Source organism: Macaca thibetana, chromosome 3 (assembly GCF_024542745.1).
Source record: "Macaca thibetana thibetana isolate TM-01 chromosome 3, ASM2454274v1, whole genome shotgun sequence".
In the NCBI taxonomy this organism is placed as follows: Eukaryota; Metazoa; Chordata; class Mammalia; order Primates; family Cercopithecidae; genus Macaca; species Macaca thibetana.
The window spans coordinates 181,584,327-181,656,415 of NC_065580.1; the positions used below are offsets into that span (position 1 = coordinate 181,584,327).

Below are 72,089 nucleotides of genomic sequence, written 5' to 3' on the forward strand. Positions count from 1 at the left end.
TTTTCAGTGTTCCCCAAATGGTTTCTCTCAGTAAGGTATAAGACATCTTTATAAGAAATCATGTTTGGTAGAAGTTTGAATTCTCAGCCTGTGAATCCCGAGAGAGTCTGTTTTGGTAGCAGGATTAACCCAGCAAGTTTTATTTCTGAAAAAACTTCTAAAGTTTTTTTTTTGGGAGGCAAACACTAAAAAATCAGAAACATCTTGTAATAGCAGAAAATGTAAGTGACTACGTAGTGGAGAAGCATTTTTAATGTTGATTTGGTAAGCCCATTAAGTCACATTTGTAAGAAAATTATCGAATACAACTTAACCCAGTGCAGCAGCAATCATGTTAAAGAATGACTAATGCGGCCGGGCGCGGTGGCTCAAGCCTGTAATCCCAGCACTTTGGGAGGCCGAGGCAGGCGGATCACAAGGTCAGGAGATCGAGACCACAGTGAAACCCCGTCTCTACTAAAAATACAAAAAATTAGCCGGGCGCGGTGGCGGGCGCCTGTAGTCCCAGCTACTCGGGAGGCTGAGGCAGGAGAATGGCGGGAACCCGGGAGGCGGAGCTTGCAGTGAGCCGAGATCGCGCCACTGCACTCCAGCCTGGGCAACAGCGTGAGACTCCGTCTCAAAAAAAAAAAAAAAAAAAAAAAAAAGAATGACTAATGCTCTCAAATAACTTGATCATTGAGAATTTCTCCAACTCACGCAGTACAATTTAAAATAAGTCACGCAAATTAGTAAAAATTAATAAGACTTGTGAATGTAAAATGAATGCAAAGCTTTTGTTCTGGTTAGATGCTGAAATATGGCAACTATCCTGTCTTTAACAGTGTGCACAGAACCTCAAAGAACATTTTCTATAAGAATAGGTACTATAAAAACACCCCGTTACTGTGTAATCATATGATGAAATGTTTTCTGCATTGACAGCCAAAAGCTAGGATTAAATCTAAGTAATTTTATTTTCTTCTTAGAACCATCCAAATCCTTTTAAGGGGATCTATAACCAAATCCTCTGTAATCTTAGGTAGAAATTTGATTTACGAATACAGCCTTTTGTTGATTTTAAATTTTTAATAACATTGGATGTTTGATATATTTTGACTTCCAGAATTTCCATTACTAAAATTAAGGATTCTTCCCAGAAGCCTTTACATGTTTAAAGACAACAAATAAAACGATTACTTATTATCTCATTTATGGTAACCGTCTAATTTTACAGTATTTTTTCCTTCATTTTAGATTTGACCCAGTCCTTGCCAAATTAATAAAATATCTTTTATAATTATCCAGAAATACAGAATTCCTAAAGTGAAAGCAAAAAGAACTAAAAAATTTATTTATGTTGGAGTGATGAAAATGTTCTAAAATTAAATTGTGGTGATGGTTGTACCACTTTGTGAATTATTAAAACCACTGAACCGTATACTTTAAAAGGGTGAATTTTAAGGTATGTAAATTATATCTCAATAAAGCTGTTAGAAATAATTTATTAGGTTTAAGTCAAATGCTTGTGATGGTTAATACTGAGTGTCAACTTGATTGGATTGAAGGATACAAAGCATTAATTCTGAGTGTGTCTGTGAGGGTGTTGCCAAAGGAGATTAACATTTGAATCAGTGGGCTGTGGAAGGCAGATCCACCCTTAATCTGGTGGGCACAACCTAATCAGCTGGCAGGGAATATAAAGCAGGCAGAAAAACGTGGAAACAAGAGACGGCCTAGCTTCCCAGCCTACATCTTCCTCCCATGCTGGACGCTTCCTGCCCTTGAACAGCAGACTCCAAGTTCTTCAGTTTTGGGATTCAGACTGGCTCTTCTTGCTCAACAGCTTGTAGACAGCCTGTTGTGGGACCTTGTAATCGTGTAAGTTAATACTTAATAAACTCATATATATATATATGTCCTATTATATATATATATAATATCCTTAATAAACTCATACTTAATAAACTTACATATATATATATAAGTTTATATATATATATACACTTAATAAACTCATATATATATATATATATCCTATTAGTTCTGTCCCTTTTAGAGAACCCTGACTAATACAGATTTCAGGACCAGGAGTGGTTCTAGAGGAACAGATTATTAATGATGGAGTTCTTTCACTGGTTTTGGGGATTCTGAAGTTGGTTGCTTCGTATGATTAGACCCAAAAATGCCAAGGACTCTACTTCTAATAGTGTGGAGAACCCTGATAGTCCTTGTTGAAAACTGTTTGAAGAGCTATGTAAAATAAATGCATTTGAGACTCCTGATTCACTGCTCATGAGAGGCAAGGGGTTTAGTGATTCTACACATAATACCTTTGGCCATATGTGGAGAACCAAAGAACATGATGAAGCTGGTTGATTGCTCCTACGTTCAGTGGACAAAGTGATGAAACAAAATGATGAACTCAGGGATTCTGTCTCCCGACTTCAGAAGCAGATACCGAGCCACAGATATGCTGAGATTGCCCTGAGTGAGAGTCTTATCTCCTGTAGAGAAAGAATTGAAGTTGTGGAAAAACAGACACAAGCTCTTATCCCGCGAGTGGCTGACCTGCAATGAAAGATGCATGCACAGCCTCGCCATGTGTCTACTGTTAAAGTGAGGGCATTGATTGGAAAAGAATGGAACTCTGCCACTTGAAATGGGATCGTGTGGGAGGCCCCCGATGAAGCCAGGAACACTGAGTTTGTAAACTCTGATGAATCTTTTTTGCCGGAAGGAACAGCTTCCCCATCCCCAGTAGTGGCAGCATCCCTTCCACTACCTATGCTGCCATCCGCCTTTCCACCTGTGCCTGAGGAGATAAATCCTGCCCTGTCTGAGGCAACAGTGATGGCCTCCCTGGAGGCAGATGCCAGGCAAGATAATGTTGACTCTCCTCAGCAGTCACCCTCCACACCTCTGTTTGCTTCTAGACCTGTAACTCCACTCAAGTCCCAATGGGACACCTAGAGGGGAGGTTCAGAGTGTGACCCGTGAGGAGGTACACTACACTCCAAAAGAACTGTTCGAGTTCTCTAATTTACATAAACAGCAATCTGGAAAACAGTCGTGGGAATGGATATTAAGGGTATGGGATAATGGTGGAAGGAACATAGAGTTGGATCAGGCTGAAATTAATGATTTGGGCCCACTAAGTAAAGACCGAATTTAATGTTGCAGCTTGGGGAGTTAAAAAAGTTTCTAATAGTTTATTTTCTTGGTTAGCTGAAATGTGGATTAAAAGATGGTCCACTGTGGGTGAGCTGGAACTGCCTGATCTCCCTTGGTTTAATGTCAAGGAAGGGATCCAAAGGCATAAGGAAATTGGGATGGTGGAGGGGATTAGTAACTTTAGACCTACTCATCCCGGCTGGGAGGGTCCAGAAAATATACCCTTGACCAATGCCTTGTGAAATAGATTTGCAAAAGCAGCACCTGCATCTTCGAAGAGCCCTGTAATTGCTCTTCTCTGTGTGTCAGATCTAACAGTGGGAACTGCAGTCACTGAACCAAAAAATGTAAATACACAGGGAATAATTAGATCCTGAGGTAGCAGGGGCCAAGTGGCAGCACTCAGCCATCAAAGCCAAGGTGGGCGTAGCTACCATAATGGACAGCAGAGGCAAAGTGGCAATCAGAATAGTCTGACTCATTTAGAGCTCTGGCATTGGCTAATTAATAATGGTGTTCCTAGAGGTGAAATTCACAGGAAGCCTACTGCATTCCTACTTAAATTAACCAAACAGAAAACTTCTAGGTTGAATGGACAAAAGACTAATTTGAATTGTAAAAACAGAGAATCATGGCCCCTTAATCAATTTCCAGAGTTGAGCCAGTTTATAGACCCAGAACCCGCTGAATGAAAGGGAGACTGGGTCCCCTTGAGGAAGGACTTCATCACACTACTGACAATTTATGCAGTGAAGCTTTCTCCCATCCCTCCCCAAGGAGACATTTGGCCTTTTACCAGGGTAACTGTGCACTGGGGAAAGGGAAATGATCAGACATTTGGGGGACTACTGGAAACACTGGCTCTGAGCTGAAGTTGATTCCAGGGGACCTCAAGCATCATTGTGGTCCTCCAGTTAAAGTAGGGGCTCATGGAGGTCAGGTAATTAATGGAGTTTTAGCTCAGTTCCGACTTACATTGGGTCCCTGGACTCATCCTGTGGTCATTTTCCCAGTGCCAGAATGTGTCATTGGCATAGACAGACTTAGCAGCAGGCAGAACCCCCACATTGGCTCCCTGTCTGGTAGTGTGAGGGCTATTATGGTGGGAAAGGCCAAATGGAAGCCATTAAAGCCGCCTCTACCTAGAAAAATAGTAAATTAAATACAATATCGCATCCCTGGAGGGATCGTGGAGTTTAGTGCCACCATCAAGGACTTGAAAGAGGCGGGGTTGGTGATTCCCACCACATCCCCATTCAACTTTCCCATTTAGCCTGTGCAGAAGACAGATGAGCTTTGGAGAATGACAGTGGATTATCATAAGCTTAACCAAGTGGTGGTGACTCCAATTGCAGCTGCTGTACCAGATGTGGTTTCATTGCTTGAGCAAATTAACTCATCTCCTGGAACCTGGGATGCAGCCATTGACTCGGAAAAAACCTTTTTCTCTATTCCTGTCCATAAGACCCACCAGAAGCAATTTGCCTTCAGCAGACAAGGTTAGCAATATATCATTACTGTCCTACCTCAGGGGTATATCAACTCTCCAACTATGTGTCATAATCTTATTTAGAGAGACCTTGATCGCTTTTTGCTTTCACAAGATATCACACTGGTCCATTACATTGATGGCATTATGCTGATTGGATCCAGTGAGCAAGAAGTAGCAAACACACTGGACTTGTTGGTGAGACATTTGCATACCAGAGGATGGGAAATAAATCTGACTAAAATTCAGGGACCATCTACCTCACATAGATAAGTATAACAAGTAAAAACATGTTGGCTGACAATGACTATACATTTTGCTTATTTACCATGTGTTTCATGCTCTATCTTTGTGAATATTCAAGCCAAATTTCCATCACATTTGTAGAGTATGCTTTAGAAGACATTTCCACACTGAGTGTGAAATTGGGCTTAAGGATTTTAAAGGTCCGTATGATTCTGAATTGAATGAGAACTGTGACATGGTTTAGCTCTGTGTCTCCACCCACATCTCATGTTGAATTGTAATTCCCAGTGTTGGCAGAGAGACTTGGTGATTGGATCATGGGTTTGGATTTCCCCCTTGCTGTTCACGTGATAGTGGCTGAGTTCTTATGAGAGTTGATGCCTTAAAAATGTGTGGCACATCCCCCTTAGCTCTCTCTCCCGCCACCATGTTAAGACATGCTTGCTTCCCCTTCACCCTTCTGCCCAAATTGTAAGTTTCCTGAGGCTTCCCAGCCATGCTTCATGTGCAGCCTATGGAACTGTGAGTCAATTAATCCTCTTTTCTTCATAAATTACCCAGTCTCAGGTGGTTATGTGTAGCAGTGTGAGAATGGAATAATGCAAACTCCAAAACATTGAAAATCAGCTCTACTGCAATAACTTTTGTTGTAGTATCTATGGATGTACACAAAAAAAACAACCAAAAAAAAAAAAACAAAACAAAAAAACCCTTAATAATGCTAGAATCTTTTGCAAGAAGCATACCATTTAAAACATATTAAAATAAGTATATTTCTAAAGCCGGTTTCTTTTGTTCATATAATTTAATCAATTGTATTACTAGCATTATTGTCCTCGCCCTAGGGTAGTCATAACTTTTCTGTGAAAACAAAGGCCAATCTTGGCTGAGACTATGATCCCATGAGACGCCAGCATGTGGCAACATGGGAGTCTGTACTTTAAGCTCATCTCAAACAAGTAAGTTTTTGTAAATATCAACTAGGCCAAGGTCCTCCTCACCATTCAACTTCTTTAATGACTTCCTTCTAGATTGTTTCTCTTCCCATCATTTAAGTAACCCACACCCCATAAGTCGTTAGGGTGTTTTCAGGGGAGGTGAAGGAGTCAGTATTGGTAATTGTCTTTGAGAATCCCATTTGGTGATTTCCTGAGTTTTTGATATGCCAAGTGCATATCACCAATGATCTGTACTTAAAAACTTCTATGTGTGTCAAGACATAGAATGTTGCTCAGAGCCATTTACATTCTTGTAAAAATATGCATCAGTGATAAGATCACAGAGATTGTACAAAACCAAAATGAAGAACACATATTTCCATGTTAAACTAGACTTTGTCACGCAGAAAGCAACTCTACAGCATTCTGAAGTCAAAGGGCAACGAGGAATGTTAGACAGCAGCAACAATTACCCAAAGTCTCACTCCCCAGAGTCTCACCCCCCAGAGCAACAAGAAAGGAGAAGTATCCGGATCAAATTGGTACGTGTGAGCTTGGATTTTTCACCCTCTTCCTTGACTTCTTAACTTGAACATATAATACACATTATATTAATACATATAATACCTATATGTATACATATAATACCTATATTAATACATATAATACACATTATATTAATACATAAATACATATAATACCAGCTCTTTTTGGCCTTCCTTAGAGTATAACATTTACCTTACTTTGTTATACATGTACACTGCAATAGCAACTCTCAAACCAAGAAGTTGAGAGACTTTTTTCAGTTATTTTTTTCTTTCTTTCTTTTTTTTTTTTTAGAGCAAAGTATCAGAAAACTCTCTTTTACCAGGAACACCATATTCGTGGATAATTTTCTCTCCAGAGTCAGACACAGATTTGATCTATTTGACTGCCTGGAAGGTTTTAAATACAGAGGACATTTACTCCAGAGGCTGTGAACACGTGAACATCATCACAGAATGAATCCTGTAAGTTGAAATACTCATAATCTGACCTGATAAATTATTGTATATAGGAACAAAAATATTAAACAGTATAAATTTGCATGTACTCACATAAGAAAGTAGACAATAGTGGCTATCGTTGCTGTTCGTAGAAAATGGACAAAGATAACCATGTTCTAATTTTGCTTTCAACAACACCCAAATATCTGAGGATCACCTTCGATATCTGCTTGATTTCAGTCTTTGTAACAAAGAATATGTAATTTTAATGAGAAAAATCTGTTTATAATGATTTTAAGAGAATCATCATATTGAGCATGGAACAAGGCTCTTGGAAACATGTAATAAAGACATTTCATGACCATGTGAAATTCCCACATTGCGTGGAAAAGTTTTTGAAGTAAAAGTAAACATTTTGAAGACTAAAACTATAATTACTAGTCATGAGATAGTTGATTGTGATAGGCATTTTCAGACTCTGAAACTCAAACCTGCTCACAGATGCCTTCTCAGATGATTTCAGTAATTTGTAATTCGTGAGTAACTGTAAAATCCATTTATATTTTGAAAGGAGCAGAAATAGCACAAATGTTACCATTTCACTCTATAAAACAGGAATACTGTATGCCAAACAGTTTTCTACATGAGTCATCAAGATCAACAAGCAGGTCTCCATGGAAACGCAGACATTTATAAAATCCCAAACCTTGTTTCTAATATATCTTTTACTTTATATTATTTTATTATTTATTTTTTAAATTGCAGTAAAAGATGCACAATACAAAATTTACTATTTTAACCAGTTTTAAGTGCATAGTGGCATTAGTACATTTAACATGTATATATTTATATATTATATATATTTATATATTATATTTATATATTATATATATTTATATGTATTATATTTATATATTATATTTATATATTATATATATTTATATGTATTATATATATTATATATATATATTATATATATATATATTTCTGTTTTGGAAACAGGATCTCACTCTGTTGCCCAGGCTGAAGTGCAGTGGTGCCATCATAGCTCACTACAGCCTTCAATTCCTGGGCTCAAAGGATCCTCCCACTTCAGCCTCCTGAATAGCAGGGATACATTTAAAATTTTGTGCAACTATCACCACCACCCATCTTCAGATTTTTTTTTTCATCTTACAAAACTGAAACTCTGTATCCATTCTATGATTTGTCTATGAATTTGACTACTCTAGGTCCCTCATGTAAGTGGAATCATACAATATTTATCATTTTATGATGATTTGTTCACTCAGCATAATATCTGCAAGGTTCATCCATGTAGTAGCATATGCCAGAACTTCCTTTTTAAGGCTGGATACTATTTCATTGTATGTATATACCAGGCTTTGTCTATCCAGTAGTCCATTAGTGGGTACTTAGGTTACTTTCACGTATTGGCTGTTGTGAATAATGCTGCTATGAACATGAACGTAGAAATATCCGTTCACATTATCAGTTCTTTTGGGTACATACTCAGAAATGGAATGGATCACATGGTAATTCCATGTTTAATTTTTGAGGAACCATCGTACTATTTTCCACAGCATCTGCATCATTTCACATGCCCACCAGCTATGTACAAGGGTTCGAATTTCCTTAAGAACATTTGTTACTTTCTGTTTTTAAATATTAACTATCCTAATAGGTGTACATGGTATCCCACTGTGGTATTGATTTGCATTTCCCTAATAATTAGACAGGTTGAGCGTCTTTCCACGTGCTGTTGTCCAGCTGTATACCTTCTTTCGAGAAATGTTAATTCAAGATCTTTGACTACTTTTAAATCAGGTTGCTTGTTTTTTTGCTATTGTTGAGTTTTCTTTATATATTCTGGATATTTACCCCTTATCAGATGGATGATTTGCAGATATTTTCTCCTGTTCATGGGTTGCCTTTCACTCTGTTGACAATATCCTTTCATGCATGAACATTTTAAAATTTTGAAGTAATCCAATGTATCTATTTTTTTAATCTTGTTGCCATAATATTTTATTTAACAAAATGGCATTCAGTTGAATTGGTCAAGGTTATAGTTATAGTCAGTTATACTCAGGGCAATTTTCCATACAGACTAGATTAATTTAAGTACATCATAGTTGTGTACTCTGTTACCCAGGCATACTGCAGAATTGGGGCAGTTTCATCTAAGTACAAGCAGGTTTTCTTATTTTGGTAATTTTTTTTTTCCATTTGATTTCTACCTGCATTTTCAAATAAAATTACTGTTTTATCTGAAGTCTTAAGTATCAACTTAGGTAAAGGAACTAATATTCGGAAAGGTTTTTTTTTTTGTTTTTTTTTTTTTTTTTTTTTCGAGACAGAATCTCACTCTGTCACTCAGCCTGGAGTACAGTGGTGCCATCTCAGCTCGCTGCAACCTCCACCTACCAGGTTCAAGTGATTCTCCTGCTTCAGACTCCCGAGTAGCTGGGACTATAGTCATGTGCCACCACGCCTGGCTAGTTTTTGTATTTTTAGTAAAGATGGGGTTTCTCCATGTTGGTCAGACTGGTTTTGAATTCCTAAGCTCAAGTGATCTGCCTGCCTCACCCTCCCAAACTGCTGGGATTACAGGTGTGAGCCACTGTGCTCAGCCTGAAAGGTTTTTCTCACTGCCATTATTCATACTTCTTGGACTTACTACATACAAATATCTAGAAATTTTCCTCCGAGGCTGGACAGTATTCAAATTCATTTGTTCTATAGCCACTTCAGTTTCTATTCCTGTGCTATTTACATATAAGAGAGGAATGGAAATATTCTGAAACTCTACTCCGCTGTAAAAATTCCAGATTTTTAGGAAGAGTCACATTTGAAGATCCCATGATAGTTTGAGTTTATTGCATAGTGCTTTGGTTATAAGTAAAGAGACCAGAACCACATACCTGATCCAATACATAAAGTTGGATAGCTTCCTCATCACACACACACACACACACACACACACACACACACACAGAGTGAGGAAACTAGAAATAACCCAGTACTTCCAGCCAATAGGTTATCTACAGATCTTACCTAAAGTGGTGGATTTCAAGAATGCGTTAAAACAAGCAAAACAAGTTGTCCCACTTTCTACTTGGGTGGGTCACCTATAGGGCCTTTGACATTTACAATTATCTAATGTGTGACATAATCTAAATCAGTTAAGATTGTGAGTATGCTCCAAATATACTAACATTTTACATGTAGGAGATTTTGAAATACGTATTTTCAGAAAGTCCAAGTGAGAAAAAATATAGTTTGTTTACAAGTTGCCTGAGATCTAGCCAGTAAGATTTTAGGATTTCTAGGTAGACGCTCCATTCCAAAAATATGGAGATATTTAATTATCTTTTGTAATCTAAATACGTTCCTTGTTAGATGTCCGGTCTTGTAGGTCTGAAAGGATTTTGGTCTTCTAATATCCTGTTAAAAAAATGAAAGCTCAAAAAGTTGACATCATTATCAGCTGAAATAAGCCAGGAAACTGCGAGCTCTTGTGGAAATAATGCATTTGATAGTGGACTTGGAGGTCAAGGTGTTCCAAAGTAGAAGAGAGAGATGTTAAAAGAGTGTGGATCTGCACCTCTCTCAACTGAAAATTCAGATGAATTGGAAAGTTAAAGTTAAAAAAAAACAAAAAACGCTTTAGAATACAAAGTTTAAAAAAATGCTTTAGGATAGTTATAAAAACCTTCTCTCTCTCTCTCTCTCTCTCTCTCTCTCTCTCTCTCTCTCTGTGTGTGTTTTTGTGTGTGTGTGTGTGTGTGTGTATGTTTAGGTATCTGGATTCAGATAACTTTCTAACACAAAACAAAAAGTTATTACTACCAAAAATCACTCAAAAAACTACAAGTAAAGTTAAAAGACAGACTGGGAAAACAATCACCTCAGACATAAGAGTTGATGTTTTTTATATTGAATTAAGCAAGCCTAAGACACGATGTCTTAGAAATAACAAATTTACAGAAGACTAGTATCTTAGTCCTTAACAGAGAGACATAATCATAATCATAGGGAAAAATGTACAGTTTCAAAATAATAATCTTGTATTGGCAACGAGCAATTAAAAAACAAACATACGATACCAAAGGTTTATTTGATGGCTCATGCCGTTTTCCCAATCAGTATAATCAGTATAATCACTTGACTAGAGATGCCCTAAGAAGGGCCTTCTCTTCCTGAGCCACTTCTCAAAGGCCATCAGGATTTAGCTAGTAAACAAAGCGTGATTAATGTGGCATGGCTACCGTCATAATAAACACATAGCTTTTGTGAAGACCCTACGTTGAAGGGAACATGTATCTATATGCCTGCATTGTTCTGTGTAAATTGCGAAATGATTCTCAGGGACTGACTTATTTTCTGGTGAAGATGAATGCTTTTGTGTTTCCCTTCTTTTGTAGCTTTCCCCCAAAAGCCTGTTTGGCTCTGAACAAATGAGTACGGTTAACAAAATATATGTGTGCATACTTTCTAAACCTGTACATTAACCTCACGTCAGCTTCTTTCCTGCTTAGTTCACAAGGGTTGTTGTGTTAGAGGCTGACCAACAAGCCACTTTTCTGTATATTCTCTAAATGGCATATTGTCTGTTCATCAGACCTTTTACTCTGGTTAAGTCTAGGTTAATTAACTGTGTTCCTTTTTCTAAGGCAATAAATCTCAATCATCTTGTTTTTCTGTTGTCTCAGCTGTAATTTTGATCTTATAGTTAAAAATTTCTATAAGATCTTATAAAGATCTTACAAAAATCTTATAATGTCTTATAGATCTTATAGTTCCTTTAAAAGGAACTGTAATTTGGAATGCTTTTCTCATAAATAAACACAAATTAGAATTTACTTCAGATGATGACAAGATCTCAGATTGAGGTCTGTAGATAGCATCTTGAGTGTCCAAAATAGCTTTCTACGAATTCTGCATCATTTAGATGCCAGTCTTATAATGGATCACTCAGTCACATCAACGCCCGAGTCTATGCTGGGCGCTGACAGTGTTTGTGCAAAGCGGATGCCAAGTGACTGCACAATAAACGTTTCTGAGTAGTTGAAATAGCTAAGTCTTGAGTCAATCAGTGCATCTGGACCACATTCATGTGGCAAATGCTGCTTTATGGAGAGGTTTCTAACACTGGCCTGCAATAATAATTCAGCCGAGGTAAGTGAGCTCTAAATATGCAATAAAGAAATTTGATGCTTTCAGTTTTAGCAATCAATAAAATAAAAATTATTTAATGTTGATTTCAACAAAGCCACAATGCTAACTGAAACGTTAAGCAAACAAATAGTCTTTTTCGTTTTTCATGTCTTACATTGGCACTTGAAGACTGCTCGTTGGGTAAATTGTGATTATTCTGAGCTAACTGTCTTAACAATTCTGCTTTATATAGTATATGAATTTAAGACGCACTTCTTACATTAGTAGGATTCGTGTAAATATACATAAACAGATCAAACATAAAACCAGATCTAAGACTATATCTGTCTGTCATCAACTCAGTATCATTGATCACATTGAATTATTAATTTGAATATTTCATTTTTTTTTGCTTGATGATTCTTGGGATTTTACTTGGTTTAATGGATGCAGTTATGTTACACATTTAAAATATTCTTGGTTTTATTTGTACTTAATATTATACTTAAGGGATTTTAGTCTAAGCATTTTTTCTTTAAATTGGATCTAAATATTATTGATAAATGAAAGTTTTGCAAAAAATCCTCATGAAAACAACAACAAAAGATTCCTCTCCTTTATTCAAAGGATCATGAAGAAGAAATTCCAACTAAAAAAAATCCTTGAGAAATATTCCACCCATTCAAGCTGTAGTAACACTACTGTTAGCCAGATAAAACATACACTTTTGAAAATAAACATTTTATTTGGTGATTTCCCAATACCATAAGAGTAGGTGATAGAAGCCAATGATTCATTTTTACTGCTTATTTTCAAATGAAAGCTGTAATCTTCATATCTTATTTTAAGAAGTACTGAAATCTTGCATTATGAAATACATCCATATAACTGCTACACCATATTCTTAGAAATGTTCTTACTATAAGCAGAAATTCTTACTTTTCTTGTCTGCCTTTAGCTATGTTTTCAAAATGTGTGCCTTGTGAGGATGTTGCAATAGGAATACTAATATTATTACTGCTACTAATGCTAATGAAGTAGAGCTGATAAAGCTTTGGGATTTTGTAGGGTTGAAAACCTTATAAAATGCTTTCTCCTACGTTAATTCTCACAATGGTATTTTGAAGAAGATCTATGACTCAATTTACGGGTAAAGAAATTGAGGCAAAGAGGCTTACCCAAGGTCATAGAGTTAGTAATTTAGCAAAGGAGACTTTATCTTGGCAACTTCTAACAATTAATTATTGCCTCTTCTTTTTCTCTTATTGCCCCAAGCCTTTCTAACAGCCATCCTTCTGTCCTTCCTACCCCCAGCTTCTCTCCGCTTCCAGATGATCCTTCATGAAGCTACAAGAATCCCTTCTTTCCTTCCTTCTTTCCTTCTTTCCTTCCTTCCTTCCTTCCTTCCTTCCTTCCTTCCTTCCTTCCTTCCTTCCTTCCTTCCTTCCTTCCTTCCTTCCTTCCTTCCTTCCTTCCTTCTGTCCATATGTGCATATGTGTGTGTGTGTGTGCGCGCGCGTGTGCATGTGTGTGTCAGACTCTCACTCTATTGCCCAGGCTGGAATGCAGTGGTGCAATCTTGGCTCACTGAAGCCTCGACCTCCTGGGCTCAGGTGATCTTCCCACCTCAACTTACTGAGTAGCTAGGGCAACAGACACACATCACCATGTCCAGCTAATCTGTTGTATTTTTTGTAGAGACGGGGTCTTGCCATATTGGTCAGGCTGGTGTTGAACTCCTGGACTGAAGTGATTTACCCACCTCAGCCTCCCAAAGTGTTGGAATTACAGGGGTGAGCCACCACACCCAGCTACATTATTTCTTATAGAAATAAACCTGAGTCTGTCTCCCCTTCTCATTAAAGAGCCTCTGCTGGCATTAATTGGCTGAAGGGCAGAATACCACGAGCCTGACATCTCTCTTCATCCTCACCCTGTAGCCATCTTTCATTACAGTCACTGCAAGTTGCATAGGATGGACAAATAACCCAAGAATGTTCCACTGGGTGGGCAATAGGCGATTACAGCATTGAAGAATAATGGTATTGTCAAAATTACTTGAAATCAATTTCACGTATTGTTGTACTATCTCAAGCAGTTCTTTTTGCTCTCACATAAATTCCTATTTGCTTATTTAAGGTCCTCTTGTGAAGAAACTTGCTGTGATTATGAGCTAATAATGCTTCCGATATTTCAGTCAGGATACGCTTAGGCCAAGTACAGAACACACTGCCATCACTATGGAAATTACCAGGTACTTTTATTTTTCTATGTCTGGGATGTCCTCCTTGCCACAAATTGCCTGACAAACCTATTCTTAAATTTTAGCTCAACTGTGTTGTGATGTCTTGCTAACTTCCTTGGGCAAGGTTAGGGTATTTATCTCATCCTCTTGTCTAGCATTCTGTCCATTCCTCCAGAAGATCAGCCATCCTCTTTGGAATGTTTTTAGAAAGCTGATACACGTAAGGAAGAGAAACAAAATCACCTATAATTCTATTACTTATTTAAAAATTAGTATAATTTTGGCTTTACTCATTGCAAATTTTTCTAGGATATAGTTGTTTTTCTCCTTTTGTTTGATAATTCAGTAATCCTACTATACGTATAAGTGCCTTCTGCTTCCTTTCGTTATTTCATGTCTTTGAAACCATCAGTTTTAATGTCTGCATACTGTTCAGTTATGTATCATCAATTATTTATCACTTCCCAAATCTTTCAAAATATGTTAATTTTTTGTTCTTCTTTAATCATATATATCTGCAGCTCCAATTCTGTCACTGAGCTTGGCATGTTAAATATTCAGTAAATGAGTGGTTAAAAAAAATCTTCTGGCTGTCTGGAAACTGATGTGATTTCCCTATTATCTTACTATTTTGATGATAATCTCGAATACCAATTTGGGATTTGGGACTAATTTCCCCAATATTAGTTGAAAATTTATGATGAGGTGGGAAATGAAGTAAGAAAGGTAGAAAAACTCTCTGGATATTTTAGTTTGGAAAAATGCAATATTACACTTCCTGTAGTTATCATGACCATTCTAGGTAGACGATTGTGTTTGTAAGTGTTGCTCTTTCCTGAAATATTTCCTTTGACTCTGTCAATAGCAAACATTATTTATCAATGCCACTAATTGAATAGAAAGAAGAAGATGCCAACATCTTTAAAAAAATATCTAATGGTTTATGCATGGATAGATATCAAGCATGTGGCATGCAAATATTTTTAAAAATATTAAATTAATAGTAAACTGAAAAGGTTTACTCCTTCAGAAAGGGGAGAACTGTCTTGTGGCTCAAGGAAATGTCACAGAATGAATAAATGAGAGTTAATTATAGAAAGTTGTGCCTAAGTTTTTGGCCTTTTTAACCAACATCAGGATTTGCTTCACCCATCAGTGGACAGTGAGAGTGGGGAATGGGATAACATGTGAGTGGGTGAAACACCTTCCATTTGACCATATATATATATATACACACACACAAAGGGTATGTGAAGCTAGCTGATATGGTTAGGCTGTGTCCTCACCTAGAATCTCATCTTGAATTGTAATAATCCCCATGTGTCAAGGCAGAGACCAGGGGGAGATAACTGAATCATTGGGGCCGTTTCCCTCATACTGCTCTCGTGATAGTGAGTGAGTTCTCACGAGACCTGATGGTTCTAAGGGACTTCCCCCTTCATTTGGCTCTCATTCTCTCTCCTGCCACCATGTGAAGAAGGATGTGTTTGCTTCTCCTTCTGTCATGATTGTAAGTTTCCTGAGGCCTCCCCTGCCATGTGAAATTGTGGATCAATTAAACCTCTTTTCTTTATAAATTACCCAGTCTCAGGTATGTTTTTATTAGGAGCATGAGAACGGACTAATACACTAGCTGACTCTGACAAATAATTGTTTGCTAAAATAGGTGATGGATTTGGAAAACTGTTGACACTGGTGTTTTACACATTGGCTTTCATCACATAATAAGAAACACAATATGGAAACAGTCTAGTATAGAGGAAGAAACAAGGAATTTGGATTCAGACATGGGTTCAAATTTTACTTCCATTTTTTATGACGTATGAGATCTTAGACAAGTTATTTAACCTCTTTGATCTTTAGATTTCCCATCTATAAAATTGTCAAGTTGATATAAAAGTAAAAAGAGGCAAGCATTTAGCATCTGACACACAGTGGGCATTCAAAAACTGTAAGCTATTGTTATCATATTTTCTTACATATTGGCATATAAAAACAAATAAAAAAACTTGGGTTTTGTCTGAAATAAAAAGCAATTGACATGAGAAACATACCGGAATAGATTATCACAGGACTACTGGCATTTTTTAAATAACATTTGGAACCTAGTTTATCTGATATTGTTTTAAATCTATAAACCTCTCTATTTTGGGGCACAGTTCCCCTGAAGGACATCTGAAAACTTCCAATGCACCTATCATTGACTGAGTCAATAAACTTTGGGTTTCTGGGCCACAAAAGATAGGAATCTCCAAAATGACACCTGCAGTTGCATAAAATTGGGGGCAGTATCTGCTCTGAAATTCTACCCTTGAATTATTCCATCTGAAGGCTCTAATCTGAGTCCAGTAAAAACCTCTTGCAAATGAGATCTACCAACCAAAGAACATAACTGTGCTCAGATTCTCCTTTACACTTAGAATATTTTTCTTCCCAAAGATATCAGTAGAAAGAGCTTTGCTTATTCAAGAGAGAACAGCAAGCTCACAAATAAAGACTCTTCCTCCATGCCCTGTTCTTTTTTCTGGACAAGATACTAATGAACATATGAAAACATCAAACCCTTTTGGAAGGAAAGACATATTAATGAAAATGGGAGGAATAAAAAGGGAGGTTGTGGAAAGAAGAGAGGGGAGGTGAATAAAGTCTTTATTTGCTTAAAATATATAGGAAGACTATATTTGAGGTTCATGAGATAGATATAAATTAACTACCTACCCAAAATGGAATTTGGAGAAAGTAAAATCATAGTAATTTGGCTGGGGTTTGATTAGTACTGTGTGCATGTGACTGATTCAGGAGAATGGTTCATTATTTATGCCCAAGCATAGGCAATATCTCTTTAAGAACTACCGTTTCCTTTTGCAAATTGGCAATTCTCTTTCCCAATACATTTATACCAAAAAAGAAGTTTGCTAGCTGGGATACATGGGAAGGTACAAAACATTGATGGATGAATCCTCTGTTTAATTTGAAAAGATAATCAAGTCCCCTTTTCCTGAAGAACGCTTTCTCTCGGATTTTAGTGAACAATTGGTACCGCCCCATCCTGCCCATAACTTTTCTCCAGAGTAAATAGGAAGGGTGTCATTTTCACTGTTACTGTTAGAGTAATAGAGTTCTGCTGTTGTCTTCAATCAAAACTTCTCGTTTGTGAGCAGACAGAACCTTTTTACACCTGCCCCTCCTAACCATCTGTGAAGATGCTTTTCTCTATTCCATGACCGAACTAAATGAGTTCAAGGGTTTTTAAGTAACCTGTCCAGTGGCACACTATTGGTGAGTAGAATGGAAATGGAGGTCTCAAAAATCCTAGTCTATATTCTCGTGAACTCATTAAATCAATTCAATGTCATCTTGGAAGGCCACAGACAACTGTGGCAAGGAAGGCAGAAAGGTAGGCATTCATATTGGGAGACTGGCAGATAAGATGCGCAAGAAAAAACTTAGTAGCAACAAATGCTTTATGACCTAAATTGGTATAGGTAGCCAGAAGGAAGGTAATAATTTTGAGAACATCAGATCAGGACGTAGAAACAAGGTGTTAGAATGAGGGAAAGGTCACCTGGAAGAAGCAGAATATAAACAACAGAGAAGATAATCTTTGAAAACACTTCATTTTGGTCTCAGACAGGCATGCAATGAGATAAAAAGATTGCTATGGTCTGAATATCTGTCTCTCCATAATTCATATGTTGAAGTCCTGACCCCCAGGTGATGGTATTAGGGGGTGGGCCTTTTGGGAGGTGATTAGGTCATGGTTATGGAGCCCTTGTGAATGGGATTAATGACCTTATACAATAGGACCCAGGGAGTTCTTTTAACCCTTGCCACCACGTGAGACACAGTAAGAAGACGCCATCTACAAATAAGAAAGGGGACCCTCACCAGACACCAAACCTGCCAGAGCCTCAACCTTGGACTTCCTGGACTCCAGAACCATGAGAAATGAATTTCTATTGTTTATAAGCTACTTTGTCTATGGCATTTTGTTATAGCCAGCAGCCTGAATGATCTAAGACAAAGATTGTATCTATTTTATACTGTGAATGACTGTCACGTAGAGTCTTAGCGGTTAAGATGATTTTGACTCTTACGTAGTCATCATTTATTCTACATTGTATTCAAGTTTGAACTTTCTATTGAGGGCCATATCTCACAAACATCAACAATTTTTTACCACTCCTGGACATTACCATAAGAAGTAAAAACTAAAAAGGGAAAAAGTAGAGACGGGAGTGCTACGTAATGAGCTAGGATTACTCACCAGATATGGGGCTGTCTGAATTTCCATTGTGTGATCACATTCTTTTTCTGAAGCACTGGGATATAGCCCTTGTTAAGGTCAAGTTGACTATATAACCATCTAGAATATGCACCAGACATCTCTGGATTTGTTCAATTTATATAAAGCCCTCTCTCTTGTACAAAGCACAGAGGCTCCAGGACCTATAGCAAAAGACAGAAATGAACTTCAAGACCCTATGACAAAGTCAAGGACATATCTGCTTTAATGACAATCACCCTGCAGAGTCTATAATGAGTGCTGTATGATCAGGGAGCTGAAATTTCTATTAAAAATAGCCTCCTCTAGATAACCTATTATATATTAATGTGAAAATTACTTCCTATATCCAACTTAAGTTACTTTGATTCAGAAGATGACTAATTTCTGCTCTCAGTAACCAGACATGCTTGATCACTGAAAGACAACCTCCCTCCCAGTACACTTCTGATGGACGGCCAGTGGGCTGTGGCCTGACAGTGCCTCCACATGGCCACCTGGACTTGCACTGACCCTAAGTAGGTCAAACTGAAGTCTTAGAGGCTTAGAAAACTAGCATATTAAATGTTTATTCATAATTTTTATTTGAAGGATATCTATTAATATGAATAAAATTGAGACACAAGGGACGAGGAATACCTGTTTTCCTAAATTCACTGTGATATAAAAAGAATTTTCTGACATGTTTTAATTCAGAGAATTGCTGTTGGTGAAGTGTTCCCTTAAAAGGTGATCAAACAGATGATGGGATTTAGAACACAATACACCCTAAAACACGATACTTTGGCATCTTGATTTTTTTTAATTTAAGGAATTTGAGAAAGGACAAGTATAGAAAGGATTCTCTGACCTCCCCTGAGCAGATCATGCATGTCGGGAAGCATGTTGTGAAAGCCTGTAATCCCAGCACTTTGGGAGGCTGAGGTGGGCGGATCATGAGGTCAAGAGATCGAGACCATCCTGGCCAACATGGTGAAACCCCATCTCTACTAAAAATACAAAAATTAGCCAAGTGTGGTGGTGTGTGCCTATGGTCCCAGTTACTTGGGAAGCTGAGGCAGGAGAATAGCTTGAACCCGGGAGGTTGAGGTTGCAGTGAGCCGAGATTATGCCACTGCACTCCAGCCTGGGCAACAGAGCGAGACTCCATCAAAAAAAAAGAAAGAAAGAAAGAAAGAAAGAAAGAAAGAAAGAAAGAAAGAAAGAAAGAAAGAAAGAAAGAGAGAGAGAGGAAGGAAGGAAGGAAGGAGGGAAGGAGGTAAGGAAGGAAGGGAGGAAGGAAGGAAGGAAGGAGAGAGAGAAAGAAAGAAAGAAAGAAGGAGAGAGAAAGAGAAAGGAAGAAAGAAAAAGAGAAAGAAAGGAAGGAAGGAAGGAGGGAAGGAAGGAAGGGAGTAAGGAAGGAAGGAAAGAAAGAAAGAAAGAAAAGAGAAAGAAAGAAAGAAAAGAGAAAGAAAGAAAGAAAAGAAAGAAAGAAAGAAAGAAAGAAAGAAAGAAAGAAAGAAAGAAAAGAGAAAGAAAGAAAGAAAAGAAAGAAAGAAAGAAAGAAAGAAAGAAAGAAAGAAAGAAAGAAATGCCGCTTCTCTGGAAAGTTCACCTTTGTCAGTTGTTTGCATTGCAGACTTGTTTGAACTCTTGGACCCTAAGATGAAGATGAGGCTGGGTGCGGTGGCTCAAACCTATAATCCCAGCACTTTGAAAGGCTGAGGCAGGTGGATCACCTAAGGTCAGGAGTTCAAGGCTAACCCGGCCAACATGGTGAAACCCTGTCTCTACTAAAAACACAAAAATTAGCCGGGCGTGGTGACACACTCCTGTAGTTCCAGCTACTCAGGAGGCTGAGGCAGGAGAATTGCTTGAACCCTAGAGGCAGACGTTGCAGTGAGCTGAGATCACACCACTGAACTCCAGCCTGGGTGACAGAGCAAGACTCTGTCTCAAACAAACAAAAAACAAAAAGAAAAAATGAAGATTATTGTTTTATTGGAGCAAAAACTACTGCTGAATTAGAGGTTAATGTCTCTTCCAGGCATTTCTGGAAGCTTTTCTTCTAGTAACTTCTATGTTACTTGATGGTGAGCATCAGTTAAATGAAATCTTAAGATTCATTTAAATGTTTCGAGAGTCCAAAAGCTAAAAGTACCTATTCCTCCTACTGCAAATGTTGACCATGGTTTAGTTCTCTTACCATGTCCCTTTGAATATGAAGTAGGAATGATATGTTTAATGAGATAAACAGGTAGAATGTGATATTTCACTTACTATCCCTGATTAACAAAGTACATGGAATAGTGTCTCTTAACTTTCTATACACTAATCCCAACAAAGCAAAATGACATATTGTGAGTCAACTTGAGTTACGTAAGTATGTGCTTCTTGCAGTGATAATCTTTTGTATCCATGGCATATCTTCTCTCTCAGATTAGAGGGAAAATGCCTTACTCCTAATTTCTTAGCTTATTTTACCTTGTTATTGAGGGCAGCAGATGATAATTCCTCAATATTAAAAATAAAGTGAGTTTCTTACACTCTTTAGGAATCAAGCTATTGCTATAAAATTACCTGGAAGATTACTTTGAAGTTCAGGAATAGATGGGGCTTTGTGTTGTAAAGGGTTAGTTTTTGAACACTGTTTGAACTGAATTTGAGCACTATTTTCCTTCATAATGGGTGTGGATGGGAACAAAAACCAACTTCTCATGATGACCTCAAACATCCCAGGAATGCAGTCTGACCCTTCCCAAAGATGGGATGGCCAGCAGGGTGCATGACCATGTGGGATGAGGATTCTTTACTTCCCCAGAGGATATGAAATGAATGGTTCATAGGATTCTATTTTCAAGGGCTTTGTTTGGCTCATTTCAGGGAACTCCCTTGTACAATGATGTTGGCGTCTTTCCAAAAAATGTTGATGTTAAGATAAGTTTATAATATCTTATCCCAGGAAGTGATTTATGTCTCCTATATTGTGAGAACTGTCTGTTCGAGTTAACTGCTCCTATGTTGTTTATATGTGGGAAAAATTTTGTAACACTAGGAAAAAATTAAAAATGGCACTTTTGGATAAGCAGGGCCTTAAGAAAATCCACAAAATCCCGGTTTTGAGTTCCGTCTGCATAATAAACCAGCTATATAATCCTCAATAAATCATAATCTCTTGACCTTTCAGTATCTAATTTAAAAATGAGAATAATAAAACATACTTAGTAGATGCTGTAAGTAGTCAATAATAAAAGTATGCTAAAGAACCTATAATCTTTGGGCACAGTATACTCAATACAGCTTGATTACTAGTTTTCCTTCTATCTTAATATTTGTGAATCCATAGTTTATTAACCTATAAGTATGGATTTGGCCGAACAAAGTGGCTCATGCCTGTTATCCCAACACTTTGGGAAACCGAGGCAGGAAGATTGGTTGAGGCCAGGAGTTCAAGACCGACCTGGACGACACAGCAGGACCCTGTTTCTACACAAAAATTAAAAAATTAGCCGAATGTGGTGGTGCATGCCTGTAGTCCTAGCTACTCAGAGGGCTGAGGCAACAGGATTGCTTGAGCCCAGGAGTTTGAGGTTACAGTGAGCTATGATCGCACCATTGCATTCCAGCCAGGGTGACATAGTGATACCCTGTCTCAAAAAAAAAAAAAAAAAAAGGATGGCTTTATTTTTCACTAGCATTCTCTGACATATTGAGTCATTTTAGATTTTCAAGAAAGTGATGAGGTAAGAAGATATTGAAAATAATATTTCTTTAGAAAGTTAATGTTTTTATTTCTAGAGTTAATACACATTTATATTAGACATCTATGAATAAGCACTAGAGTTATTAAGAAAGATTAGTGCAAGCTTTGAAATTTAGATTCTTTCTGTTTCAAAGAGTATCTGAGCTCAAAATGTGATGCAACTTCTGTGCATTAATCCATCGCCTACTCCCACAGAAGCCTCCTATTATGCCTTGATAACAGCTTGTCATCCATTTGGCAGAAGTTTTATCCTTTGAGAACAACCAAATTCCAAATTGTGGAGGTGTTTTTTAAAATGGTAACTTTTGTTTTATTCTTTTTTCCCTGTGTTCATAAGAGTAAAAGAAAATTCTACTCTTTAAAAGTAAAGAATTTAATGAGGCTAAATTTTATATTAGATTTAGTTATGCCTTTAAAGCTTAATATTCAGAGTACATTGATTTACAATCTTTACAACAAAGAGATATTAGATACTGAATTCAAATTGAAAAATCCTTTTTCATGAGCCTGGCAACACGTTCCTCTTTGGGAATGGTTTTGGAATTCCATGGGTTTTTGTGCAATTCTAAATTTTAAATCTTTGGTAATAATATATCACTCATCTTAGTTTCTCTCCAATTATCCTCACTTTTACACTTAAGAATTAAAGAAGCAAACACAAATACAGCAGGATGGCATGGAATAAATAAGAATACCTGGGAACTAGGTGACTTTTTAATTAGTTTTTTCCTTGTAGACCAGGCACAAACCTGCAGATCTGAAATTCTAACTTCTGAACTAAATATAGTTCTATATTTTGTCTTTGAATGGTTAATTTCATACCTATGTTACTATCTTAGTGTATTCACTTATTTTGATGCTACTGTATAATTGTGACTTCTTTGAATAAGAGAGACTGATTTTAAAACCCAAGTTAGGTAAATGGCTTAAGCTAAATGATTGAAGGAAAACATTTCAGAAATACTACTATTTTAAAGGGAAGCCCGAAGTCTCATCTAGGTTTGCCTACCCCCATTGCTTTTATTTGTTCTGCATGATCCATACTTTGACATAGACAATCAAGCTGAGAACTCTTCCCTCAAAAGACATCATTTAACAAGAAAGACAAACATGTAAACAACCATTTATAATGTACTTGTAAGCAGAATACACTTTACTAGTTTCATTGAAATTCTGTAATGGAACCAACTCAATCTGTCTGGATACCACCGAGGAAGATTTCATTGAGGAGCAGGACTGAGGAGGAACAAACTTTCAAGACAGAGTAGGAATGAAGGCATGAGAACAAGAGGAAATAGCACATGTAAATGCTTTGAAACATACAGGAATGGCTCAAAGTTAGGGAATCACAAAGAGGAGAGTGTGATAAGAACCTAGAAAAGAGGAGGATTCATGAAGACTTGAAGTCTCAGACACCATGTTAAGGAATTGAAACTCTGCAGTATAAGAAAGTAGAAGCCATAGGAGGGATTTGATCATAGGAAGAAACTTCATTTACTCAGCAAATATTTGAGTGTCTATTATTACCAGGCACTAATCTCATTCATAACTTGGAAAGATCTGACAGCAATGTAAAAGACAGACCAGATATAGGAAAGACTGGAAGCTATTTCAAAACCTTCAGGCAAAAATGATGACACAGAATTGAGGTAGAGACTAAGTCTGTTTCACCTTTGGGTAAACTATTGTCAGGTGGTAAAATAATAGCAAGTATCATTTTAGTAGCCTTCCCCTCTCATCCCCCTACCTGCAGGTCTCCGGAAGAAATCTAAGGATCAAACAAGTTTGTCTTGAACATAGATAGTACCACTTGGCTTGCTCCAGTCACCACTGTATTTCACTACTATGCCTAAGACACTGTCTCCAGTGGAAGTCAAGTTTAAGAAAGGAACTGTTGAGACAGTTTAGCAGTATAAACCCCCCTGGCTTCTGCCTATAGCCCAGGGCTTCAGAGCTCTCCTGCTTCACATAGCGAAATCTTTTCCTAGTTGCTTATGTTACGAAGGAACACTGTAGGTTTGGCTTGGTTCCTGGGCCTTTTATGTACAAACTCATTAAGAAACGAGGAGGACTCTTCCCTATTTTGCCAAGCATCTTACGCTACCAACATTTTAACATATCTTTTCCCCTCTTTCTTTTTGTCCTCTTCACATTCCAGCTGTTGAATGTAAGTTTAGAAACACCAATTTAAGAAGAAAGGTAGAAATAAGCACCTAGGCAGAGTACTTCAAGTAATTGAGCTTTACTATAATGCTAGTGTAATGTATGTAGAATTTGCTTAAAGAAATCTTTATCCATGCCCCCCAGGTCTGGAACCATGTTTCACAGTGGAAGGTAATTTTTAGAATTACTATTTCTACTGGACTTTTTGTTAGAACAGTTTTAGATTCACAGCAAAACTGAGTTGAGGTACCAAGATTGTCCAAATACTTCCTGCCCTGACACACGCACAGCCTTCCCCATTATCAACATCCCCCATGAGAGTGGTACATTTGTTAAAACTGATGGACTTACCTTGATGCATCAGCAGCTCAACAGCCAAAGTTTATAGTTTTCATGAGGGTTTCCTCTTTTTATAAAATGTAGAATGCTATGTGAATTTGCATGCCATCCTTGTGCAAAGGCCCTGCTAGTTTTCTCTGTGTCATTCCCGTTTCAGTGTACGTGCTTCTGAAGGGAGCATATCATCGGTCTTTTTACTATTTCCATAATTTTGCCTTTTCCAGAATTGAAACCATACAGTATGTTGTCTTTTCAGATTGGCTTTTTCACTTAGTGATATGCATTTAAATTTCTTCAATGTCTTTTTTATGGTGTCACAGTTTACGTCTTTTTAGCACTGAACAATATTCCATCATATGCATATACTATAGTTTGTCCATTCACCTGCTGAAGGACATCTTGGTTGCTTCCAAGATTTGGCAATTATGAATGAAACTGCTATAGACATTGTGTAGAGGTTTCTGTGTGGACATAAGTTTTCAATTCCTCATTAGTCAGAGTTCTTTTAAGAGATAGAACCAATAGGAGTAGATAGATATATACATAGATTCATAATGATAGAGAGATAGTAGACAGATTGATAGATGAGAGGAATTTATTAGGGCAATTGGCTCATGGGATTATGGAGCCTGAGCTCTACAATAGGCCCTCTGGAAGCTGGGGAACCAGGAAAGCCAGTCCAAATTTAAAGGACTAGAGCCAACAATATAACTCTCAGTCTGAAGCTGAAGGCTTTAGAAACTGGTGGGCCACTGGTGCAAGTCTCAGATGGCAAAGGCTGGAGAAGCTGGAGTTTTGATGTCCCAGGGCAGGAGAAGAAGTGTGCCTCCATTTCAGGAAAGAGACAGAAGTCACCTTTCCTTTGCTTTTTCTTCTGTCTAGGCCCTTAGTTGATTGGATGGTGTCTGCCCACAATAGGTGAGGGCGGATCTTCCTTACTCAGGCTACTGATTCGAATGTCAGTTTCTTCCAGAGACACTCTTGCCAACAAACCCAGAAATAATGCCTTACCAGCTATTTGGACATCCTTTAATCCAGTCAACTTGACACCTAAAATTTACCATCATGAACTCTTTTGGATAAATACCAAGGGACACAGCTGCTAGATCATATGGTAAGCGTATATTTAGTTTAGTAAGAACTGCCAAACTGTCTTCCAAAGTGGCTATACAGTTTTGCATGCCCATCAGCAAGGAATGAGAGTTCCTGTTGCTCCTCATCCTTGGCAGCATTTAGTATTGTCAGTTGTCTGGATTTTGGCCATTCTAATTTGTGTGTAGTGGTATCTCGTTGTTTTAATTTGCATTTCTCTGATGACATATGACATGAAGTATCTTTTTGTATACTTATTTGCCATCTGTATATCTTCTTTGGTGAGGTGTCAGTTAAGGTTTCTGGACTATTTTAAAATCATGTTGTTCGTTTTCTTATTTGTGAGTTTTTTGTGTATTTTGGATAACAGTACTTTATCAGGTATGTCTTTTGCAAATATCTTCTCCCAGTCTGTGGCTTGCTTTTTCATTCTTTTGACACTGTTTTTTACAGGCTTGAAATTTTCAATTTTAGTGAAGTCCAGCTTTTGATGTCATATTGAAAAAGTCACATATTGAAAAAATCTAGAATAATCCAAGGTTTTCTAGATTGGTATGTCTAATCTTTTGGCTTCCCTGGCCACATTGGAAGAAGAATAATTGTCTTGGACCACAAAAAATATATTAACACTAACAATAGCTGATGAGCTAAAAAGAATCCCAAATAGAAATCTCATAATGTTTTAAGAAAGTTTACAAATTTGGATTGGCCCGCATTCAAAGTAATCCTGGGCCACATGCGGTCTGTGGTTGGATAAGCTTATTCTAGATTTTCTGTTGTTATCTTCCAAGAGTTTTATAGTTTTGTGTTTACATTTAGGTCTGTGATCCATTTTGGTCATTTTTTGTGAAGGGTGTAAGATTTGTTGTAGATTAATTTTTTTACATGTGGCTGTGCAATTATTTCTGCACTATTTGTTAAAAACATTATCAATTCTCTATTGAACTGCTTTTGCTCTTTTGTCAAGGATTAATTGACTAATATATTTATGTGAGTTTCAGGGTATTCTATTCTGTTCCATTGATCTTTTTGTTTATTATTGCCATACTGTCTTGATTACCATAGCTTTGTAATGCATCTTAAATCAAGTAATGTCTGTCCTCTGACTTTGTTCTTCTCCGTCAATATTAAGTTAACTATTTTGATCTTTTGCCTCTCCATATAAATTTTAGAATCAGTTTAGTGCTATCTACAAAATAACTGATGGAATTTGATAGAGATTGCATTGAATCTATACACCAAGTTGGGAACAACTGACATCTTCACAATATTGTCTTCCTATTCATTAACATGCAATTTGTATTTATTTAGTTCTTTGATTTCTTTCATCAGAGTTTTGTAGTTTTCCTAATACAGATCTTGCGTATATTTTGTTAGGTTTATTCTTAAGCATTTTGTTTTTTAGATGCTAATATAAATGGTATTGCATTTTTAATGTCAAATTCATTTGCTTACAGGAAATACAGGAAAGGAAAGCAGGAAATACAGGAAAGCAATTGACTTTTTGTATATTAACCTTTTATCTTGCAACCTAGCTATGATATTAATAGCTTATTAGTTTCAAGAGTTTTTGGTCAAACTCTCTTAGACTTTTTCTACATAGACAATCATGTCATCCACAAATAAAGATATCTTTATTTATTCTTTTACAATCAATATTCCTTTTATTTCCTTTTCTTGTCTTATTGCACTAAGACTTCTAGTACAATGTTGAAAAGGAGTGGTGAGGAGGGACACTCTTGCCTTGTTCCTCAACTCAGTAGGAAGGTTTTTCTCTTCTTACCATTCAGAATAATAATTTTCATAGATACTATTTATCAAGTGAGGAAGTTTCCCTCTATTTCTAGTTTACTGAGAGTTTTTAACATGAATAACTGTTGGATTTTGTTAAAAGCTTTATCTGCATCTATTTATATGCTTATGTGATTTGTTATCTTTAGCCTGTTAGTATGATGATAACATTAATTAATTTTTGAATGTTGAGTCTACAGCCTCGCATACCTAGGCTAAATCTCACTGGTCATAGTGTATAATCGTTCTATATATTGTTGGCTTCAATTTGCTAATATTTTGTTGAGGATTTCTGCATTTACATTCATAAGAGATATCAGTCTGTAGTTTTCTTGTATTGTCTTTGTCTCGTTTTACTATTAGGGAAATGCTGGCTTCACAGATGAGTTAGGAATTATTCCCTTTGTTTTTATCTTCAGAAAGAGATTGTAGGAAATTGGTATAATTTCTTCCTTTAAATGTTTGATAGAATTTACCAGTGAAACCATAGTCTGGTGCTTTCTGTTTGGTGATTTAATTTTTTTAAATAGATATAGGCTAATTTAGCATTTTTATTTCTTCTTTGTGAGTTCTGACAGATTGTGTCTTTCAATGAATTTGTTTATTTCCTCTAGAATATCAAATGTATGGGCATAAAGTCATTCATAGTATTTCTTTATTATCATTTTAATGTCCATGGGATTCATAGTAATGCCCTCTCTTTCATTTCTGGTATTTATAACTTGTGTCCTCTCTCATTTTTAGTAACTTGGCCTAGCTAGAGGCTTATCAATTTTATTGATCTTTACAAAGAACCAGCTTTTGGTTTTGTTGATTTTAAAAAATTGAATTTCTATTTTCAGTTTCATTGATTTCTGCTTTAACTTTTATTATTTCTTTTCTCATGCTAACCTTGAAATTAATTTGCTCTTTTCCCAGTTTCCTAGGTTAAAGTTTAGATAATTGGTTTTAAATCTTTCTTCTTTTGTAACATGTGCATTCAATGCTGTAAGTTTACCTCTAACACTGCTTTCACTGTATCACACAAATTTTAAGTTGTGTTTTCATTTTTGTTTAGTTCAAAATATTTAAATTTTTTGTGGATATTTCTTTTTTGACTTACGAGTAATTTAAAAGTATGCTGTTTAATCTCCACATATTTTCAGATTTTTCAGCTACCTTTTTGCTATTGATTTGTAGTTTAATTTCACTGTGGTGTGAGAACAGAAATAATATAATTTCTATTTTTTGTTAATTTGTTGAGGTGTGTTTTATGGCCCAAATTGTGGTCTCTTGTGGTTTCATGTGAGCTTAAGAATATGTAATCTACTGTTGTTAAATAAAGTAGTCTATAAATGTCAATTATATCCAGTTACTTGATGGCATTGTTGAATTTAACTATGTTCTTATTGATTTTCGACTGCTGGGTCTGTCCCTTTTCTGATCAAGGAGTTTTGAAATACATACCAAAATCTCCCACTGTGTCATATTTTGACACCGTGTTATAGGCAAACACATGTTCAGGATTATTATATCTTCCTGGATAAATGACCCCGCTATCATTGTGTAATGCCCTTCTTAATCTCTGATAACTTTCCTTGCTCTGAAGTCTGCTCTGTCTGAAATTAATAGTGACACCACCTTCTTTTCATCAGTGTTAGCATGGTTTATCTGTCTCCATCCATTTACTTTTAATCTGCATGTGTCTTTACAACTAAAGTGTGTTTCTTATAGACAACGTCTAGCTGGGTCCCCCTTTCTGATTTACTCTTGCCATCTTTGTTCTCTAATTGGTGCATTTAGACCGTTGATGTTTAAAGTGATTATTAATGTAATTGGATTAGTATCTATTGTATTTGTTATTGTTTTTAATTTATTGCTTTTATTGCTTGTTCCTATTTTTGTCTTCCAGTGTTTCTTGATCTGTTGGTACTGCTATAGCAGGATAGCACAGCCTGGGTAATTAATAATGAATAGGAATCTATTGGCTTGCAATTGCAGAGGCTGATATTGCCTAATATCAAGGCATCAGCAACGTTAGTATCTGCTGAAGACCTGGCTTCTGCTCCCAAAATGACACCTTGAATGCTGAATTCCCCAGAGGGGAAGAACATTGTTCTTCACACAGCAGAAAAGCAGAAGAGTTGAGAGAGAGCCCACTTCTGAAAACCCTTTGATTAAGACATTAAACCCACCCATTAGAGTGGCACCCACATGGCATAACCACCTCTAAAAGCTCTCACGTCCTGATACCATCACATTGGCAATTAAATCTCTAAATAAGTTTTGGAGGGGGACAAACATTCCATCTACAGCACACTGTTTTTCTGTCTTTTGTCATTTTAATTGTGCATTTTATATGATTTTAATTTTTCTCTTTTCCTAGATCATCAGTTACACTTTTTTAAAGGTAGTTTTCCTGAAGTTTGCCATATGCATTTATAACTAATTCAAATCTACTTTAAATAAGACTATATCATTTATTTTGGGTAGTATGTATATACCTTATAATAACAAAATAATCTTAATTCTTTCCTCCCATCATTTGCCTGATTGCTGTATTTCATTTAATTTATACATAAGCATAATAAGTACATATATACACACATACATATTGTTGTTACTATTATCTTAAAGACTGTTATTCTTTAGATCAATTAAGAATGAGAAAATTAAAAATTTTAATTTTACTTTCATTTATTCATTTTCCTATGCTTTTCCTTTATGTAGATCTGAGTTTCTGACCTATGTATTTTTTTCTTCTTGCTAAAAAACTCCTTAACATTTCTTGCAACATATGCCTATTGGAAACACACTCCTTCAATTTTTGTTTATCTGAGAAAGTTTTTATTTCTCCTTCACTTTTGAAGATAATTTCACAAAGTTCTAGTTCGGTTGCTTTTTCTTCCCTTGAACATGTTAAATATTTCATTCCAGTCTCTTTTTTCCTGCATGGTTTCTGAGGAGAAGGTGGATGTAATTCTTATCTTTCCTTCTCTGTGGGTAAGGTTTTCTTTTCTTTTGGCTTCTTCTGGGATTTTTTCTTTATCTTTGACTTTTCTATAGTTTTAAAATGATATACCTAAGTGTATTTTTTTGGGGGGGGAGGTGTATTTATCTTCCTTAGTGTTCTCAGAGTTTGCTGGATTGGTGGTTTAGTGTCTGATATTAATTTGGGGAAATTTTCAGTCATTATTGTTTCAAATACTTATTCTGTCCCTTTCTCTCTTTCTTCTTCTTCTGGTATTTGCATTACGCACATGTTACACCTTTTGTAGTTTTCGTAGCCCTTGGATATTCTGTTCTGTTCCTGTCAGTTTTTCTTTTCTTTGATTTTCAGTTTTGGAGGTTTCTATTGAGATATCCACAAGCTCAAAGATTTCTCTATGGCCATTTTTAGTCTACTAATAAGCCCATGAAACGCATTCTTCAATCCTGTTATAGTATGATTGATCGTTAATATTTCTTTTTGGCCCTATTTTAGGATTTCCATCTCTCTGATTACATCATCTGTGTGTCCCTGCGTACTATTTACTTTATCCATTAGATCCCTTAGCATATTATTTATTGTTGTTTAAACTTACCGGTCTGATAATTCTAACATCTTGGCCATATCTGAGTCTGGTTCTAATACTGTCTCTGTCTCTTCAAATTCTGCTTTTTGCCTTTTAGGACAGCTTGTAATTTTTTCTTGATAGCTAGACATGATGGATAGAGTTAAAGAAACTACTGTGAAGAGGACTTTAGTAATATGGTGGAAAGATGTGAAGGGAGGAGAAGTGTCCTGTAGTCTCATGAATAGGTGTCAGTGTTTATTGAGCTTTTACCTGGACTGTGAACTTCACAAGGGCTTTTCAGTCCCCTTCCCTTTCTCATGAGGCACAATGGCTGGACTGGGCTGGAGTTGGGTTTCTCTTTCCCCATGTGGAACCTAGAGGGACTGGGATTGGGTATTTCTCTTCTACCTGGTCACACAGGCTCTGAGAAAACCACATTAAGTTAGTCTCTGGTTAAACAGCTTCTCCCAAGGGCAACCTTGTTAAGTAGAACAGAATGCTCTAGAATGCTCTGGTGTATTTCAAGGTGGTACCTTTTCCCCTCCCCATGCTGGAAGAATGAGATTTTTCCTCACTATTCACTGAGAGAACCTGTTAGGACTCCAGGAGGCAAAACTCACAAAATTGTGGGGACCCTACAATGATTCGGTTGCCCTAGAGATTTTATCTATCATATTTGTCCATACTGAGCCTTCAGCAATCCATAAATGTCAGTTCAGGTTTTCCTACTGGTTTCCAGGGAGATTTTTGCTCTGGTAAGCTGTGCTTCTCTATAGTCACTTGTCCATCTCTCCAATTTTAGGAGCAGCGATTTGCTCTGTGACCTCACTTTGCTTACAGACCTGACAAGAGTTGTTGATATTTTCAGTCTGTTTAACTTTTTACTTGTTAGAATGGAGTGGCAACCTCTAAACTCCTTACCTGGTATTGAATCAAAACCTAGACACCTCAGCTGAGAGGTTTTTTTTTTGTTTTGTTTTGTTTTTTTTTTTAAAGTGAATTTTATTAAGCAATATCTTAGGAGTAAGGAATTAGAAATACGTGTACAATTTAGTGTCATTTGATACCCCCAAGCACCTTCAAATTTCTAATTACTTGAGAAGGGCAAGATCATGTCACAAACCATACCCCCTTCGTTCTTTTTTCTAACTCCCCTTTTCATATTCTTCCAAAAGACCACACTACTTCCTCCCCTGGATGACCCACTCCATGGCAATCAGGGACAAAGAAAATGCAGTGTAGGTTTCTCCTCTTACTAATGCTATTGCTATCAAAGAACAGTGCCAAAAATTCTGGGAATTCTGTTTCCTTCACTTTGTTACTCCATGGCATTTTATGTTTAAAGGCAAGTCTTGCCAAGAGTCGTGGCTCACACTTGTAATCCCAGTACTTTGGGAGGCAGAGGCAGGCAGATCACTTGAGGTCAAAAGTTCAACACCAGCCTGACCAACATGGTGAAACCTCATCTCTACCAAAATATACAAAAAAAAAAAAAAAAATTATCTGGACCTGGTGGCATGCACCTGTAGTCCCATCTACTCTTTTATTTTATTTATGAATAAACAAATTTTATTTATAAATTTAATTTTGTTTATGAATACCTTTTATTTATAAATTTTATATTATTTATGAATAAATATATTTTTATTTATAAAGTTTATTTTATTTATAAATTTTATTCATAAAGTTTATTTTATTTATAAATTTTATTTATAAATTTTATTTTATTTATGAATAAATAAATTGTATTTTATTTATAAATTTTATTTATGTATTTTATTTATAAATTTCATTTATAAATTTTATTTATAAATAAATACATAGAAATAAAGGAGAATCTTTATTGTACTGTGGATTTGACAGAAAAAATTTAGAGATGATACTATATTGTAGGATTCCGGAAGTTTTTTTTTATGAAGTTGTTATTTAAGGAAGGAGTTTCTAACCCCATGAGAGGAATTCAGGGTTTGTAAAATATTTTGGAAAAGTCCCTTCCTTTCCATACTCATATACCCAGAATATGTGTAGATAGTGTGCGACACTGGGGAATACTCCAATGTTAGTGTGTTTTAAACCTGTCAGGTGCTGTGGATTTGTGTGAACCAGTCCAACAGGACTTCATTGTCTGTTCTTTTAAACTTGTAAAACCAATTCAGGAGGGATATAGGAAGGGTAACTGGAGTTTAAACTGGGAAATCCTATAGCACCATTTTATTAAAAAGATTATTTCTTTCTCTGTTTAATGCTACAGTTCTGCCTAAGCCACAGGCAGTCCTCTACAATCATCCATTTTATAGGGATATTAAGTTCCAGATGGAAGTTGTTCTGAAAACACATGCAGGTCCTCTCAGGGCCTGGGCAAAAAGACGTGATGCCCCATGTCACATTCCTAAACATTTTCCCTTGGACATAGCAACTCAAAGATTTCCCCCCCAAGATCTAACCTTGGGTTCAGTGCAAAATTATACATGTTTAAGGCTGCCAACCCAGGGATCCCATGTACCAGATTCAGGCTTGGGGTCTAAGTCTTTACTTTGGGTTTGAACAGTTATTTGGGGTAGTAGTGGAATAAGTTTATGCATTAGTATCTTCTCCTAGGGGAGTGGAGGCAAAAATATTTACCTAGTAGTAGTACAAATTAAAATAATTTTTTTGGTTGATTTATATCTGAACATAGAACAAATTAAACCTGTTCTCTGTGATGCAGAACTTGGGGGAAAAGGATAGCTCACCATTCCCACTGCCATGACCGCCACCAAAGTTCTTTCTTACTCCCTTTTCTGCCTATACTATTCATTTGGTTTTTATCATTTTTTTTTATTATCACTTAACTTCTCAATCATATGTTTCTTCATCTTTATCAGGGACGTGTGAAGAACAAGATTCACTTGGTATTCTATCTTGTGGTGAGAAAACTTCATTCTCAAAATGTCAAAACCAAGTAAACAAAGGTGCTTTAGTTACTTACACGTTTACTAAACATAACACATAAACTGAAGCCCAGAGTTCAAAATTTTCCCACCCTTCATGAGGGCGTATATGAAAGAAGCTTAGCAAAATGTCATCACTCAGTTTCTGGAATTAAAACAACTGAGCTGTTTGCCACACCCCACAGCTTGGCATGCAATCAGGAATTGAGGAATGTCAGGCTCCACTCAAATTAAGATGATGCAAAACAATTGCATTAGGGCGGTCTGCCCTCCTCCTACTCAAAATGCCTGGGAAGCAGGAAATACAAGTTCAGTTAAAATGGCCTTTCTGTAGTAGAAAAGTAATTGTCTCATGCCAGAGACAAATGAATAAATATTATTGATGATTCTACAATCAAAGGAGACTGGCTTTTGTTATTGTGACAGTCATTTGGCTGCCGCCTTGCAAATCAACACAAGTTAATAGACTGACGATGACTGAACGATTACAATGAAAAAAATAAAGCTTGCTTTTGATCCTTTCTAGGGGGAAAAAAGAAGCCAAGACATGTCCAGGGTAGAAGCAGTTCAGAGTTCTCTAAGAGGCAAATACAAGTTATCTACATTAGAGGGTATTTTAGTCAATGGTGAAGATTATGCTGCGTATAAGGATAACAACGTCTAAGGATAAGGAACTTCAGTACCCACTTGTATTTTGAGCTGGCATGGTGTCCTATTTGCAGGTAATTTCCCACCATGGATAATTCCTTTTGGAAGGCAGTATCTTACTTCCCACTGCAAAGGGCAAAGAGAATAAGGAATAGCCTGACGGCCAAGCAGTTACGATGATTTAGTTCTCTCAACTGGATTTTCCATACACGGTTTGGAATCTTTACTTCGTGATGCATACAAGAATGATAGCAATTCATTCTCAACAGCAGTGCCCACATCTGGGCCAGATGAGATGCTAAGAGATGCCGCTTCAGACAAGCCTTCTATTAATATAGTGAGCTTTGATATCCTTAAAGTATATGTATTGAAGCTATCCACAATATGTTTCTGTTACTTATTGCAAAACAACGCCTTAATTGATACAGAAAGCAAAGCAGATAGACACAAACAAAATATTCCTGGGAAAATACAGAGAAAATGGGATTGGTTATCTGGTCTGAATGCATCCAGTTGAAGTTCCCTAATATTTTGGTTTTGGAATTCAGCAATCCATGACAAAGAATCAGCATTGTCACCACCAAAGTATGGTAGCAAAAATGGAAGACCTGTATGGTGGCATGGCTCTTTCTAGTAGAATTAGATGGTGTAAAGAAAGGGAATTATAAACCCAAATATCTAAATTCAAGAACCAGAAATCAGATCTATAGATAGTTTTCGCCCACCTTCCACGAAGCATCTCCTACCCTCAAAAGCAGATTTCTTTCTCTTGTCTGAGAGTTCTTTCTCCATTGCTTGAGGATTATTTTGTTATCACCTCACCATAGTGATTTCCTTAAAGAAACAGTCCATTACCCACATGTCTCTCCTTATCCCTCCTTAGTCCACACCTGTCACTAGAGTTAGGTGTCAGTATAGCAAAGGGGATAAACTACAAATTAAAAACTTGCAAGTTTGGTTGATGTCATATACATAAAAAGAATCAAAGACTTGCCAATTTATATTGGGAAAAATCTGGAGGGCGTGTGTAAGAACAGATTTTAGGGTGCTCATACAAGGGTGAAACATTTTTAGATCACTAATACCAGTTGCTAAGATAAAATTCTCCTGCCATACTGTGAACACTGGTACTTATATAACTTCGTTAAAATGTTCCCAAGTGTGTTTTGAAGAAACTAATACAGTTAATCATCATCTCCAAGTGACTATATAAAGAAAGACATTTGAAAAATTATAAGTTTAATGTACGATGCAATTTTGGATATTTTATCAACTGTTCTTTTTTTGTTTCTTTTATCTCCTTCCCTTAGCTGCCTACACTTTTTTTTTCTTTTCCATGACAACTATTTGTGATATAATCAGTCTGATTAGATTATGAGAAAATATTAAGAAATTCTTAAATGTACCTTTTAGAATTCTTCCATTTGATTGTCTGAAACTGAAGTCTTTTCTCCTACTTGCAAGAAGAGAGAGCTGAGAATGAAAATGTCAAAATTAGTCTTCATATACTCATTGAACACTTGTCTTCTAGACTTCTCCATTACCAACTCACTAGTTTTCATATACTCATTGAACACTTGTCTTCTGGACTTCTCCATGACTAACTCACTAGTCTTCATATACTCATTGAACACTTGTCTTCTAGACTTCTCCATGACTAACTCACTAGTCTTCATATACTCATTGAACACTTGTCTTCTAGACTTCTCCATTACTAACTCTTCTTCTGTAACAAATTAGTTTTGTTTCCTCCCAACTAGTTGTTGCCCTGAGCAATGGCCCTAACACTCATGCCTTTCATAAATTGCGCTTAATTGTAATTCTCTGGCAACTGTTTTATAAAAATCAGCAGTATTTTTTCCCGTAGATTTAAATAACAGTTGTTTAAATAGTTTCGTGCCAATAGTTGTTTTCATGAAAGGAAAGAAGAAATTGGCCTAAAATCCACAAAGGGCCACAAGATGACATAACTATATTGCTTTTATTTACTCAGGGAGGAAAAGAATAAGCTTTTATGCTCTTTAAGGATTAGAATGAAAGCAAAAGTAGGGTGAAACTATGGGAAGAAACCTCGGAGGGTCAAAAGAACATAACCTCCTGGAAAGTATTAAAACAGCCATCCATAATAAATGGGTTATAAGTGGCTACTATCCATTTGGTTTTAAACAAAATGCAAAGGCAATATTAAAATGCCACTCTAAAATGTATGTTAGATGCATTGAAATATTTACATGGAATGTTACAAATAACCATTGGAAACTTATTCCTTCCTTGGAAGGTGTAAGAATTAGTCAGGGTTCTCCAGGGAAACACACACGAGAGAGAGAGAGAGAGAGACAGAGAGAGAGAGAGAGAAAGAGAGAGAGAGACCTATTTTAAAGAATTGACTCAATTATTGGGACTGGCAAGCCTGAAATTCATGGGACAGGTGGAAAAACTGGACTCAGATTTCAGATAAGAGTTGATATTGCATTCTTGAGTCTGAAGGGTGGAAATTCAGGCAGAATTTCCATGTGGCAGTCTGGAGACAGAATTCTTCTACTTAGGAAAACCTCGGTCTCTACTCTCAAGGCCTTCAACTGGTTGGATGAGGCCCACTCACATTATGGAGTGTAATCTGCTTTACTTGAAGTCAGCCAGTTGTAGATGTTAATCACATCTAAAAAATACTTTTCAGCAACATGCAGACTAGGGATTTACCAAACAACTGGGCACCATAATCTAGCTAAGATGATACATAAAATTAATTACCATGGAAGGTTTGGAGGAAGAGAACATTTTGCTTATGATGTGGTTATAATTGCTTTCATTTTTTTTAAATTTCATGGTTATTCTCTGCTGATTTTATTAAAAATTTAAAATAATTTTGAATATCTTAGACACAGATTCCTGTTTAATATTTTGTACTATAAGACTTGGCTGTGGCAAATTTTACCACTGGATTTACTGGAGTATATTAAGTTCATTTTTTTTTTCCTGCAAGTCAGCATCTGGTGGCTCAGGCTTTGCTTAGTCACTTAACAAAGTGGCCCACATGTAAAAATACTGTAAAGAACAGAGTAGACAAGTGATAATTAAAATTACAGAAATAAAAATTGTGTCCCCCAAAATGAAAGAAGGAGGACATCTTGTTCTGACATATTGGGACTCAGAGAAATGAATTAAACAGGAAGATGTACCAAAACACTTAAAGTTGAGTAGCAGATTATATTCCTCCAAAAATAGCACCAAAGCCTGCTTTTAATTATATCTTGAGACTATGTATCAAAAACTGAAAACATCCATATCCCACAAAAATCAAACTCCATCAGAGCCAGTGGTACAAGGCTAACTGTATTATTTCTTCAGAAACTGGATTTAGTTCTCTCAGCTATGACTTGATAATTCACATGTCACTCAGAATTATTTTTGTTCTAAATCTTGCAACCAATTTCCACACATAGCACATTAGAAAAGCCTTCTAAATGGATTTTCAAGTAAAGGAGGTGTCAAAAGACAGCCAAATATATGAATGGTCCTTATTTGGCCACCAATAAAAAAGTTTAACTTTAACTTTTATTATTTTTTAAAATAAACAAAGCTGCAATGTTTTCCTCTAAATTCCTTAGCATCATAAACAAAATTCCCTTTTGCAACATGCATGGTACATCATTTTATATTTCCTTAATAGTCTCACGAATATCTTTTCTCATTGAGATTCCACCTGTGTCCAGTAGAAGGAAAACTTAGCTGAAAGGAACATGAAATAGGCTGAAATACAAAATTTCTAAATTGCTAGTAGCCTTAGAACATCTTAACTCAATTTCAGAGATTGAGCTGCTTTGAAGCTGGGCTGCAGTCTATGTGAGGGCAGTGCTGCTTGAGGTTGATTCAGAACGTAGTCTTCAGGGCCCCAAGCTTAAAATGTGGGCCTAGATGCCACCGTCTTTACCCTGGGAAGCCGTCAAAAGCCCTGGCCAGGTCCTCAGCAGCTAATGTCCCCAAGGGAAAAATTGCCCTCTCAGCTGGATTCACTTTTCTGGACTTTAATCTTCTTTTGGATATTCACCTGATAATTTTTCACCATTTTTCTGAGCTTTTTGGTGTCATTAGGCTAATGGCTTTGATGAAATGTCCGTTTTTCACCTTGTCTTTAGTAGGAATATTCGTTCAAAGTATGCAGCCCTACCTTACCAGAAGTAGAATTCATCCCCATTTCTCAACTCTTTATATGTTTCCTGTCTCTCTTAATTTCGGATGTGCACAATGACCACCATATTGATGACCCAAACTAAGTATTATATAATGTCATTTACATACCGTAATGTGAATAACGTTGGTTTTAACATTATGTATCTAATTTTACTGACTTCTAACTGTGGTTTTTTATTTATTGTCTTTGAGCCTCTAGCCGGGGCTTCTTTCCAATTTAAAAAGCCTCCCTACCTTAAGGTTATCTATTCTTCTCCTACCCACATTTGACGGTCTAGCTTGAAGCCAATTCAGTCCATGATTCCTTCTTCTATCCCTCCTTTCCATTTGATCACCTCCTTTTCCAAACACCACTTTACTTATTCTTTGTATGATAGAGATAGGGTTTACATTCCTTATGGATTGGCTAGTATGATAGTGGGCAAGATGATTCTGTTGGCCACTCTGCATTGCAAACTCCCCTAGAACAGGTTTTAAGTTCTTAGTCTTTTCGCCTAAGACGATCAGGAAAATGCAAATCAAAACCACAATGCAATACCAGCTTACTCCTGCAAGAATGGTCATAAACAAAAAAATCAAAAAATAATAGATGTTGGCATGGATGTGGTGAACAGGGAACACTGCTACACAGCTGGTGGGAATGTAAACTAGTACAACCACTATGGAAAACAGTGTGGAGATTTCTTAAAGAACTAAAAGTAGAACTACCATTTGACCCAGCAATCTCACTACTGGGTATCTACCCAGAGGAAAAGAAGTCATTATAAGAAAAAGATACTTGCACATGCATGTTTATAGCAGCACAATTCGCAATTGCAAAACGTGGAACCAACCCAAATGCCCAACAATCAATGAGTGGAATAAAGAAACTGTGGCATACACACATACACACTCACACACAATAGAATACTACTCAGTGATAAAAAGGAATGAATTAACAGCATTTGCAGTGGCCTGAATGAGATTGGAGACTATTATTCTAAGTGAAGTAACTCAGGAATGGAAAACCAAACATCACATGTTCTCACTCATAAGTGGGAGCTAAGCTATGAGGATGCAAAGGCATAAGAGTGACACAGGGGACTCAGGGGGAAAGAATGAGAAGGGGGTAAGGGATAAAAGATTACAAATTATGTGCTGTGTATACTGCTTGGGTGATGGGTGCACCAAAATCTCACAAATCACCACTAAAGAACTTAATCATATAATCAAACACCACCTGTTCCCCAATAACCTATGAAAACAAAGAACAAAAGACAGATTTCTGAAAGAAAAAAAAAGAGAAAAAAAAGACCCCTGAGGTCTGTCTGAAACACACTGCTCCACTGCCTCTCGTGGTTGCTTATGCCTAATCATGCCTTAGCCCAGTCTCCTACTCCAGATCGCAATCTCTCGAATTGTGGTTAGGTGTCTTATAACACTCACATTTAACTCAATTATGGTACTTTATTCATTCATCCAGTAACATTTGGGTGTTTACCATGTGTGAGGTGCTTGCTGACTTCTAGAGACACACATATGAACAAGGAGACATTGTTCTTCACTCATTCCTTGCAGTGCCATGTAGGTGAAAAGAAATATCTTTCCTTCTCATCTTAGGTTCATGGCCAGGACCATGATAACAAAAGACATATTAACCAAAAAAAAAAAAAAGCATACAATTAATTTTTTTTAATTTTACTTAAAAATTTTTGTGGGTATATAGTAGGTGTACATATTTTTGGGGTACATGAGACGTTTTGATACGTGAAATAAGTACATCATGGAGACTCCCCTCAGTTGTTTGAGTTACGAACAATCCAAGTATATTCTTTAAAGTTATTTAAAAGTTATTTAAAAATATAGAATTATTATTGACTATAGTCACCCTATTATACTATCAAATAGTAGGCCTTATTATTCTTTCTATTTTTTTTTTGTACTTATTAACCATCACCACCTCCCTGCAAATCCCCCACACTGTTCCTAGCCTCTGGTAACCACCCTTCAAATCGTTATGTCCATGAGTTCAGCTGTTTTTTAGATCCCACACATAAGTGAGAACATGCTATGTTTTTCTTTCTGTGCCCAGCTTATTTCACTTAACATAATGGTCTTCTTCAGTTCCATCATGTTGTTGCAAATGACTAGATCTCATTCTTTTTTATGGCTGAATAGTACTCCATTGTGTATATGTTTCACATTTTCTTTATCCATTTATCTGTCGATGGGCATTTAAGTTGCTTCCTAATCTTAGCTATTGTAAACAGTGCCACAACAAACATAGGTGCGCAGATATCTCTTTAATATAGAGATTTCCTCTCTTTTGGGTATATACCCAGTAGTGGGATTGCTGGATCATATGGTAGCTCAATTTTTAGTTTTTTGAGGAACCACTAAATGCTTCTCTATAGTGGTTTTACCAATTTACACTTCCACCAACAGTGTACAAGGGTTCCCTTTTCTCCACATCCTTGCAAGCATTTGTTATTGCCTGTATTTTGGGTATAAGCCATTTGGACGAGGGTGAGATGATTTCTCATTGTAAGGTTTTTTTTTTTTTTTTTTTTTTTGGCGTATATCTGATGATCAGTGATGTTGCGCACCTTTTCATATTCCTGTTTTCTATTTGTATGTCTTATTTTGGGTAATGTCTATTCAGACCTTTTGCCCATCTTTTGATTGGAATATTAGATTTTTTTTTTTCCCTACAGAGTCGTTTGAGCTCCTTATGTATTTTGATTATTAATCGCTTGTCAAGTGAGTAGTTGTAGTTTGCAAATATTTTCTGCCCTTCTGTGGGTTGTCTCTTCACTTTGTTGATTGTATCTTTTGCTATGTAGGAGCTTTTTAACTTGATGTTATCCTATTCATCCATTTTTGCTTTGGTTGTCTGTGTTTGTGGGGTATTGCTCAAGAAATCTTTGCTTAGATCAACGTTCTGGAGAATTTCCCCAATGTTTTCTTGTAGTAGTTTTATAGTTTGGGGTATTAGACTTAAATCTTTAATCCATTTTGATTTGACTTTTGTATATGGTTGGAGATAGGGACCTAGTTTCATTTTTCTGCATCTGTAAAACAAGTTTTCCCAGCACCATTTATTGAAGAGACTATCTTTTTCCCAGTGCATGTTCTTGGTACCTTTGTCAAAAATACTGTAGGCACGTCTTACTTCTGGGTTCTCTATTCTCATTGGTCTATGTGTCTGTCTTTATGTCAGTATCCTGCCATTTTGGTTACTACAGCTCTGTAGTATAATGTGAAGTCAAGTAATGTGATTCCTCCAGTTTTGTTCTTTTTACTCAGGATTTCTTTGGCTAGTCTGGATCTTTTCTGGTTCCATATAATTGTTAGGTTTTTTTTTCTTTTTCTGTGATGAATGTCAATGGTACTTTGACAGAGATTGCATTGAATCTGTAGATTGCTTTGGGTAGTAGCGATATTTTAACAATATTGATTCTTCCAATCCATGAACATGAATATTTTTCCATTTTTTGGTGTCCTCTTCAATTTCCTTCATTAGTGTTTTATAGTTTTCATTATACAGATCATGAAATATTTGGTTAAGTTAATTCCTGGATATCTAATTTTATGTATTGCTATCGTAAGTGGGATTGCTTTTTTATTTCTTTCTCACATTGTTCACTGTTGGAATATAGAAATGCTACTGATTTTCGTATGTTGATTTTATATCCTGCAACTTTACTGAATTTATCAGTAAATTTAACAGTTCTTATGGTTTTCTTGTGAAATCTTTAAGTATTTCCAAATATAAGATCACATCATCTGCAAACAAGGATAATTTGATTTCTTCCTTTCTAATTTGGAGCCCTTTACATCTTTCTCTTGTCTGAATGCTCTGGCTAGGACTTCCAGTATTATAATGAATAACAATAGTGACAGTGGGCATCCATGCCATGTTCCAGATCTTAGAGGAAAAGCTTTCAGTGTTTCCCCATTCAATATGATACTAGCTGTGGGCCTGTCATATACGGCTTTTATTGTGTTGAGGTAAGTTTCTTCTATACCCAGTTTTTTGAGGACTTTTATATGAAGAGATGTTGAATTTTATCAAATGCTTTTTCCACATCAATTGAAATGATCATATGGTTTTATCCTTCATTCTGTTGATATGATGTAGCATGCTAATTGATTTTGTGTGTGTTGAACAATCCTTGGATCCCAGGGATAAATCCCACTTGGTCATGATAAATAATCATTCTAATATATTGTTGAATTCAGTTTGCTGGAATTATTTGAGGATTTTTGCATCAATATACATCAGAGATATTAACCTGTAGTTTTCTTTTTTTTGTTGTCTTTGTCCGGTTTTGCTATCAGGGTAATACTGGTCTTATAGAATGAGTTTGGAAATACTCCCTCTTCAACTATTTTTAGGAATAGTTTGAGTAGGATTTAAATTTATTTAATATAAATTTTATGTAACATAGGAGCCTTCAGAAATGAAGATCCCCCAAACAGGTAAGCTTGCGTATTTTAATGCTTCAGTTTGATTAAGAGTAAACAGTTGTCAAGAATTATGATTGGACAAAGAGGGCATAATCTAGTGGTAATAAACTGGGCTGGGGGGAGGCAGGAATTTAGTAAGTTCTGCTTCTTTTCTGTGTCCCTGTTTCTCTCCTCCTGGTATAGGGAGGATACCTCTGAAATGAGGGTGTAGAGAAGGTCAAAGAGTAAGCTTGCTGGGATTTGTAGCCTGCTTTAGGAGAGAAGTGTGATGGGAAAGTGAGAGTGACCTTTCTGCTTCTGCTGTTTTCTCAAAAGTCAAGGTGTCACATGTTGGGGTAACATGTCCTCAATCCCACTAACCACATTTTGTCTTGTGTTTGCCTATCTGTGTTTCAGCTTTCTATAGTTACTTGATATGTCTACAATTACTTTGAAGGCAAGAAGAGTATGCCATGTTTACTCTGTATGCAACACCTAACCAAAACTCAATAAATATTTGCTAAATTTAGAATAGCTGCATGTTCTTCAAACTCATGATTCTAAACATATCTGAATCCAAAATCTCTGGTGTCTGCACTCCAAAATGGACAGCCATCTCTGGCACAAGTGGTTTAAATAAGCTAACAAACAAAGAAGTGTTTGAACAAATTCGCAAACAAAACAAACGAAAAATGAAGTGTTACATTAATCTACATGCAATAAAAATTCAGAATGCTGTATCTAGTAGCACCATCCATGCTCCTGTGGACCAAAACACCAGCTGGTTTTGCTCAGTGTATGTATCAGTCACCAAGCACAGCACGGCATTCACACAGCTAATTCCAAAATGTTTTTGAAATATACAGATGCGACTTAAAATTGTGCTTACCCCAAAAGTTTACAGAATTTAAAGCAAAATTCCCACCTGCACATGGCGTGTTCACTTTTTACAGTTCATGGTTTACAGGCCTCTAACACTAGCATTTACTTCATGACACACGCAGGAAGAGCTACAACTGTGTATTTACTCTTGGGATGGCTCAGATCCAGAGTAAGTAATGAAATCAAATTACACTACTCCAGCATTCCCCTTCAAACTCAACCTTGCAGCTCCATATTTTAATAATTGTACATTGGTCATTTTCGGTCATAAAACATTTGCAATTTGTTAGTCTTAGCGGCCATTAGATGGCAGTGGTAAACCATAATATCCGTGGCATTTTGTTTGGTTCTTGTTTTCTTAGGCATAGTGCAAATCGTTTTTCAAAAAGCAAAAGGCTGAAGAGAATTTTCAAAATAGAGATAAGCAGCTAAATCTCCTTGAAAAATACAAATTTAATTAAATCCCCCCTACTTGAAATAAAAGAAATTTTAATATATATTTTCTTCCTGAGGCTTAGATTTTTAAATAGTGGCTAACAGCACACTCTGTAGTTACATGGACAAGGGATTGAATTTTTTCCTTCAAAACTCACCAACAAGTTCATTGTAGGCAATTACTAAATCTTTTCAACCTTTGTTTTCAAATCCATAAACGCTATTCTTATAGTGCCAAACCCTACAGTGCAGTTTAGGCCACATAATTCTCAATAAATGCAAACTCTAATAAAATAAAAATTATTTTATTACCAGAAGCTTGGTAGGTGGAAGAAAATTAAACTAAAAAGCCTTCACCTTAAGTTTAAAGATGGAGAGAGTGATCGGACACTGTGGTTCACACCTGTAATCTTAGTACTTTGGGGGGCCAAGGTGGGCAGATCACTTGAGGTCAGGAGTTCAAGACAAGCCTGGCCAACATGGTGAAACCCCATCTCTACTAAAAATATAAAAATCAGCAAGGCACAGTGATCCGTGCCTGTAGTCCCAGTTACTCTGGAGGCTGAGACAGGATTGCTCGAGCCAGAGAGGTGGAGGTCATATGAGCCGAGATCATGCCACTGCACTCTAGCCTGGGTGATGGAAGTGAAACTCTGTCTCAATCAATCAATCAATCAATAGAGAGAAAGAAGTATGAAGAACAGAAATAAAGGAAACATCTAATAGGTTTTGCAAGAGAAGCAGTGACAGAGTGAAAACATCAATTTTAGAGCTTCATAGACTAGTGGTGGAATACTGATTTTGCTGTTGACTACCTGTCACAGAAAGAAAGAGTCAAAGGAATAATCCTTACATTGCTAAGCCTCAGTTTCTTTATATGTGAACCAGGACTCATGACACTTTTAGGGCTAAGATAAGATAAAGCAAGCTAATATACATAAAGTACTTGTCAAATAGTAAGTGCTCAATGTTGCTCTTTCTTTTCCTTGCAGATTTTAATAAAAAACTACTAATAAATTTTGGACACTAAAGTTGGATTTCATTATTTTCCTCGGGCTTAAGCTCTCTCAGAAGTCTGTGGAACATACAGATCTAGTAACCCCACTCTGTGTTTCTCTATGCAAAGGTTAATGTTACAGGTCTTTACAATTTAAAAACCTTTGGCCAAGCACGGTGGCTCATGCCTGTAATCCCAGCGCTTTGGGAGTCCGAGGTGGGTGGATCGCCTGAGGTCAGGCCAACACAGTGAAACCTCGTCTCTAAAAAAATACAAAAATTAGCCAGGTGTGGTGGACACACTTGTAATCCCAGCTACTCCAGAGGCTGAGGCATGAGAATCGCTTGAACTCGGAAAACAGAAGTTGCAGTGAGCCGAGATTGCATCACTGCACTCCCACCTGGGTGACAGAGCGAGACTCTTGTCTCAAATAAAGAAATAAATACAATACATTTTAAAAAAACTTCCATCCAAACCTACAGATTATCTTAAATCTTCAACAGCTTTCTTTAAGCTTCCGTTCTCTGGGTGAGATGTTAATGGGTGTTGAGATGATAAGACAAGTCAGCCTAAGGAATTAGAAAACACACAGAGAATTAATCCCCTAAATGGAAACACAGTCACTTCATGATCTATGTTTTAAAAGATTATGAGAAATAAACTCCTTCGAAATGATGTCTATGGTTTTTCTCCAGGGCAGGGGTGGGGTTAAGAGAATTAAATTATGGATTAAAGAAAGCAAAAATACAAGCAAATTGTGTTGACTGGTGGATCAATGTTGACCTAACAGGTGATGCTATCAGTCCCAGTAAAGAATACTAACAGTAGCAATGTGAACAATGTTCTGTGTCCTTACTCTTCAATATGTAAATGGCATTTCCATGGATTAGAATTTGTGTGTTCAATAGTAGAAAAACAGATGCTATCAATTTGTAAACAGGCCGGGTGTGGTGGCTCAAGCCTGTAATCCCAGCACTCTGGAGGCCGAGGGGGGTGGATCACATGAGGTCAGGAGTGTGAGACCAGCCTGGCCGACATGGTGAAATTTCATCTCTACTAAAAATACAAGAAGTATCCAGGCAGGGTGGCACACACCTGTAATCCCAGGTACTCAAGAAGCTGAGGCACAAGAATTGCTTGAACCCAGGAGGCGGAGGTTGCAGTGAGCCGAGATCGCATCACTACACTCCAGCCTGAGAGACAGAGTGAGACTCCGTCTCAAGAAAAATAAATAAATGAAATCTGTAAATAGATCCCCATTTATAGAAGAAGATATATGCCCAAGAAAGGATACATTTTCTTGGGCATATATCTTCTTGGGAATATCTGTGCTCTGTTACCTACTCATTCTTTGTTTTTAAAGAGAGCAGCATAGTTAAAAATGTTGAAAAATGTAGCCATCCTACAGTCTGACTGATTACCAATGGCGAGACTGAGGCTTTGAGAGACCAGATTTTTCCAGGCTGCACAGGTTGTTAGTGGCACTACTTGCCTAATTCCCAATCCGGTACTTTTTTTTTTTTTTTTTTTTGAGACGGAGTCTCGCTCTGTCGCCCAGGCTGCAGTGCAGTGGCGCGATCTCAGCTCACTGCAAGCTCAGCCTCCCGGGTTCCCGCCATTCTCCTGCCTCAGCCTCCCGAGTAGCCGGGACTACAGGTGCCGCCACCACGCCCGGCTCATTTTTTTTTTTTTTTTTTTTTTGTATTTTTAGTAGAGGCAGAGTTTCACCGTGTTAGCCAGGATGGTCTCGATCTCTTGATCTCGTGATCCACCCGCCTCGGCCTCCCAAAGTGCTGGGATTACAGGCGTGAACCACCGAACCCAGCCAATACTTTGATTTTTAACATCCTGCCTCACAGAATAGAAAAAATGCAGTTAGATTCTAGTCTTTTTCATTTTAAGTTTTAACTAATTGCTATGCCTCCTTTTAGATTGCAGACTGAAGAGTTGCTGATTATAAAAAGCAAGCAGACCATAAAATGAAAACCCTGCTTATAAATCCAAATTAAGAGCATACCTTTATTGGACAGTTTTAGGGACCTGGAGGGATTCCTAGTCTTTTAATTTCTTATTTATTCAGGAAACAAGGGTGTAAACAACATAAATACTTCAAAAACACTATTTTAACTGCTGCTAATCTTGAAAGCCAAAATGAGAGAATAGTGGAATAATAACCCTGTCTAGGGGTAACCTGGGTGAAAAGCCAAACACTTAGCTGAATTGGCTGTCCTGTCAATCTTGCCTTTCATTCCCAGGGTGGTAGAAAGGTATTGAGATGTCTCCATTTTGTTGCTTAATCCTGCTGGCCAAAAAGGCTGAGGTTTCTCATTAATTTAATGGGAGGCTGCTAAGTCCTTACCATTCTCACCATGGAATGCGCCATGGTCAGCATACCTGTCATTCCCAATTTATGATTGTCTGATAGCTCAAATGCTGCTGTGCTCGATCATCTCAGGGAATCCATTCTCTTTTGGTGCACCTTGGATAGAGATATTTCAATCTAAGAACGGCACATTTTAAATGTCAAATAATAAACTAACATGTTCGTGATTGTAAAAATAATTGTTTTCCTTGACAAAAAAGAGTTTCTTGGAACATAATCCAAATGACATTAGAATGTAGTTGAGACATTAAACTTTCTTTTTTAAAGTTGTGAGCAGCTGGGAACGGTGACTCATGCCTGTTATCCCAGCACCTTGGGAGGCTGAGGCAGGCAGATAGCCTGAGCCCAGGAGTTCGAGACCAGCCTAGGCCACATTGTGAAACCAAATCTCTACTAAAAATACAGAAATTAGCCAGGCATGGTGGCGTGCACTTGTAGTCCCAGCTATTGAGGAGCCTGAAAGGTGGGAGGATCGCTTGAGCCCAAGAGGTCACAGCGGCAGCGAGCCACGATTGTGCCATGGCAACTCAGCCTGGGTGACAGTGTGAGACCCTATCTCAAAAAAAAAAAAAAAAAAAAAAAAAAAAAGATTAAATTAAAAAGTGTGGGCAATGTCCGTAATGTGCAGTTTATGGATTAAATGTTAATTTAAAGAATACCTTACAAAATATACCTATTCTCTTAGAGATTCCATTATAACTCAAACTAAAAAGTTCTATATTACTAGATGGTTAACCTCAGTTAAAGACAAGGAACATAAGGCTAAGAGCAGTTAAATCATCGGGCACAGGTAACACAGCCGGTCAAGTCAATGGAGCCCAGAACATCTAATTCCTCAACTGGCACGTTGTTTTTCACTAGAACGTGTTGTTCTTGTTAGGAATTATTTTGATTCTGGTTCACCTGGGAGATTGAAGGGATAAGCCAGATTGCTCTCATATCTTGGAGTTCTGGGTGGAGATGGGGAAGGAGGGGGAAGAATACCTAATCTGAGCAAGTTTTATAAAGAGGATAGCATTTGAAGCCACTGTGTGTTGAATAAACATGGAGACAGACTTGGTCCAGTGGAAAGATTATGAATCTCTCCTTGATGGTTACTTGATCACTTGACTCTTAGTTTTCCTAAGAATAAATAGGAAAAAAACCATAAGCCTTGGGAAGTTGTTTAAGGGAAAATTGGGTAGACTATGTAAAGCATCTAGCAGAGTGATTTATTCACATTTGGTGTTTAGTTAACATAAAAACTAATTTCCCAGGCTTCTAAGGCAATTAACCACTGAAACTAAATTTGAAATTAAAGCTGGGCATAGGGTAAGAAAGCAAGAAGTAAGAGAGACTTGGAGTCTGTTGTACTCTAATTAAGTGAAATGTGCAAAGGAGAAAAAGTGTTAATCTTTTCCTCACCTGTTTCAATGTTCCCAGGTAAGGCACCTGTAACAAAAGATAGATTAACAAGAGAAAAACAAATCTATTTAATATAAGTTTTGCCCGACATGGGAGCCTTCAGAAATGAAAACCCACTGGGCGCAGGGGCTCACGTCTGTAATCCCAGCACTTTGGGAGGCCGAGGCGGGTTGATCACTTGAAGTCAGAATTTCGAGACCATCCTGGCCAACATGGTGCAACCCCTTCTCTAATAAAAATACAAAAATTAGCTGGGAGTGGTGTGCATGACTGTAATCCTAGCTACTTGGGAAGTTGAGACAGTCAAATCTCTTGAATCCAGGAGGCAGAGGTTGCAGTGAGCCAAGATCGTGTCATTGCATTCCAGCCTAGGTGACAGAGCAAGAATCTGACTCCAAGAAAAAGGAAAAGAAAAAAAAAAGAAAAAAAAAAAAAAATGACCCAAAGAAACAGGGAAACCTATATGTTTTTATGCTTAGGTAAGAGGAAGAGTGGAGAGTTGTGCAGAAGTGTGATTGGACAAACGAGGTATGATCTAATGGTCACAAACCCCATCTTAGCAAGGCCTGTTTGTTCAGATTCTTCTCTGTGTCTCTCTGACTTCAGAGATAAGAACATTCTTTCCCTCCAGGTACAAGGAGGGCACCTCAGGGAACAGGATTTTATGACCTGCTTCCCGGGAAACTCACTGATTTTATTCTCTGCTACAGGAGAGAAGGTCAGAGAATTATTTCTACGTTTTATGGCCTGCTTCAGAGGAGAAGGGGCAAGGGGAAGGTGAGGGTGACCTTCATGTTTCTATAATTTTTCAAATGTCAAGATGCCACATTCTGGGTTAGTGTGTCCTGAACCCTATCAACTGCAAAACTTTAAAAAGTTCAGGAACATACCAGTGTACTGTTCTGTTTGTTCAGGAAATACAGTGCTGTTTAATAAAGTTAACGAATCATAGGCCATCTAGTCTGTGTTTCCTAAACATTCTGTCTCACTTTGGAGTATTTCAATCTTAGCAGTTGCTAGAATCTAATAGGATCATCTGCAGAGTCACCAAAAAAAGACTTCTGAGACCAATGCTTTTAACTGAGACTGCTTTCTTGAAAATTAGATTGTTACGTCTTTTTCCCCTTTGTGCTGTAGTTGGAGTCAAGACAATTTTCAATTTTCATTTGTCCTGTGGTGGGTGGTATTTTCTGCATACTATTGATTTGAGGCAAATAGTGTCTGAGAAGAGAGAGTTTTCTTAGGCTATTGTGCCTTTCATCAAACAAGATAAATCATCAAATGAACAAATTTGAGGTCTGTCTGATTGTTATTCTTCACACAGTTTTGCCATGTGGATGGACATTGAGAGAACACGTACTCCATTGGTCTTTAGAGAATTAACAACAATATATTCTCGAGTAAATGTAGGCAAACTTGCCTTCCTGGTATTAGTGAGGCTCCTGGGAAACATTACTGAATAAGACACAGTCATTATCCTTAGGGAGCTCAGAATTTACAACTTGTTTATTGAACTACTGAAACAATTTACAGAACTGAGTTTTTAGTCAAGAAAATGAAAAAGGAACTACAAACCAGTGTTCACAGCGAAGCAGGTTTTCTGCTTTTAAAAAGCAATTCCATATACAAATGTTTGCTGCAATGTAATACACAAGATTATTGGAAGAGAAAGAAGTAATTTAACCTTTTTTTTTTTTCTAGTGGTGTAATCAAGCTTCCACCAAAAAGAAAAAAAAAAAGTGTGAACTTTCACCTTTTGCAGGAATTTAATTTTAGCTTAAGCTATCCAAGTTCTTTCTTTTTATTCTTGGGTCATACATTACCTCAACTCAAAGTTTAGATAGACAGGCTATTAGAAATCTGAATAGAATTCCCTTCCTTCCTTCCTTCCTATCTTCTTTTATTGTCCTTTAATGACTATTAGGGCCTGAAAAAGTCATAAATGAATGAACATATACCACCTGATTTTGTGTATGGTGCGAGACAAAGAGTGTGTTAAATGTTTCAAGAGAGCATTTACAAAGGGCAATGGGCATGCAAAAGAGAGAGTAGATTGAAATTTGAGTAATTTGTAAATTGGGAACAAAAGCAGATTATTTAACCCCAAAACTTTTAACTTCTACACTTTTGATATAGATATATCTTCCTTTTTGAGGCTGTTAGTGGTAGTATGAGGAGATTAAGTATAATAAATTCAACTTTCTACTCACATGTGAGGTGATGTGTTAGGAATATCAAGAGGGAAACCTTTGAAGAGGGAATATTGTCTGGGGTAAGCCTTGAATGTCTGTAAGATTTAACTCAGTGGAGACAAATATCAAGGAATTTTCAAGTAGAGATAACATCATGAACAAAAAAAAAAAAGAGAGAAAAGTATGAAAAGATACAGGTCATTTGGAGGAATAATCCTTTACTTAAAGGATGGGGCATTTTAAACAAAAAAAAAATAAGAGTGAAACCACTAAGTAAGTTTCTCCTGAAAGGAAAAAGGGTGGAGGATGGAGTGAGGGCGACACAAGTTAAAGAGATGATAATGTGTTTGCATGAGGGAGATTTGATATTACCTGATACTTATAAAACAAATTACTGTAAAAAAAATTTCTATTACTAAAATGATCAGAAATATATGGATGAAAAACAAATGATTGGAAAATATATTGTCATTATAAAATTTACAGTGGTACCACATATACAACCTGACAAAATGTGCACAATGTTTAGACTATTCCATCAGAAACACTTCTTCAAAATTCCTATACTTTCTGAGATGGGTGGAGTTTGGTATGGTAGGCAGGGAGTGATAAACTGAGGTGAGGTTGGAAAATCAGGTTGGGCTCAAAAGCTTTGAAATCCATTCTTAGGAGTTCTAATTTTCTCCAAAAAGCAGACAAATGGCATGATTAATCAGTATTCTAGAAAAATCTTTCAGGCTGAGGTATGGATTGGACAGGGGAGGAGATTGTTAGCAATGAGATCTATTGGTCGGTTATAGATGCACCTATGAAAAGTATTGAAGGACTGAGTGGTGCTGTTTATAGAGCACCCTTGACATCTGTAACTCCATCTTAGAAAAAGACTCATCTTACATTTCAGAATGCATCATACCAACAGGGATCAGATGTTCGCCTAATCAATAGAGACTGCAATCAATCAGATAAAGACATAACCAGGCACACTCTTTACTATCAATTCAGTCCTCACCAGAATATTCTGGGGCCATAAGAATAGCAAGACTTCACCAGCTCAAGATGGCCATCTTGATAGACCGAGTTATGCCGTCACTTGTAATTAGCACCTGGCACTTGAGGTTGAAGGCTCTGCCCAAATAAAAGACTCTTCCGTGCAAGTCATTGACGTCCATCAGATCAGGCCAGGACTCTCCTTGTCCATGTCACTCTCCTTGCACTGGTTCATTTGACCCCATTTTCCTAACCCTTTTTATCTTGATGTTAATTGTTTGTCTGATATGGAATGTTTAATCTATAACTTTTATATATTAATTATGCTACCATGTGTGATTTGCAATATTGACTGACTTGTGGCTTGAACCCTTGTGCCCATGGCGCTAACTACTGAGTGAACAGGTTGTGCTAGGAAGGATTGCTTCCTTGGGAACTCCATGTAGCTCGTGACTTTTATGATTGAAATAACACCAATAAAAATCTGACCTTGTGGAAAGATACAAACATACACAGACTTGGTTATGTCTCATCTTTCGCTGCTCACAATACAGTTACAGTGCTATTAAAGAAGAGCAGTGGGTTCTGAACACATTTCAGAATTATGACGTCAGGTTTGGACATGGCTTTTGAGGCAGAGGAGCAAGTTAAAGAAGCTTTCAGTTAAAGTATAATAATAATAATAATTAAAAAAAAAAGAAGCATTCAGTCTCTTGGTATCCTCATTGATAAAGATGGAGGTGGAGGCAAGGTGATGTAGTAGTAATTTCTTTTAATAAGCAATAACTTCTAAAATGCTTTTCATAATTGCTCCCAATTAGATAAATGGAAATATGGAAAAAAAATTTAAAAAGGCTAATAAAAACCTTGCTGAAAGAGAACAAGGGTACAGAAGAGAAGAAGGGAAAGAAGAGATAGGGAAACAAAAACATCAAAATTTGACTGAAATTTGTGTAAAAATAATTAAGGTTAAACCTAGTTTAGGTTAGGTAAAACTCAAGAGTTTGATTTTTTGTATCTTAGGGATTTGATAATGCAGCAAAAAGTTACTAAGAGGAGTACAGAGAGATCTTTTTGGTGTGAACACCAAAGAGAACACAAAAATTGAGCTTCACATTACTTATTACTTGGTAAACTGTTTCATTTTCAATTAATGCTGTATAATAAACCTCTTTATATAGATTATTCTTCCACAACATAATTTTAAATGGGTGGATAATATTGCATTATATAAATATACCATCCCCCTCTAGGGGCCTGCCCAGACTTTAGTCTAGTTATAGATCTAGAAGCAAACAGGGGTTTGGGGGATGGTTCCTGAGGAGAATCAACATTATCCTGCCTGGCAACTGGCTCAGGCAGTCTATCACTGTTGCCTCAGGCAGTGCAAGCTTTATCCCCTCAGACAAAGGTGGAAAGGCTGATGTCAGCATGGGTTAGGGAGGGGATGTTGCCACTACTGGGGATGGGGAAGCTATTCCTTCTGGCAAAAAAGGTTCATCAGAGTTTACAAATTCAGTGTCCCCAGCTTCATCAGGCTCCTCTCACACGTCCCCATTCCAAGTTGCAGGGTCCCATTCTTTTTTTTTTTTTTTTTCTGAGACAGAGTATCGCTCTGTCGACCAGGCTGGAGTGCAGTGGCACGATCTCGGCTCCCTGCAAGTTCTGCCTCCCGGGTTCACGCCATTCTCCTGCCTCAGCCTCCTGAGTAGCTGGGACCACAGACACCGCCACCGTGCCTGGCTAATTTTTTGTATTTTTGGTAGAGACGGGGATTCAGCGTGTTAGCCAGGATGGTCTCGATCTCCTGACCTTGTGATCTGCCTGCCTCAGCCTCCCAAAGTGTTGGGATTACAAGGGTGAGCCATCACACCCGACTGCAGGGTCCCATTCTTTTCCATTCAATGCCCTCACTTTAACAGTAGATAGCTGGGGAGGCTGTGCATGCATCTTTCATTGCAGGTCAGCCCCTCCCATGATGAGTTTATGTCTGTTTTTCCACAATTTCAGCTCTTTCTCTACAGCTCTTTCTCACTCAGGGCAATCTTAGTAGATTTGAGGCTAAATATCTGCTTCTGTGGCCTAGCGTTAGAATCCTTGAATTCATCATCTTCTTTCATCACTTTGTCCAGTGAACTTAGGAGCAACCAACCAACTTCATTATGTTCCTTGATTCTCTACATATGGTCAAAGGTAGGTATAGAGTCACTAAACTCCTTGCGTCTCACGAGCGGTGAATCAAGAGTGTCAGATGCACTTATCTTGCATAACTCTCTAAACAGTTCATGCCAAGAACTATCAGTTTTCTCCATACTATTAGAAGTAGAGATTTTAGCATTTTGGGGTCTAATCATATTAAGCAGACAATTCCAGAAACCCCAAAACCAATGAAAGAACTCCTTCCTTAATATTCTGTTCCTCTAGAACCACTCCTGGTTCCAAAATCTGTATTAGTCAGGGTTCTCTAGAAGAACAGAACTAATAGGATAGATATACATACATACAAAAAGGAGTTTATTAAGGAGTATTAACCCACAAAATCACAAGGTCCCACAATAGGCCGTCTGCAAGTTGAAGAGCAAGGAGAGCCGGTCAGAGTCCCAAAGCTGAAGAACTTGGAGTCTGACATTTGAGGGCAGGAAGCATCCAGCATGGGAGAAAGATGTAGGCTGGGAGGTTAGGCCAGTCTAGCCTTTTCACGCTTTTCTGCCTGCTTTATATTATGGCTGTGCTGGTAGCTGATTAGATGGTGCCCACCCAGATTAAGGGTGGGTCTGCCTTTCCCAGCCCACTGACTCAAATGTTAATCTCCTTTGGCAGCACCCTCACAGACACACCCAGGATCAGTGTTGTGCATCCTTCAATCCAATCAAGTTGACACTCAGTATTAACCATCACAAAAATTTTAGTTGATTTCCTATTTTTCACCAATGAATAGTATTCCAACAAACATTCACTGTAGCCAAACTTTCAAACATGTATTGAAGAATCTATCTTTACTGGAATTGAAAAGTAACTGTCTCTGTATATTACATTTCTATAAATATCTGAGTTCCTTCTGGACTTTACATTGTGTCATTGAACTGCACTTGTTCCTCTCTATTTTAATTACTTTTTTCTTACTTATTTTAACACCTAGTAAGTCACAAAGCACACTTTATTTCCAAAAATCTCTTGGCCATTTAAAAAATTTATTTCTTACAGGTAATGTTTTTAATAACTTTGACACTAATTGGACTTATAAGATATTTATAAATTAATTTGGAGAGAGCTGATTTTAAGCAGTGCATCTTTAAGAATTAGGGTATTCCTATTCTTAGATAATTCTCAATTTTATTAAAAATAAGACTTTTTACTTTTACCTTTGATATCAGCTTTTGAACTTTAATATATGGTCTACAACATACAAGAAGCTAATTTTTTTTTTTTCCTTTTAAAATCGGGAATATAGACAGCAGGGCATGGTGGGATGACCTGGCATGGTGGTTCATGCCTGTAATCGCACTTTGGGAGGCTGAGTCGGGGGGATCACTTGAAGTCAGGAGTTAGAGACCAGCCTGGCCTACATGATCTCTACTAAAAGTATAAAAATTAGCCAGGTATGGTGGCATGCACCAGTAGTCCCAGTTACTTGGGAGACTGAGGCATGACAATCTCCTAATCCAGGAGGTGGAGGTTGTTGTGAGCTGAGATCACACCACTGCACTCCAGCCTGGGTGACAGAGCAAGACTCTGTCTCAGAAAAAAAAAAAAAAAAAAAAGATAAAATCAGGAATATAAATGAAATTTAATTAGCTAAATACATTTCTGGTGTTAAACTGCTCATACATTTTCTCCCTTATATAGTAAAGGATAAATAATATTAATAGGTTCAATATAAATTATACCTTGCATTCTTAGAGTAACCATACTTGATCATGAATGACATATTATCATTTTAAGGCAATGATAATTGTTTTGCTAACATTTTGTTTAAAGATTTTGTTTCTGAGTTCTGAAATGCCAATTATCTTTGATTTTTTAAAAATTCTTTTTAAAGATCACGTTTCTACTGTCTTCAGGAAATGAGAAAATGAATCCAGGAAATTTCCATCTTTAAATATACTCTATAAGTGTGCTGTCCAATACTCACATAGCTATTGAGACCTGGAATATAACTAGTCTGAATGGAGATGTTCTGTAAGTATATCATACACACCAAATTTCAAATACTTAGCATGAAAAAGGTGCTCAAGTATTGTACTTTTGTATTGAATGTACATTGGAATACTATTTTAGATACATGAACTTTTATAAAATTTTATTATTACAATTAATATATAATTATAATTATCTATTAAATCAAATTTTTAAAATTTCTATTACTTATATGGAGTATTCATTTATATTTCTGTTGTATAGCTTCTCTCAATAACATTCTAAGTAGGAGATGAATGAACTAGTTCTTAGAAGTTGGAAAGGTATTCTCTGTCACAGTGATTAAATGGGTGTGGTAGCAGGGCATGAATATACACACAAATCAATGTAACAACATAGGAAATTCAGAATTTGCCTTTCTGGGGTAATGAATCTTTAATAACAATTTTAATTTTTTGGTTATTGTTTTATTGAGCTTCTCTACCACATTTCCACCATTTTTTATAATGTATATTTCCTTAAACATTGCTTTTTTATTCAGATGTAAGAAGTTAATAGTACAGAGTCATACTTCCTTTAACACTGCACTACTTCTCAACTGGAGGTGATTTTGCCTTCCCCGACATTTGTAAATGTATGGAGATACGTTCAGATTTTACAGATGGAAGTGGGAATGTGCTATTGCCATCTAGTTGGTAGAATCTAGGGCTACTGTTACAATGCACAGGACAGCCCCTTATAACAAAGAATTATCTGGCCCCAAATGTCAGTGTTGCTAAAGTTGAGAATTTTTGATCTCTGATAATATCCCATCCCCTTCATCATTTTTCAAGCTTAGGTTTTACCTCTTTTTTTTGTTTGTTTTTTTGCATTTAACATTTTCTGAGGTTTGCCTATGGTCTTTTCAAAGAACTGGTGCTTGAATTTATTTATCAGTTTTGCATTTTAATATTTTTAATATTAAATATTAATGATAAAATTTAATATTTTATCATTAATTTTAAAGTAGCTCTTAATCTCTATGAACTTCCCTTTTCTGCTTCTACATTTAGAATATATATATGTATTACTTTTTACACCTTCTTGAGTGACATTCTTTTGTTAAGCACAAAGTGCTCCGTATTTTCCTATTAGTATACTTTTAAATCTGTTCCCATAGATTTTTAAAACATTTTATTGAAAGATAATTAATATAAAAGAGAAAAGTGCAAACACCATAGTCATAAAGCTCAATGAATTTTTACCAACTGAACACACTTATACAACCATCACCAATGGAATAAACCTGTGTAATCTGTACCTAGATCAAGAAATAGAATGTACTAGCTTCCCAGAGCCCTTCTTTCTAGTCACAATCCTCCCAAAGGTAACTAATACCTTAACTTTCAGTAGCATAGATTAATTTTGCCTTTTCTGTTCTTTGCGTAAGTGAAATCATAGTTTGCAGTTTTTGCATCTGGCTTCTTTGGCTCAGTATTATTTGTGAGCTTCCGCCATATTGTTATGTATAATTATAATGTATTCATTCTTATTGCTATATATTATTTTATTCTGTGAATACATCACCATTTGTTTATCCATTCTACTCTTGATGGGTCGTTTCTAATTATAGAGTATTATAAATATTGCTGCTATGAACTTTCTAATAGATGTCTTTTGGTGAACATATGGATGCATGTCTGGTGGGGATATACTTGGAATATGTATTTTCAACATTAATAGTTTTGACCAGTTTTCCAAGTTGGTTGTACTAATTTCATTTCTACTAGCAAGATATGGGATACTTGGTTACTCCATATCCGTGACAAAATTTAGTATTGATTGTTCTTTTTAATTTTGGCCATTTTGGTGGGTATGCAATGGTCTCACTTTGTGGTTTTAATTTGCATTTTTCTGATGATATGCGAAGTTATTTTTTCATATTTTATTGGCCATTTAGATACTTCTTTTGTGAAGTAACTGTTCAAGTTTTTTGTCTATTTTTATTTTGTATTTTCCTATTGATTTTTAAGTGTTCTTTTTTTCTGGATCTGAAGTCTTTGTTACACATGTACATTATGAGTATCTTCTTTCTCTATGGGAGCTGTTTTTTCACTCTCTCAATGGAGTCCTTGATTAACATAGTTTTATAATTTAAAAATTGTCCGGTGGATCACTGTTTTTCTTTGAAGAGGTGTGTTTTATTTCTTGTTTAAAAATTCTTGTTCTAAAGTTGCAAAGATGTTATCTCCTTTGTTGTATGGTAAACCTTCAATTGTATTAATATAATAATCACCTAGGTTTGATAGATAGACACTTAATTGGTTACATTCCAGAATCTAGAATACAATATAGGATTAGCTATATAATTTAAAGCACAGTTTTGATTTCTCTTGTTACCCAAAAGTTTCTTAGGAGGGTGTTTTAAAATTTCTTTGTTGTATGATTTTTTGTTTACTATTATTATTAGAGTTTTAGTGTATTTAGATATGTGGTCCATATAATTTCCACATAAAATAATTTATTGTGCTTTCCTGTGGCATATTACATTACTGATTTTGGTAAAATATCCCTAAGATATTTGGAAAGAAAGAATATTCTCTAGTGGTAAAACTCAGAATTCCATATATGTATATATATAAGCGCATCATTAGTTATTATAGCAGCTCATATTAACTATTTATTATGGGCTGGACACTAATTTTAGTACTATATGTATAAACTTATTTAATCATCATTTCAATGATGTCATCCATTTTATAAGGGAGGATAGAAGGAAACTGAGGCAGCAAGATGGTAGGTGTATTATCTAAGGACTGAACTAGTTAAGAGGAGGAAATAAGTTTGAAATTCAAGTTATACAGCTCTGTAGCCAACGTTCTTGATCACAACTCTGTTTTACATGTATCTCTACATTGTTATATTATTATTTTCATATCCATAAAATTAACATACTAAATATGCAGTTAGACCTCTGTGTTCATGGATTTTGCATCCTTGGATTCAATCAACTGCAGATGAAAATTAAAAAAAAATTCATATAGAAAATATAGCACAATAATAATTTACATAGCATTTACATTGTATTAGGTATTGTAAGTAATATAGAGATGATTTAAAGAATGTGGGAGCAATGAAATACCATCTCACACCAGTTAGAATGGCAATCATTAAAAAGTCAGGAAACAACAGGTGCTGGAGAGGATGTGGAGAAATAGGAACACTTTTATACTTTTGGTGGGACTGTAAACTAGTTCACCATTGTGGAAAACAGTGTGGCGATTCCTCAAGGATCTAGAACTAGAAATATCGTTTGATGCAGCCATTCCATTACTGGGTATAAACCCAAAGGATTATAAATCATGATGCTATAAAGACACATGCACACGTACGTTTGTTGCGGCAGTATTCACAATAGCAAAGACTTGGAACCAACCCAAATGTCCATCAATGACAGACTGGATTAAGAAAATGTGACACATATACACCATGGAATACTATGCAGTCATAAAAAAGGATGAGTTCATTTCCTTGTAGGGACATGGATGCAGTTGGAAACCATCATTCTCAGCAAACTATCGCAAGAACAGAAAACCAAACACCACATGTTCTCACTCATAGGTGGGAAGTGAACGATGAGAACACTTGGACACAGGAAGGGGAACATCACACAGCGGGGCCTGTTGTGGGGTGGAGGGAGGGGGGAGGGGGCAGGGATAGCATTAGGAGATATACCTAATGTAAATGACGAGTTAATGGGTGCAGCAACCAACATGGCACATGTATACATATGTAACAAACCTGCACGTTGTGCACATGTACCCTAGAACTTAAAGTATAATTTAAAAAAAAAGAAAGTAGGAGGATATGCATAAGTTACATTCAAATACTACACCATTTTATATAAGGAAGTTGAGCATACATGAATTTTAGTATCCAAGATGGTCCTGAAACTCATCCCATTTGGATACCACGGTACGATTTGTAATAGTCAATTATTTTATATACTGAACTTTTGTGTTGATTGGCCAAAGACTGAGAAAACATTAAATGCTTTTTGCCATGACTACAATGTAAGTTTTTATTGTTTCATTGGATTTTGCTGTTTTTTTGAAGTGCCATGGTACATAGCACATACAAAGTTTTTATGTTTTACAAATTCGTTCTGGATTTTCCTTTTTATGAACAGAAAATAGTTCTGTCTGTCCTGTTTATGTTTAATTTGAAGTTTACCTTTTCTGAGATTGACACGTGTGTTTTGAAATTTGCATTTCCCTGGCGTATATTTACTTGTCTCTTTATTTCCAGCCTTTCTGTGATTTAAGTTCTTTACACTGCTGAAGAGTCATATAATTCTTTTTTCAAAGAATTTTCCAGCTTTATTGAGGTATGATTTACAAATAAAAATTGCATATACTTAAGGTGTATAATGTGAAGATTTGATATACACATGCATTGTGAAAGGATTCTCAAAATCAAGTTAATTAACATATCAATTCACATAAGTACCTTTCTTGGGGGTGGGAACACTTAAAATCTACTCTCTTGGCAAATTTTAAGTTTATAATACATGATTATGAACTATAGTCACCACAATCTACATTAGATCTTCCGAAGTTATTAATGTTATAATTGAAAGATTATACTCTTTAACAAGTATCTTTCCTTTCTCCCCATCTCCCAGGCCCTGGTAACCACTCTTCCACTCTCTCTTTCTCTAGGTTTGACTTTCTTGGAGTCCACATATGTGAGATCATGCAGCATTTGTTTTTCTGTGCCTGGCTTATTTCACTTAGCGTAATGTCCTCCAGGCTCATCCAGGTTGTTGCAAATGGCAGGATTTTCTTCTTTTTTAAGGCTTGGAGAGTCATTTGTTTTCATAAAAGGTATGTATTTCAATACTTTTGCTATTGATTCATTTTTAATAATTATTTTGGAGCTTCCTCCTTCACATTTTCTGTTTTTGATCTCCTTTCATTTTCCTTTCGAGGAGCTAGGTAGCCTAGTGGTTAAGCACTCAGATGTGGTACTCAGACTCTCTGGGCTTAACTCCTGGCTACACCATTTTGCTAGCTCTATAACTGTGAACAAGTTCCTTGATTTCTCTAGAATCGTATTTTCCTCTGCAATGGGTATAGCAACAGACTCTATTTCATAGGGTTATTGTGAGGTTTGAGCGGGTTACTAAATTAAAGTATTTGGAACAGTGCTTCGCCCGTAGTAACCACTGGGTAAACACTGCCTGTTATTATACTACTGTCTTCTCTCTTCTTAGATTTCTGATATTGCTTTTGTCTCTGTCAGCTGTTCCCTTCTTTTTGTAATTTTTTGGAAGGGGACATAGTTATTATAGTTTGTCTTTTCTTTCCTTTTGTATATATGTCAGCCCAATTAGATATGGAATTCTGGTTTTTAAATTGATTTTCTTAGACTCTGAAGGCAACTCTCCATGATTCTTTGGCATTCAGTATTGTGAAAAACTTGATGCCAACTTGAGGATTGCTTTTGTAAGTCACTTGCCCTCGCCCTTCCCTGCCGGCACCCCCGTGCTAAAGCTTGTAGGATTCTGTTTTTAGTGCTGAAATGAAATATTTCATCAAGATATATCAGGCTTAAGTCTGCTTTAATTAAGTTTACCTGACATTAAACATGTCCTCTACACTTGTAGTCAAATGACTTTCTTCAGCTCTGCTAAATTTTCTATTGCTTCTTCCTCTTTTTTTTTTTTTTTTTTTTTTTTGCTGCCCTATCTGCCAAGTTCTTTCCTTCTAGACCTCTATCTTTTTCAACTTTTATTTTAAGTCCAGGGGTATATGTGCAGGATGTGCAGGTTTGTTACATAGGAAAACGTGTGCCCTGGTGGTTTACTGCACAGATCATCCCATCACCCAGGTATTAAGCCCAGCATCCATTAGCTATTCTTCCTGATGCTCTCTGCCCCACAACCCCACAGGTGCCCAGTGTGTGTTGCTCCCTGCCATGTGTCCATGTGTTCCCCTCAATCAGCTTCCACTTATATGTGAAAATATGTGGTATTCAGTTTTCTGTTCCCGTGTCCTTCTAGACTTCCTATAAAACTTATTTGAGATCTCCTGGATCTTTCTTCTAAATTTTTACTTCTCTGGCAGCATTTTTTACAGTTTTTTGGAGTTCTGGAAGAAGTTTTTAAGCTTGTTTTTCTAATCCGTTGATTCAAATTCTACAGAATCTCCTCTTGTATTCACAAGTTCCATTACATTAGAAATTTCATGGTCATATTTTTCATCTCAAAGCAACTTTTTCTGCTCTCAGGTTCTACCTTTTTAATGACTTATTGGGTTTAGTTCGTACACACAATGTTCTCTTGAATCTTCTTGAAAGTACACATTGGATATTTTCTATGATTTTTCCTAGCTTTTATTAATAAAACCATTCTTAGGAAATATTTTGTCTGCCTTCTCAGCTTGACTGCCTTCTAACTATCGACTCCCTTTAGAATTTTCTCTTTGCTTCTTGCAAATAACACATGGATGGGATGGGGAATGAAGGAGTGATTGGGTAAGTAGAATGATGGAGGACATTCTAGGTTTGCCCATATTTGGAGATTTACGTGACTTCTTTTAAACAGATGTAGTTTGGGACAAAATAAAAAATAAAGCAGGAATAAAGAGGAGGGAAGAGAAGGAATAAAGAAACAGGTAGAAAGTAAATACAAAAGGAAGGAAGGAAGGAAGGAAGAAAAAAGAATGAAGGAAATTAAAAAGGAAAAGGAAGGAAGACTTAACGTTATTGTAGTTTTACATTGAAAAATTATAAGGTGGTGACCTCTGAAGAATAGGATGTAAATTAAGGCTGGGTGGGGGTCTGGACAGCAACATCAAGAAGTCTCATTCCTATGCCAAAGAGATTCAATTCACTCTCTTACTGCTGGAATAATGTGCCTGTTCTCTGACTGTCTTTTGAGACCAGATGTAGCATTGCCCCTATTCTGTTTGGCTTGCTGTGTGATTCAATAGTAAACTGGGGAAAAATTATGCAGAGTAATTCCATCCCTGTCAGCTCCAGATTTGCAACTTCCCTCCAGTACCTGCTACTTCGTCCGAATGCCCTGCTGCTATCAACTTCGAGTCAGTGTGGGAATTGTGACTTGGTCAGCAATTTTCTCAGTTTTCTTGCTTACAACATATTCTGCAGGAATTGCTTTAGTTTTTCATAACAGTTTTTTGTTTCCTTCTATGATTTTCAGAGCTGATGCAATTTTCCCACAGTTTTTGAATTCCTTTGGTCATTTCATTAGGGATTTTGGAGAGTCAGAAGTTAAATGCAAGTATTCAGAACAAAGTCTGTGTTTTAAATGTGTGAGTAGATTATTATTATGTGTTATGACAATTAACACATTAACAAACCACTGGAAATATTTAAACATCCCTCAGTTTTGTGGTTCCCAAACTCTGGTGACAGATGAGTTGCATCTGAAATACCTGGAAACTGTTTTGTGAATGGTGAGGTGACTCTCAAGAGTTCCAATTTAGAAGGTATGTTGAGGGTCCTTAACATATGAGTTTTAAACCTCTTTCCAAGCAATTTTTATGATCAGCTAGGTTTGGGAGTGCTATGATGTAAATGTGTCCTTCAAAAGTTCATGCGTTCAAAACGTAACTGCCGTTGTAACAGTATTAAGAGGTGGGGTCTTTAAGAGGTGATTAGGTCAGAGGGTACTCTGCCCTCATGAATAGATTAATGTTGCTGCCTCGGGAGTGAGCTCATGATAATAGAATCAATTTTGCTCTATTTCCCTCTGTCTTGCAGATTCACACCGCAGGTGATGCCTTCTGCCATGGGACGCCCCTCACCAGATTCTGGTGCCGTGCTCTTGGACTTCCTAGCCTCCAGAACCACAAGCCAAATACACTTTGGTTCTTTATAAATTATCCAATCTGTGATATTCTGTTATAGCAGCAGGAAATGAACTAGAACATCGAGTCACTTCCCTAATCTAGAATAGCCAACTCTTTGCAATTATGATCTTATTATTCAATTTTTGATTTTAGGAACTCTTTCTCCTTCCTACTCCTGAGGATAATAGCATACATTTTAGTCTTTTGCTTATGAGAACAAGTATACATTAATTTTTTTTCTTTTAATGTTTTATGATGTTTGTTAACATAACTGGAGACCCCCTGAAGTGTGGCAAGAAAAACATTATCGCTCTAACTGTAGGGTGGTTGTAGCTACATCCGAATGAGGCACATTTTGAAAATGAGATAGTAATCCCCTACAAATTCTTTGCTGGAGTTCTTAGATCTGGAGAAGTAATTTCATCATGCATTGTGATTATTTGAGAAAGTCCTATTGTGCCTTTTTAAGATGACAGTGTGGAGCTGATGGGGGGAAAATAAGCAGGAACAGCTGGAGGCTTTGCAAGTGCTTTCATGAGCAGGATGTTCCATGCCAGGAGGGAATGCATTTTACTGGAATTTTTAAATAAAAATGTTCTACTTCTTGAATACGTTTTTTAAAATCAGTATTATTTAGAAATTTCAGTGCTGGCTTTATTTTCTGTAATAACAAGGACAGACATGCTTATTGCTAAAGATGTAGTTAACACAGTTTGGTTTTATTTGGGGAGTGGTTGGCTATTTAGATTAATCCATAATCAAATCCACCAATATCAGTGAGAAATATTCATACTTAGAATGACATATGCAAATACATAAAAATAAAAGGCATTTTTAAACTTTGTTTTTAACCTAGGAACTCTGCCTCCGGTATCTAAACATCTGGTTTCCATTCTCTTCGTCAAAGCTAACAGCCAGAGCCCTTAAGAAGAGAGATTAGATATAAAATCCTGATAAATCCCATTCAGTTTGAGCTCTGTACCAGTAACAGAACACTATTTGTTGTCCATCTGTCTTTGGGTAAAATGGGGGAGCTTTGGAGCTAATACCACAATGAAAAAAAGTGATTGGAGTTTATCTTGCACTGTATTTTATTCAGACTGCAATCTTCTGATGACAGATATATACCACACTATACTCTGAAATCACCAGAATAAAATTGTTTTAGGCCCTTATATAATACTGTGCTAACTAAACAATAACAGCCACATTTAAATGGTCTGCAGGTTACACAGACAAACTGCAGGTTTTCTTTTAGGTTTACCACTCACCTAGGAACTTTAAATCTCTTTGTATCTAATCTCTGTCTTCTTCTATCTCTCATTCTGTTTATAAGTGCAACTTGGGACTCAAAACAGAAAAGCATTTGCAAGGTTTAAGGGTTTAGAACTCTACCTCTCAGGACAAAACAAATTAACAAGCAAATCTCTTGTGTAGGTTATTACATTATCATCAAGATGAGAATCTTAACAATTTATTTAATTATAGAAGATGTGTATGAAAGATGGGTAGTAAAAGAGCTATTTAGATATAAAACATAAGTCAATGATAGGTATGCAAAAGGCATATAGAATAACAGCAAGAATACATGTTAGGTTCTGCCCGTGTTTCAAAGCCACCAAGTTCTCTTAGGGCACACAAAGCTATGCATGCACACACACACACACACACACACACACACACACAATGGCATTTGCCACTGTATTAGTTGTAGTTTTCTATGTTGGATAGAAAATAGCCACTAACTTAGTGGCTTGCAACAATATTAATTTATTATCAGAAATCTGGCATGCTTTAGTTGGGTTCTCTGATCAGTGTCTCATGGTTGCAATCAAGGTGTCTGCTGGTTGCATCTTCATCTGGAGGCTCAGTTAGGGAAATCTGTTTCCCGGCTCTCTCAGGTTATTGGCAGGATTCATTTTCTTGAACTTGTATGACTAAGGTCCTCATTTTCTTACTAGTTGTTGGCTGAGGGTAAACAAAATATGATATATCCATATAATGGAATGTTATTTGGCCATAGAAGGGAATTCTGATACATACTACAACAGAGAAGCTCCTTGAAGACTTTATGCTTTTCATATTTTCATAAGTGAAAGAAGCCAGACACCAAAGACCACATATTATGATTCCATTTATAAGAAATATCCACCCAGCTACTCGGGAGGCTGAGGCAGGAGAATGGCGTGAACCCGGGAGGCGGGGCTTGCAGTGAGCTGAGATCCGGCCACCGCACTCCAGCCTGAGCGACAGAGCCAGACTCCATCTCAAAAAAAAAAAAAAAAAGAAATATCCAGAATAGGCAAATCTACAGGCACAGAAAGTGGATCTGTTGGTACTCTGGATTGGGGGGATAAAGTGGTAGGAAAATGATGGCTAAACAGGGTTTCTTTGACGGTGATGAAAATGTTCTAAAATTAGCTACAGTAATGGTGTACACCATTGTGAATATACTGTGAATCCTTGCATTGCACACTTTAAATGATAGAATTGTATGGTGTAAGAACTATATCTCAGTAAAACTCTTAATAAGGAAGTTATAACTGCTGAAAGGAAATCATGTTGGGTAAACAGAGGTAAAGCACAAACTTCAGGCCCCTTTCTCAAAGCCTAAGTAAGAAAGGGAACCTCTTTTACAACAGAGTAACTTTCCCCTGGCAAAATCTTTCCAATTCACTGAGAATATACATTTTTGTCTACCTTTTCATCCAAGAAGTTCCAGTGAGGACGTGTTTCTTAATCATACTGAGAAAGCTCTCGGGAAGGTGTAAGAGTGGGCTCTGATACTGAATTTCAGGAAGAACAACATCTTGTCTTTGCTTTTGAGATTGCTTGCTAGTTTACTTATGCAAAGTACCTTCATCTGGAGGGTTGGGAAGTGGGTGAAACTTGGGAATCGTTAAACAGCTTCAAGGAAGCAGGACTGCTTCCGCGTTGTAGCTGCAAAGTCAAAGATCCAGGTTTCCTAAGAGAGAGATAAGAGGAGAAATGTTGCTCTGGAGTTTGGTGGAGCTAAACTGGACTAAGAGCTTTGAGGGAGAAGGGAAGAGATAAGAGGCCCATAGTAATGGACACTTACAAAGGCAGGCACTTTGAATATGCTCTCACTTTAAGAAGTGTTTTCAGTATTAAATAATTGCCACACCCATTTCGTGAATTAGATTATGTCATGTCCATTTCTCAGATGAGACTACTGGGGTCTGGAGACATGGTCACAGTTAGCCATGGAATTGTAACTGAATGATGGGTCTGTATGATTCCTTGAGGCTTCATTCTCCGCCCTCTTCTCTTTTTACTCCATACCACTGGTTCTCAACTGGGGTCACTTTTGCCCCCACTGTCCCCCAGAGGACATTGGGTAATATCTGTAGACATTTTTGGTAGTGACAACTGCATGTGGGAATGCTACTGACATCTAGTTGTGTAGAAGCTATGGATATACCTAAACATTTTACAATACACAGCGCAGAATTGGCTGGCCCCAAACCTCAGTAGTGCAGAGGTTGATAACCCCAGCTTTAAACACAGCTTTGTAGCTCATCAGCTCGTGTGTGTTCAGCAAGAATTCATAGTTGATTCTGACTTCCACATATATTTCCCCAGTCCAGATGTCTGTCAAGAACTTTGGATTGATGTATGCAACTGCCTCCTCTCCTCATTTATTCCTAACTCAAACTATTCAGTCATCATATATTGAGTCAGTATTTAGGTGTGCAATTGTGACGTAAATATCACAATTTTGGTGTACAGTTGATTTCTTTAAATCAAGGTATAAATAAGGTCCACACATTGTGATTGATAGGCATGTCTCTGATTACTCTTCTAATCTGTAGTCTTTCTCTATTTCTTTTTTTCATTTTATTTTTGTAATTTGTTTGTTAAGAAAAGTAGGTGATTTGTCCTGTTGATTTTCTGATTGTAACCTGTATCATTCTAAATTTCCTGTAATTGATCTGAAGGTTTGATTAGATGTTTAATTAGATTCAGGTTTAACTTTTTCTTTTAGCAAAATTAATTCATAAGTAACATTATGTTCTCCTGTTCAGAGGCACATAATGTCTATTGGGTTTTCTTTCATGGCTTTAGCAGCTATTGCTGATCAATACCTACTCCATTACCTCATTTAGAATTGCAAAATGGTTATGTACTAATTAAATTATTCCTTCCTCATTTATTAGCTGAAGTATTTCTATAAAGAGAAGCATCCCATCTAGTACTGTTTACCCTTTGGTGCAGTTCATATAGAAAAAGCAAGATAAATGCTTCAATCTTTCCCTTTATTTAACAGTTTTAAAACAATTTATTGGTATTCTTTGGTGGCAGCTAATCTGTGTTATCAGAGTATCATTATAGACTGAAGCTTATGTGATGCACTTCAATCTATTGTAGTTATCATTATTGACACTCAAATTGCCCAGCTTTAATGACAGCCCATGGAAGTTGACTTGTTAGTCCCCTCAGATCTGGGAGTGAGGAGGTTAGGAGTAGAGGCCGACCTGCTCAGCTGCTCTAAATAGATTTCCTCAGTGTTCTGCACTGATGTTTGCCCTGTATCTCTTCTGCATAAGGTTGGGATACCCTTGGTTCTCTCTTACATCTTTTTCTCTCTTGTTCATACGTTGGCCTGTGACTTCTTTGTCCATCTGATTCTGTTTAATTTCTATTTTTATGCAAATCTTCCATTTCTGAATTCCTTATTGTTTCCCAAGGCTGTTATTTATTTGGTCTTTCAGATGATGGTCTTCATCCCTGGGGGAAAAGAGGTATTTGGTAAGAGTCAGGAATTGATGGAGTCTGCTGTCTTGATGGAATCTGAGAGATCTTTCAAAAATGTGAATCAAACAATGCTGCTTCCATGACTGAAACTCTGATAGCCCACACCTGCTACAGACCACGTCCAAATTCTTTAAGGAATTCTGTTATCCTCTAAATCCTGCTTAACTTTGCTTCTTGCCTGACACCTTCTGCTCCCAAAATTTCAGCCATGTGAAATCTCTTTCAGTTCTCCAAACATGGCACACTGTTTCTCCAGCTTATTGTTTTCTGCTGACTATGTTCTTTCTGCCTTGTCACCTGGAGTACATTCCCTTCTTTCTCACCTTTTTCTCAACTTCCCTTCCTCCTTTATGTCTTGGTTTAGATGGTATTTCTTCCATTAGGTCTTCTTTGAACAGGGTGCATATGTCTCCGACTTTTCCTGGGAAAGTTCTAGATTATGCCTGCTGAAAAATAATTAGTGCCTTTAAATTATTTTTAATATACCTTTTCATTCTTACAAGGGTCCCTATTTGAATAATACATTATATAATCACTCTATCTCTGAATTTACATTTCCAGAACTGTGTTATATTTCTTTTGTATGGATTTCCATGATATTTCATAATTGCATCTAGCATGTTTCAGGTGCAATTATACTTTCCTATTTACTTGCCTTTGTCATGGAAATAATCGTGTCCAGCTCAAATTCATATGTTGATGCCCTAACCCTCAAATGTGACTATAATGGAGATAGGTTCCTTAAAGAGGTAATAAAGATTAAATGAGGTCATAAAAGTGTCATCCTGAACCCCTATTTACTCCAATAAGGATGGTGCTGTGTCTGAGAGGCTGAAGAAGAGACCTGGAGGCAATGAATAAGACATAGGGCTCTTTGGGGGAACTTGCTTACAGGGACAGTCCAGTGGCAGTGAGCTGGACAGGAGAAGTGCTACCATTTGTAAAAGGCAGGCAGTTTACACAGTATTTTCACAAAGTACCATCCATCTAGCAATCACTATTTAACCCAAAACAAAGGACCTCGATCCACTGGACAGCCTGTGTTCAAAGGGAAGGGCCAGGGATTCAGAAGTCTGAACACACTTCTTCTCAGACCACAGGGTCATTCTCAGGGTATGCTTAAGTTATTGCCAACAGGTGTATCTGCTGTAGAAAATGTGAGTCCCTAATCCAATAGGACTAGTGTCCTTATTAAAAGAGGAAAAGACACCAGGAATGCACAGACACAGAGGAAAGGCCATGTGGGGACACAGCAAGAATATAAGCATCTGCAAGCCAAGGAAAGAGGTCTCAGGAGAAGCTAAATATGTTGATACCTCGAGCTTGGACTTCCAGCCTCCAGAGCTGTGAGAAAATAAATTTCTGTTGTTTAAGTCACCCAGTTTGTGGTATTTTATTATGGCAGTCCTAATAAACTACCACAGCCTTCTTCACTAGATTGGCTTAATTTTTGTATCTGTACCATCAGAATATAAAATTAATTTTTATTTTATATCCATATGATCAGTGCTAGGTACATGGTGGGCATTGTATAAGTCAAGGTTCAGTCTGACAAAACAGAGCCCTTAAGAGTGAAATGTATTTGATCTGTGTACCCAGTTACTGTCACCTAGCTTCTAAAACCACAGGAATTTCCTAGGTAATTAGAGTGTCTTTTGTTATTCATGGACCTCCTTTGATCATACCTGTATTTATCCTAATACTGGGATTTAGGATAGGGCCCTTGGATAGCCTCAAGATGCTGCCAGTTATCAGAAAGACCAAGTGACTAGAGAATTAAAGGGTTGGAACTTTCAACCCCATCCATTGACCTGATGGAAGGTGCTGGAGATGATAGTCTATAAAAACTCTTGAACAATGAGATTTAATGAGCTTCCTGGTTATTGAACATGTGGAGGTGCTGAGAGGGTGGCAAACCCAGAGAAAGATGAAAATTGTGACACCCCCCCCACCCCAGACTTGTATCCATCTCTTAAATCTAGCTGTTCATTTATATCCTGTATAATATCCTTTAAAGTAGACCAGTAAATGTAAGTAAAGTCTTTCACTCCGTTCTGTGAGTTGTCTTAGCAAATTATAGAACACAGGGAGGCAGACCTTGGGAATTCCAGTTGATACAACCATTGGTCAGGATTACATTGGTCAGGTCACAACCTGGGATTTGTAATTGGCATCTTAAGGTAGGGGGGCAGTTTTGTGGGATTGAGCTTTTAACCTATGGGATCTGACTCTTAACCTGTGGGATTGATTTGAGTTATAGGACATCCAACTGGTTTCTGCTAAAGAATTGCTTGGTGTGTTGAGGGGAAAAAAACCCCACGAATTCGATCACAGAGGCATTCTGTGTTCAGTGTGAGAGTAGAGAGAAAAATGTGGTTTTGGTTTTGGTTTGCCTTTTATAAGAAAAAATGTATAATAGGGAGTTGGCCTTATGTAATTTTGGAAGTTGCTTAAATGGTCTAACAGAGTCTATTGTGTTCGCGCCTGATTCTGAAGTCTGAATCAGGAGACACCCACCTGGGAAGAAAAGATGAAGGCAAAGTGGTGAAGAGCAAGAAGAAATTAGAACCCACGAGAATGAGCTGGAACTCCAACGGGTGAATTAGAACTATGTCAGTCTTTCCAAACCTCCAGTTTCAATGCTGAAGGGGCGACCTTCAATCGAAGTTTGAGCCCTT

General features: G+C 36.9%; 1 long non-coding RNA gene and 1 other non-coding gene across 2 annotated transcripts; one reads left to right on the forward strand and one right to left on the reverse strand.

The window, feature by feature from the left end:
- Window positions 1-11,774: 11,774 nt before the first annotated feature.
- Window positions 11,775-50,238, forward strand: LOC126951132 (uncharacterized). Its single transcript, XR_007724365.1, has 3 exons — window positions 11,775-11,993; window positions 14,112-14,226; window positions 50,174-50,238. It is a non-coding gene; the product is annotated as an uncharacterized LOC126951132 (long non-coding RNA).
- On the reverse strand, window positions 24,821-24,927 carry LOC126951784 (U6 spliceosomal RNA). Its single transcript, XR_007724646.1, has one exon. It is a non-coding gene; the product is annotated as a U6 spliceosomal RNA (small nuclear RNA).
- Window positions 50,239-72,089: the final 21,851 nt, after the last annotated feature.